This window comes from Elephas maximus, chromosome 2, assembly GCF_024166365.1.
Source record: "Elephas maximus indicus isolate mEleMax1 chromosome 2, mEleMax1 primary haplotype, whole genome shotgun sequence".
Taxonomy (NCBI): domain Eukaryota; kingdom Metazoa; phylum Chordata; class Mammalia; order Proboscidea; family Elephantidae; genus Elephas; species Elephas maximus.
In genome coordinates, this window is record NC_064820.1 from 50235137 (window position 1) to 50307225 (window position 72089).

Sequence of the window (72089 nt, forward strand, 5' to 3'; positions counted from 1 at the left end):
AAAGTAGGAAAATTATTTTTAATTTGAGATGACAACAGATATGACCTAACCTGCCTGCTTAGCTTTAATGATGGGGGTGATCATTCTATCTAAAGCCAAAAACAAACCTGTTGCTGTCGAGTCCATTCCAACTTATAGCAATACTATAGGACAGAGTAGAACTGTCCCATAGGGTTTCCAAGGCTATAAATCTCTGAGAAGCAGACTGCCTCATCTTTGTCCCTTCTGAGGAGCAGCTGGTGGGTTTGACCCACTGACCTTTTGGTTAGCAGGCTAGCGCTTAACCTCTGCACCACCAGGGCTCCTAATTATTCTGTGCAGGGGTGGATAAAGATGATGATGTATTTGAGCTCTAGGAAAATTCTTTTTAAAGCATCATGTAAAGATTGACCTGCTACTGAACTTGAGGACTTCTTAAACCCTGCCCCAGTGATCTATTATGAGTTGGTGCTTTCCTTTGGCAGAACTTACATAGCGGGAAAAGTCCTAGCCTTGGAGGTCAACAGGCATGGGCCTAGTCCTGATCTGCCACTTAGCAGTTGGATGAATTCAGACAAATCATGTTAATATGAGGTTCAGTTTCTTCAATATTACTGGTTATATAAGATCATTTTTCAGTTCCTGTTAAGCTTAAATCTATGTTGCTGTTGTTAGGTGCCGCCTAGTTAGTTGCGACTCCTAGCAACCCAGTGTACAACAGAATGAAACACTGCCTGGTCCTGCACCATCCTCACAGTGTTGCTATGCTTCTGCTTACTGTGTCAATCCATATCATTGAGGGCGTTCCTCTTTTTCACTGACCCTCTTTACCAAGCATGATGTCCTTCTCCAGGGACTGACCCCTCCTGATAACATGTCCAGAGTATGTGAGACCAAGTTGCACCATCCTGGTTCCCAAGGAGCATTCTGGTTACTTCTTCCAAGACAGGTTTGTTTGTTCATTTGGCGGTCTATGGTATATTCATTATTCTTTGCCAACAGCATAATTCAAAGGGATTGATTCTTCTTTGGTCTTCCTTATTCATTGTCTAGCTTTCACATGCACATGCACATGAGGTGATTAAAAACGCCATGGCTTGGATCAGGCTCACCTTAGTCTTCAAGGTGGCATCTTTGCTTTTTAATGCTTTAAAGAGATCTTTTACAGCAGATTTACCCAATGCAATATTCTTTTTGATTTCTTGACTGCTCCTCCTATGGGTGTTGCTTGTGGATCCAAGGAAAATGAAATCCTTGACAACTTCAGTCTTTCCTTTGTTTATCATGATGTTGCTTATTTGTCCAGTTGTGAGGATTTTTGTTTTCTTTATGTTGAGGTGTAAGCCATAGTGAAGGCTGTAATCTTTGATCTTCATCAGTAAGTACTTCAAATTCTCTTCACTTTCAGCAAGCAGGTTGTGTCATCTGCATAAGGCAGGTTGTTAATGAGTCTTCCTCCAATCCTGATGCCCAGTTCTTCGTATAGTCCACCTTCTTGGATTATTTGCTCAGCATACAGATTGAATAAGTGTGGTGAAAGGATACAACCCTGACGCATACCTTTCCTGATTTTAAACCATGCAGTATCCCCTTGTTCTTTTCGAATGACTGCCTTTTGATGTATATGCAGGCTCTTCATGAGCACAATTAAGTGTTCTGGAATTCTCATTCTTTGCAATGTTATCCATAATTTTTTATGATTCACAAAGTCAAATGCTTTTGCATAGTCAGGAAAACACAGGTAAACATCTTTCTGGTATTCTCTGCTTTCAGCCAGAATCTATCTGACATCAGGATGATATCTATCCTTGGTTCTTCATCCTCTTCTGAATGCGGCTTGACTATCTGGCAGTTCCCTGTCGATACACTGCTGCAGCTGCTTTTAAATGATCTTCAGCAAAATTTTCCTTGCATGTGATATTAATGATAGTGTTCAATAATTTCCATACTCGGTTGGATCACCTTTCTTGGGAATAGGCATAAATATGGGTTTCTTCCAGTCAGTCGGACAAGTAGCCGTCTTCCAGATTTCTTGGCATAGATGAATGAGTGCTCCCAGAGCTATATCTGTTTGTGGAAACATCTCAGCTGGTACTCTGTCAACTTCTGGAGCCTTGATTTTTGCCAGTGCCTTCACTGCAGCTTGGACCCCTTCCTTCAGTACTATGGGATCATATGCTACCTCCTGAAATGGTTGAATGTCAACCAATTCTTTTCCTACAGTTACTCTGTGTATTCCATCTTCTTTTGATGCTTCCTTCGTCGTTTAACATTTTCCCCGTAGAATCCTTCAGTGTTGCAATTTGAGGCTTGAATTTTTTTCTTCGGTTCTTTGAGCTTGAGGAATGTCAAGCCTGTTCTTTCCTTTTGGTTTTCTAACTCCAGGTCTTAGCACATGTCATTATAATACTTTACTTTTTCTTCTCGAGCCGCCCTTTGAAATCTTCTGTTCATTTCTTTTATTTCATCATTTCTTCCGTTTGCTTTAGCTACTTAACATTTAAGAGCAAGTTTCAGAGTTTCTTCTGACATCCATTTTGATCTTTTCTTTCTTTCCTGTCTTTTTAATGACCTCTTCCTTTCTTCACGTCTGATGTCCTTGATGTCATTCCACAACTCTTCTGGTCTTCAGTCATTAGTGTTCAGCGTGTCAAATCTATTCTTGAAATGGTCTCTAAATTCAGGTAGCATATCCTCAAGGTCGTACTTTGGCTCTCATGGACTTGTTCTAATTTTCTTTAGCTTCAACTTGAACTTGCATAGGAGTAACTGATGGTCTGTTCAACAGTTGGCCCTTGGCCTTGTTCTCACTGATAATATTGAGCTTTTACATTGTTTCTTTCCACAGATGTAGTTGATTTGATTCCTGTGTATTCCATCTGGCGAGGTCCACATGTATAGTTGCCGCCTGTGTTTTTGAAAAAAGATATTTGCAATGAAGAAGTCCTAGGTCTTGCAAAAATATATCATGCGATCTCTGTCATCATTTCTATTCCTAAGGCCATATTTTACAACTACTGATCTTTCTTCTTTGTTTCCAACTTTCACATTCCAATCACCACTAATTATTAATATATCCTGATTGCATGTTTGATCAATTTTAGACTGTGGGAGTTGTTAAAAATCTTCAGTTTCTTCAACTTTGGCCTTAGTGGTTGGTGTATAAATTTGAGTCACATTAATTGTTCTTCCTTGTAGGTGTATGGTTATTATCCTATCACTGGCTGTGTTGTACTTCAAGACAGATCTTGAAATATTCTCTTTGGCAATGAATGCAACATCATTCATCTTCAAGTTGTCATAGTAGACCATCTGATTATCCAGTTCAGATTGGCCAATACCAGTCCATATGAGCTCACTAATGCCTAGGATATTGATCTTTATGTGTTTCATTTCATTTTTGACGGTTTCCAATTTTACTAAGTTCATACTTCATACATTCCAAGTTCTGATTATTAATGGGTGTTTGCAGTTGTTTCTTCTCATTTTGAGTTGCACCATGTCAGCAAATGAAGGTCCTGAAAGCTTGACTTCATCCACATCATTAAAGTTGACTCTTATCTTGAGGAGGCAGCTCTTCCCAGTTGTGTTTTGAGTGCCTTACAACCTGAGGGGCTCATTTTTCCGGCACTATATCAAAAAATATTCCACTGCTATTCGTGAGGTTTTCTCTGGCTAATTCTCTTCAGAAGTAGACTGCCAGGTCTTTCTTCCTAGTCTGCCGTAGTCTGGAAGCTCAGCTGAGACCTGTCTACCATGGTGATCCTGCTGGTATTTGAGTATCAGTGGCATAGCTTCTGGCATCACAGCAACATGCAAGCCCCCACAGTACAACAAACTGACAGACACGTGGCAGTAAATACATGGGAAAATAAAAAAGCCAATGTTTTGTAAAAATAAAAACAAATCTGCCCTTTCTTCAGTTCATGGACCTGTGCAATAGAAATCCACGTTTTAGGAAAGGGAGATATTTAAATTTTTCTGTAACCTTTGGGCCTAGTAATGATTCTAAGAACAAATGCCAGATACACAAACAGAAAAAAACATTGTCATAGAGTCATTTCAACTCATAGTGACCTTATAGGACAGAGTAGAACTGCCCCAAGGTTTCCAAGGGTGTAATCTTTATGGAACCTGACCACTACATCTTGTTCCCATGGAGCGGCTTATGGGTTCCAACCTTTACCTTTTGGTTAGCAGCGAAGCACTTAACTACTATGCCTCTAAAAAAGGGTTCCTTAAATACCAGGTAGGGAGTTTTATTACAATTAAAACAAAAAAAGTCTTGCCATTGTGTTCAATCCTTGCTTGAGATGGGACTGAGGAACTGTGATTTACCAGTGCAAAATAAATGTATTTGCTTGTTCATTCAACAGGTATTTTTGAGAATCTACCTTATGCTAGGTAGGAATTAGGGTCTCTGGATACAAAAGCGAATAAGGCATCATTCCTACTTCTGAAGAAATCACAATATGAGTAATGGAATTTCATGTAGGGTATTAGTGGAAATGAATATCGTATTGTTGAATAACAACTTGGATATTTTTATGAAGAACATTACAAAATTAGTTACCTGGCATCAGTCTACTTTTTTCTTAATGCCTATTACTTGCTGCATTTTTATAAACTGAATATGGTATTTCATCAAATTTAAGATATTATCAGTTATTAGAAGCATTACCAAACATCAGCTACTTTGTACGGGATGGAAGAAACTGCTACATTATATGTACACATTGATCGTCAGATATATTCCATTTTCTGAAATCTTTAAAATATGGAAGAAATGCAATATGTAATTGAGGAAATAGAGTGAGCCAATAAATTTTAAAATAGTTAACTTTTAATTGCTTGTGTTTTTGGAGAGGAGCAGAGCCTTGGGTAACAAAATATTAGCAAATAATCCCTAAACTGGAAACACAATATTTTATTTAATAATGAATTTCTCCTTTTATAGTAGTATAGAAAGGCATTTGTAAATCAGGGCATCCATGGCCTTTCAGACACAACAGAACACCATTTGTAAAGGTCTCACTTGTGAGGAACTGAAAAGTGGTACAACTTCCCCATGTTAACTCATGTAAATTATCCCAGATACACAGTCTCCACTGAGGAGGCCGAAAGGTTTTTCGAATGGCTGAGCTGAATTGTCTCATCTGATTCTCACTTCGAGTTTAAAGTGGAGTATGGGGGAAGGTGATAGAACAAATACTGTTTCTTTTTCATATGCTGTACATCGGGGTAATTGCAAATTATGTTGTTGTTGTTGCTGTTAGGTGCCGTCAAGTTGGTTCCGGCTCATAGTGACCTTGTGTACAACAGACTGAAACACTGCCCAGCCCTGCTCCATCCTCCTAATTGCTTTCATGCTTGAGCCCACTGTTGTAGCCGCTGTGTCAGTATATCTCGTTGAGGGTCTCCTCTTTTTCTTTGACCCTCTACTTTACCAAGCCTGATGTTCTTCTTCAGGGATTGATCCCTACTCATAACATGTCCAAAGTATGTGAGATGTAGTCTTGCCATCCTTGATTCTAAGGAACATTCTGGGTGTACTTCTTCCAAACAGATTTATTTGTTGTTTTAGAAGTCCTTTGTATATTCAATATTCTTCACCAACACCATAATTCAAAGAAGTCAATTCTTCTTTGGTCTTCCTTATTTATGCATATAAGGTGATTAAAAACACCATGGCTTGGGTCAGGCTCAGCTTAGTCTTCAAATCTTTGCTTTTTAAAACTTCAAAAAAAAAAAAAAAACCGTATAAAAAGAGATCTTTTGCACCAGATTTGTCTAATGCAATGTGTCATTTGATTTCTTGACTGCTTCTTCCATGTGGCTCCAAGTAAAATGAAAGCCTTGACAACTTCAGTCTTTTCTCTGTTTATCATGATGTTGCTCATTGGTCCAGTTGTGAGGATTTTTGTTTTCTTTATGTTGAGGTGTAATCCATACTGAAAGCTGTGGTCTTTGATCCTCATCAGTAAGTGCTTCAAGTCCTCTTCACTTTCAGCAAGAAATGTGTCATCTGCATAAGGCAGGTTGTTAATGAGTCTTCCTCCAATCCTGATGCTGTGTTCTTCATATAGTCCAAATTCTTCGGTTATCTGCTCAGGATACAGACTGAGTAAGTATGGTGAAAGGATACAGTCCTGATGTACCTTTCCTGACTTTAAACCATGCAGTACCCCCTTGCAAATTATAATTATAATTGCAAATTATGGGTGCAAATAAACACGGAATTGAAGTGCGGTGGTGGCAAGCAGCATAAACAGCTGCAACTCTAAACAAAGCAGGGAAGTACGTCTCAGGGAGTACATTTCCAAGCTGTTACCTTGAAAGTAGTCATGTCAACCAACGCTTGAAATAGTTGGACATATATATTTATATATATACATATATATATGAACATAAATCACATTTCTTGCTCCTCCAAGAATATAGCACACATGTAATTACACATATTTACCTATCGTGGGACTAAAATGCAAGCTCATATTTTTTTTAAAACATAATTTCTTGAAAAACTAGTTTTCAAGTGATATGTATAGTAAGCTTTGGGCCAAGTAAATTTAGATATGAATTTTGGGTGTCAAATCTGATTTGGACAGCAAATTGTCTACAGAAATTGCTACCAAAAATACTTAGGTCAGAATTTCTTCCTGTAAAAATTTATGAAAATTTTTTCTACATCAGATAGATGGTATGTCAAAAAAAAAAATTCATCTTAGAATAAACCAGTAAACTATTTGCTTAAAAATATGCACATACTTAACATATTTCAACTTAATTAAAAGCCAGTGGAGTAGCATTACACCGTATCTGACCCTTTAGTATTTTTCTTACATGAATCATCCATCCGTTCATTCAAATAAAATTTATGGAACATGGCAAGAGGTGTAGGGGTAAAGATTATAAAGTAATGTGATAGGTGCTCATATTGTTGTAAACTCCTAGTACTAAGGGCTCTCCTGATGGTGTCTAAGCAAAGACGGCAGGGCCAACTCCACAGAAGGGTGAGAACCATATAGCTTGACCTGGCAATGCATGATCAGGTTAGAATGTTACATTCCTTCAGAGATGGTGCAGCCTCAGCAGCCCTGCTCTAAGTAGCTGGTTTGTGAATGGCTGGTTGCAAGTCTGCAAATGGGAAACGAGCTTGTGCCTTCAGAGCGTTGCCTTGCTTCATTCATTGAGAAAGGCTGGTTACAAAAAAAAAAAAAAAAAAAGGCCAGTGTCTCATAGTCTAGTAGGCTAGAAGTTCAAATTTAGGGAGCCAGCTCCACGGAAGGCTTTATCTCTCTGTTGACTCTGGAGAAAGGTCTTTGTCATCAATCTTCCTGTGGTCTAGGAGCTTCTCTGCACAGGAACCTCGGGTCCAAAAGACATGCTGTCCTCCCAGTGCTGCTTTCTTGGTGGTATGAGGTCCCCCTGTCTTTGCTCACTTCTCTCTTTTACATCTCAAAAGAGATTGGCTTAAGACACTATCTAATCTTGCATATCTCATAAGTATAACTGCTGCTAATCCTTACTATTACATTATAGTGATAGGATATATAACACATAGGAAAATCACATCAGATGATAAAATGGTAGACAATCATACACTCATACAAGGAAATCATGACCTAGCCAAGTTGACAGATATTTTGGGGGGACACAATTAAATCCATGACACCAAGTATCCTCTAATGACTTTTGTTCCTTCATAAGCGTTAATCCAGAGCTGTTGCTAGAAGGATAACGGTTTAATAAAACGATCATCCTCCTCAAATGCCTTAGGTTTGAGTCCCTGATTCACTACTTAAGTAGTTGAACAAACTTGGGATAACTCTCTGAGGCCATTTTCTTACAGGTTTGTTATGGGGATCAAGCCAGATAATGCATTTGAAATTATTTTATAAGAGAAATAGAACAAAACAAATGTTAATAGTTATTATTTTGGGAAACAGCTGTGGTGTATGAAAATTTCACTGGACTCAGATGTATGACTGAGTTATTAGTTGTGGTCTTGGTTTTATCACTAATGTTCTGAACATTTAACTTCTTCAGTTATAGTTTGGCAGCTATGCAATGATGTAATCACCTCCATAATGAGATCTGATATAATGTAATCACCTTCATGATGAGATCTGCTATGGGCAGCCAATCAGTTGAAAGGGAGTTTCCTCGGGAGTGTGGCATGCATTCAATATATGTGGACTTTCTGGCAAAGCTGGCTGGATTTTGCTTGCCCTGGATCCTCATCTGACCTCCGGTTCTTGGGACTTGAGCTAGCAGCTTACCTGCCAATCTTGGGATTTGTCAGCCTCTGCAGCCTGTGAGCCAGCAAAGTGCTATCTGAGCGGCCGATCTTGGGTTCATCAACCCCTGAATCATTGTGAGTTAGGAGAAGTCTCCAGCCTCACCCACGGCCTTGAGTCTTTCCAGCCTCTACAACTGCATGAGCCATTTCCTTGATATAAATCTCTCTCTCTCTATATATACACACTTCACTGGTTTGCTTCCCTAGAGAACCCAGCCTAAGACACTCACCTTTCCAGTCTTGTTCTGGGCTGTTGCCTTGTAGTTTCTTGAGTTTCATCTATAACCAACTGGCTGTATTTTCCTTAACCTTGTCCTTGTGCTTCTATACATGATATATGATATATATATATATTTTTTTTTTTGAGTGAATTATGTCTTTTTCTCCATATTGTCCTGAAGAATTCCTACTTATTGAAGATTAAATTTAAGAGTCACTTCTCCTGCATGGAATTATGTACATCATAGCATTACCACACTGTAACAGAATTACTTGTTTCATTATCTTCTTCAGAGATTAAGGACACATCTTCTTTGTACCCCCAGTATGTAACATATAATAAACGTATAATGAAGGAATGTGGGAGTAAAAGATGCTTCTGAATTAAATATTTAGGAGTGTGGAAAAAAACATATTGCTCACGTAGATAATTACCGTCAAACCAATCAGCATTGAGAATTGAATTATTGGTGCTATTATCTTTTATATAAAGACAGTAACAAATGCCTATTATTTTAACTGTTTTTTATTATTGGAAATGACTTCTTCAGTAAGCTATAAAGCAGAAATAGTTTCAGTTTCGATTACTCTATTTAAAATATAATCCTGAATCCTCATAGCTATTAAATATTATCAATTTATTTTATATAAGAAACTTGCAAGTTTTGACTTTCTGATCACTGGAAAATTCAGCACTTTCCATTTATTTAAGAGGACAAAGAGCAGCCTTACCCTTTAGGGGTGAGCTATTATTCTGCAATGAAGGAAATACCATTCACATTGACTGCTGCATGGTGTTGTTGATTACTTGGCTAGAGTCCTATAAGAGGAGAAATCATTAAGTGCCATTTAAGCCTTGTAGCTCTCTGTCAATGTTCTCATCATGTTTTCTGCCAAATGAGAAGTTGAAGTTTGTGTTGAAACATAAGGATAAAGAATTGTTGATCAAGAAACAAACTAAACGCATTGACATCAAGTCAAATTCTGACTCATAGTGACCCTATAGGGTTTCCAAGGCTGCAATCTTTATGGAAACAGACTGCTACGTCTTTCTTCCACAGAGCGGCTGGTGGGTTTGAATTGCCAACCTTTTAGTTAGCAGCCCAGCACTTAAACCACTATACCACCAGGGCTTCTTTGTTGATCAAGGGAAATTTGTAAATAAATAAGTGGATTCTGCTATATGATTATAGTGGTACAATATTCTCTGTTCTGCAAGAAAATCTGGGTGAAGTTCCTGATTATGGGATGTGGCAGTGAAGACCCTCCTGGAAAGCTATGTCCTGCATGGTTGCATTCCAGAGTGGGTGGTGTGAAGTAAAGTACGTGAAGACCTAGGACTTTGAATTCTCCCTTAGCCTTATAACAAACTACATAAACTTCTCAACCTCAGATTTCTTGTTTTTGAATGAGGTCAACAGCGCCTGCTTTACAAGTTGGTGGTGAGTGTTAAAGTGAAATTATACAAAGTAAAGTGATGTACAAGTGGAATGATTCTAATAGGTAACTCTTGAAAATGTGATCACTTTAAGCTAAAAAAATATATCATAGCTAAATATTGGGTTCTAATCCAGCTAGTGATGGTGAAGGGGGACTGTATTTGAGCATGTAATGCTTTCTATATACATCAAATCATACAGCATGATCTATGGACGATAAACTGATGTAGCAGTGATGAGTATATAATGTTCATTTGTGTTTGTTATCAAAATCATGCAAATTTTTCTCTCCTATGATTTTATTTCCCGAACTTTGACATCTATATATAAGTATCAGTAAGAAAAAATACACAAATGCATATATATTTTTAAGTGTCTTTTATTAAGTTTGCTTTTTCCTTTGCAAAAAGACTGATTAATTTTTTTAAAAAAGATTAATTGATATTTTTTAAGAGTGATAATGTCTAGATACATCATTGGCACGAGCAGGCTTTCCAGCCGGTCTTATTCTGCCTGTTGCTTAAGCTCTTAGCAAGTGATTTGGAATTATTCGAGATAATGGAAGTATTGTGGGAAAGATAAGCAAGCAAAGCAAGCAGGTAAACGAAGTAACAGCCAAGGATGCCTTGGACTTGAGCAGATGCAGTGAAAAGCCTTTCAAGCATCTGCTCTTCAGTCTGATTAGGAGGAGGTGGGAGTGGGTAACACTGGCAGCAGCTGCCACAATGCATATGCAGACAATCTTGGGAGGGAGTTGGTATGGGGTAGGGTGGATTTATAGAGCTTTGGTATTTGAGTTTAAATTAGAAAGGCTAGTTTTTCTATTGCTACCAATTCCTTGTGTCTGAAAAGAGTGTGAGGGGGAGTCTCAGGTTTGATAAGCTACAGGGTGTGAAGAGGAAGGGGGAAGGAGGATGAATGCAAAATGAACTGAAGACAGCTGGAGGCAGATGGATTCCTGAAGTATCTTGAGGCTAGTAAAACAGTAAAAGAGGAGGGAGGATTAGAATGTGAGCTTGGAGAGCAGGCTGGGATGATGGTGTGTTTGACAAAGTTTTTGATGATAAAGCCCGGCAATTAGCTGAGCATATGGTTGACTTGCGCAGGACTGAAAAAAATTGCAGTAGATGAAGTTTTTCTTGCTCCTTTGTATTTTTTTTCTTCCTGAGTCTGCATTTCTTTTGCCTCCTTTCTTAATTTTCTTATGGGCACAGTCCAGTTGGTTAAGATGAATTTATATTAATGAAAAAGTTACTTTTTGTGTCACTCTTCCTAGGAGTACTCATAAGTTGAATATATTAATTAGTAGAGTGTGTCGATTAAATCTTAGTTTAGTTGCTTGTAATGGAGGTGGAATGGCTTTAGACAAGGTAAAATTTCACTTTTAAAATCCGGGCTGGTAAATTGACTCTGTATACAAAGCCATAGAGGGCCAGTTTATTATTATTTTTTTTAATGTTGTTATTCCACCCTGAATGTTGTTCTCATCTGCTCACTACGTTGTCCATATTCCAACCAGTATGATGGAGAATGAAGCAAAGAGGAAGGCAAGGTCATACTCCTTTCCTTTAAGGCTGTGACCAGGAAGTTGTAAATATCTCTTTGCATCCCGTTGGTTCAGATTCATTCAAATGGTTCCATTGGGATGCAAGGGAGGTTGGGGAGTGTGTCATTTTCTTTTTCCTGAGTGGCTGCTCCTGGCTAAAAATTAGAAATTCTGTTTCAATAGAAATGGAGAACAGGTATTGAGGGATAATTATCTGTATCTGTGGCATTCTCTGAAGAAGCTAATACTTGATGTAGTGGGGTGGGGTTCTTACAGAATTTTAATGGAAGGTAATTTCTGGGATTTGCTAATATCCTAGGGCTTATTTGGAAACCCTGGTGGTGTACTGGTTAAGAGTTCATCTGCTAACCAGAAGGCTGGCAGTTTGAATCCACTAGGTGCTCCTTGGAAACCCTATGGGACAGTTCTACTCTGTCCTCTGTCCTCCAGGGTCACTATGAGTCAGAATCGACTCAATGGCAATGGGTGTTCTTTTTTGGTTTTAGGGCTTATTTATACATTCAACAAATATTTGCCAAATGTAACATGCACTCTGCTAAGATTGGAGATACATAGATGAGCAAAACATACATGTTTCTTACTCTCATGAAACATACATTATAGCAAAGGTATGAGAAATGTATGAAATAGTCACTGTCATGGTTATCTAGTGCAGCTATAACAGAAATACCACAAGTGGATGGCTTTAACAAACAAATTTATTCTCTCACAATCTAGGAGGCTAGAAGTCCAAATTCAGGAAGCCAGCTCTAGGCGAATGCTTTCTTACTCTGTTGGCTGTGTGGGGGAAGGCCTTTGTCATCAATGTTCCCTTGATCTCAGTGTAAGGACCCTGGGTCCAAAGGACACTCATGCTCCTGACTCTTCTTGGTTGGTGGTAATGAGGTCCCCCTGTCTCTCTGCTTGCTGCTTTCTTTTATATATCAAAAGAAACTGACTCAAGATACACCCTAATCTTGTAGATTGAGTCCTGCCTCATTAACATAACTAATCCTGCCTCATTAACACCATAAAACCCCAACATAGAGGTAGGATTTACAACTCATAGGAAAATCACATCAGATGACAAAATGGTGTATAATTACACAGTACTGGGAATCATGGCCTAGCCAAGTTGACACACATTTTTGGGGGACACAATTCAATCCATAACAACCACACATACAAATGTATGTTGCAAACAGTGGTGCTTGTTACAAAGGAAAAAATATTGGTCCTATGAGATTTGCATTTGGAAAAGCTCACTCTGATGGTCTGAGGGAGAATGGATTGGAGTGCATATATAAAGAGCAATTAGGAAATTATTACATGGGCAAATCTGCTGCAGGAGACCTCTTGAAAGTGTTAAAAAGCAAAGATGTGACCTTGAAGACTAAGGTGCCCCTGACCAATGGCCTCATTTGCATGCATAAGCTGGGCAATGAGTAAAGAAGACCAAAGAAGAATTGGTGGCTTTGAATTACGGTGTTGGCGAAGAATATTGAATATACCATGGACTGCCAAAAGAACGAACAAATCTGTCTTGGAAGAAATGCAGACGGAATGCTCCTTAGAAGCAAAGATGGTAAGACTTGGTCTCACATACTTTGGAGATGCTGTCAGGAGGGATCAGTCCCTGAAGAAGGACATCATGCTTGGTAGAATACAGGGTCAGTAAAAAACAGTAAGATCCTCAACCAGATGGATTGACATGGTGGCTGAAAAAATGGGCTTAAGCATAACAATGATTGTGAGGATGGCGCAGGACTGGGCAGTGTTTTGTTCTGTTCTGCAAAGGATCACTATGAGTTAGAGTCAACTTGACAGCACCTAACAACAACAACGTGAGATTCTGTAACAAGGAAACTTGCTTTTGCCTAGCAGTCAGAAAAGACTTCCCGGGGTGAAATTGGAGCTGAGATTTGAATAATAAGAAGAATAGAGAGAGGAGTATTCTATGCAAATAAGACAGCATGTGCAAAGGCCCTGACATGGGAAGAAGGAATGCGACTTGTTGGAGGAACTTAAACTGGAACATGACAATTAGAGGGAAGGAGGATGTGTGGTGGGGCATGCATGGGTTGGCATATGGATTAGGCCGAAGAGTTGAAGCTGTCTTAAGGACACTGATCTTCATCCTAAGAGCACTATGGAACTATTAAAATGTTTAAACTGGGGTTGACATGATCAGATTTGCATTTGGAAAAGCTCACTTTGATGGCCTGTGGGAGAATGGATTGCAGTGGATGTAGAAAGAGCAATCAGGGATTATTGCATGGGTCCAGGTAGGACATGATGGTAGTTTAGATTTAGGCAGTAGCAGCAGCGGTGGAGAGAAGTGTATGTATGCAGGAGACATTTAGGACATAAAAAAATAAAATCTGGTGATGTATTAGATACAGAGATGTGGGAGAGTTGGTGTCAGAGATGAATTTTTGGCTTCTGGTTTAAGCAACTGGATGAATAGTGATGCCATTCACTGACATGTGAGCACTGGAGAAGGATTATGAGTCCAGATTCAACACGCTGAGCTTGAGGGCCTTTGAGGCATTCAGATAGAGATACCAACAAGGTAGAGTTTTTACATGGTCAAGAGTCCAGAAGAGTGGTCTACCTGGAGCTAAATATATTTGAGAAACATTTAAAATATGGGAGGTAATTGATATCATACCTTAGATGATCCAGGTAAAAAATAAAAGAAGGCCTAGGGGAAGGCCTGGAGGAACTGGAAAATTTGAAGGCTGTTAGGAAGTGGATGAACCAGCAAAAGCGGCTGAGATAGAGTAGACAGTTAGGAAGCAAAATAGGAGCCTGCAGTGTTGAGGGAGGCAAAGTAGGAGTGTTTTGAGAAGGAAGTGTCAAATGCTGGTGAGAAGTCAAGTAAGATTAGAACTGGAAATATCCTTTGAATTTAGCAAAAAAGAATTGTTAGTGAAATTGGAGAAAGTCATTTTGGATGCATGAAAGCCACTGGAATAAGAAATAAATTGAAGGTGAAGAAACAGAGACAGCAAGTTGGCATCTTAGGGACAAATTGGATTGACCTTTTATCTTTAGCTCATGACATCAACTTCATTTTATTTCTTTTATTTGTGTGCCTTTTATTTCTAGCCTCAAACTCATAACCCTTTTCCTCCACTGACCCCCATTTTCGTGAATTTTATTTGCGCCATTCATTCCAACTTTTTTTCTTTTTACCTTTAATTACAAATATGTTTATTCGTGAAAAATATATAAGATGACTTTAAATGAGTTTTTCATTAAAATTTTTTTAATCTAAATGGCATTATGTTACCCATATTATTCTGTTTCTTGAATTTTTCACCCAATCACTCAATGCTGTTTTTCAGCTCTACTCATGTAGATCTAGTTTGTTTCTTTTCTTGCTGTATTTTTTTTTCTATTTTGTGCATATATGGCATTTATTTTTCATTTTTTTATTAACTTTTATTGAGCTTCAAGTGAACGTTTACAATTCAGGTCAGTCTGTCACATATAAGTTTACATACATCTTACTCCGTACTCCCACTTGCTCTCCCCCTAATGAGTCAGCCCTTCCAGTCTCTCCTTTCGTGACAATTTTGCCAGCTTGCAACTCTCTCTATCCTCCCATCCCCACTCCAGACAGGAGATGCCAACACAATCTCAAGTGTCCACCTGATATAATTAGCTCACTCTTCATCAGCATCTCTCTCCCACCCATTGTCCAGTCCCTTTCATGTCTGATGAGTTGTCTTTGGGGATGGTTTCTGTCCTGTGCCAACGGAAGTTCTGGGGAGCATGGCCGCCGGGATTCCTCTAGTCTCAGTCAGACCATTAAGTATGGTCTTTTTATGAGAATTTGGGGTCTGGATCCCACTGATCTCCTGCTCCCTCAGGGGTTCTCTGTTGTGCTCCCTGTCAGGGCAGTCATCGATTGTGGCCGGGCACCAACTAGTTCTTCTGGTCTCAGGATGATGTAGGTCTCTGGTTCCTGTGGCCCTTTCTGTCTCTTGGGCTCTTAGTTGTCATGTGACCTTGGTGTTCTTCATTCTCCTTTGCTCCAGGTGGGTTGAGACCAATTGATGCATCTTAGATGGCTGCTTGTTAGCATTTAAGACCCCAGACGCCACATTTCAAAGTGGGATGCAGAATGTTTTCATAATAGAATTATTTTGCCAATTGACTTAGAAGTCCCCTTAAACCATGGTCCCCAAACCCCCGCCCTTGCTCCGCTGACCTTGAAGCATTCATTTTATCCCAGAAACTTCTTTGCTTTTGGTCCAGTCCAGTTGAGCTGACCTTCCATGTATTGAGTGTTGTCCTTCCCTTCACCTAAAGCAGTTCTTATCTACTAATTAATCAATAAAAAACCCCCTCCCTCCCCGCCTCGTAACCACAAAAGTATGTGTTCTTCTCAGTTTTTTCTATTTCTCAAGATCTTATAATAGTGGTCTTATACAGTATTTGTCCTTTTGCCTCTGACTAATTTCGCTCAGCATAATGCCTTCCAGGTTCCTCCATGTTATGAAATGTTTCAGAGATTCGTCACTGTTCTTTATCGATGCGTAGTATTCCATTGTGTGAATATACCACAATTTATTTACCCATTCATCTGTTGATGGACACCTTGGTTGCTTCCAGCTTTTTGCTATTGTAAACAGAGCTGCAATAAACATGGGTGTGCATATATCTGTTTGTGTGAAGGCTCTTGTTTCTCTAGGTTATATTCTGAGGAGTGGGATTTCTGGGTTGTATGGTAGTTCTATTTCTAACTGTTTAAGATAACGCCAGGTAGATTTCCAAAGTGGTTGTACCATTTTACATTCCCACCAGCAGTGTATAAGAGTTCCAATCTCTCCGCAGCCTCTCCAACATTTATTATTTTGTGTTTTTTGGATTAATGCCAGCCTTGTTGGAGTGAGATGGAATCTCATCGTAGTTTTAATTTGCATTTCTCTAATGGCTAATGATCGAGAGCATTTTCTCATGTATCTGTTAGCTGCCTGAATATCTTCTTCAGTGAAGTGTGTGTTCATATCCTTTGCCCACTTCTTGATTGGGTTGTTTATCTTTTTGTGGTTGAGTTTTGACAGAATCATGTAGATTTTAGAGATCAGGCGCTGGTCGGAGATGTCATAGCTGAAAATTCTTTCCCAGTCTGTAGGTGGTCTTTTCACTCTTTTGGTGAAGTCTTTAGATGAGCATAGGTGTTTGATTTTTAGGAGCTCCCAATTATCTGGTTTCTCTTCATCATTTTTGGTAATGTTTTGTATTCTGTTTATGCCTTGTATTCGGGCTTCTAGGGTTGTCCCTATTTTTTCTTCCATGATCTTTATCGTTTTAGTCTTTATGTTTAGGTCTTTGATCCACTTGGAGTTAGTTTTTGTGCATGGTGTGAGGTATGGGTCCTGTTTCATCCTTTTGCAAATGGATATCCAGTTACGCCAGCACCATTTGTGAAAAAGACTATCTTTTCCCCAATTAACTGACACTGGTCCTTTGTCAAATATCAGCTGCTCATACGTGGATGGATTTATATCTGGGTTTTCAATTCTGTTCCATTGGTCTATGTGCCTGTTGTTGTACCAGTACCAGGCTGTTTTGACTACTGTGGCTGTATAATAGCTTCTGAAATCAGGTAGAGTGAGGCTTCCCACTTTCTTCTTCTTTTTCAGTAATGCTTTGCTGATCCAAGGCTTCTTTCCCTTCCATATGAAATTGGTGATTTGTTTCTCTATCACCTTAAAAAATGACATTGGAATTTGGATCGGAAGTGCATTGCATGTATAGATGGCTTTTGGTAGAATAGACATTTTTACTATGTTAAGTCTTCCTATCCATGAGCAAGGTATGTTTTTCCACTTAAGTATGTCCTTTTGAATTTCTTCTAGTAGAGCTTTGTAGTTTTCTTTGTATAGGTCTTTTACGTCCTTGGTAAGATTTATTCCTAAGTATTTTATCTTCTTGGGGGCTACTGTGAATGGTATTGATTTGATTATTTCCTCTTTGGTGTTCTTTTTGTTGATGTAGAGGAATCCAAGTGATTTTTGTATGCTTATTTTATAACCTGAGACTCTGCCAAACTCTTCTATTAGTTTCAGTAGTTTTCTGGAGGATTCCTTAGGGTTTTCTGTGTATAAGATCATGTCATCTGCAAATAGAGATAATTTTACTTCCTCCTTGCTGATCCGGATGCCCTTTATTTCTTTGTCTAGCCTAATTGCCCTGGCTAGGACTTCTAGCACGATGTTGAATAAGAGCGGTGATAAAGGGCATCCTTGTCTGATTCCCGTTCTCAAGGGAAATGCTTTCAGGTTCTCTCCATTTAGAGTGATATTGGCTGTTGGCTTTGCATAAATGCCCTTTATTATGTTGAGGAATTTTCCTTCAATTCCTATTTTGGTGAGAGTTTTTATCATAAATGGGTGTTGGACTTTGTCAAATGCCTTTTCTGCATCAATTGATAAGATCATGTGGTTTTTGTCTTTTGTTTTATTTTTGTGATGGATTACATTAATGGTTTTTCTGATATTAAACCAGCCTTGCATACCTGGTATAAATCCCACTTGATCGTGGTGAATTATTTTTTTGATATGTTGTTGAATTCTGTTGGCTAGAATTTTGTTGAGGATTTTTACATCTATGTTCATGAGGGATATAGGTCTGTAATTTTCTTTTTTTGTAATGTCTTTACCTGGTTTTGGTATCAGGGAGATGGTGGCTTCATAGAATGAGTTGGGTAGTATTCTGTCGTTTTCTATGCTTTGAAATACCTTCAGTAGTAGTGGTGTTAACTCTTCTCTGAAAGTTTGGTAGAACTCTGCAGTAAAGCCGTCCGGGCCAGGGCTTTTTTTTGTTGGGAGTTTTTTGATTACCGTTTCAATCTCTTTTTTTGTTATGGGTCTATTTAGTTGTTCTACTTCTGAATGTGTTAGTTTAGGTAGGTAGTGTTTTTCTAGGAATTCATCCATTTGTTCTAGGTTTGCAAATTTGTTAGAGTACAATTTTTCGTAATAATCTGATATGATTCTTTTAATTTCAGTTGGTTCTGTTGTGATGTGGTCCTTCTCGTTTCTTATTCGGGTTATTTGTTTCCTTTCCTGTATTTCTTTAGTCAGTCTAGCCAATGGTTTATCAATTTTGTTAATTTTTTCAAAGAACCAGCTTTTGGCTTTGTTAATTCTTTCAATTGTTTTTCTGTTCTCTAATTCATTTAGTTCAGCTCTAATTTTTATTATTTGTTTTCTTCTGGTGCCTGATGGGTTCCTTTGTTGCTCACTTTCTATTTATTCAAGTTGTAGGGACAGTTCTCTGATTTTGGCTCTTTCTTCTTTTTGTATGTGTGCATTTATCGATATAAATTGGGCTCTGAGCACTGCTTTTGCTGTGTCCCAGAGGTTTTGATAGGAAGTATTTTCATTCTCGTTGCATTCTATGAATTTCCTTATTTCCTCCTTGATGTCTTCTATAACCCAATCTTTTTTCAGGAGGGTATTGTTCAGTTTCCAAGTATTTGATTTCTTTTCCCTAGTTTTTCTGTTATTGATTTCTAGTTTTATTGCCTTGTGGTCTGAGAAGATGCTTTGTAATATTTCAATGTTTTGGACTCTGCAAAGGTTTGTTTTATGACCTAATATGTGGTCTATTCTAGAGAATGTTCCATGTGCACTAGAAAAAAAAGTATACTTTGCAGCAGTTGGGTGGAGAGTTCTGTATAAGTCAATGAAGTCAAGTTGGTTGATTGTTGTAATTAGGTCTTCCGTGTCCCTATTGAGCTTCTTACTGGATGTCCTGTGCTTCTCCGAAAGTGGTGTGTTGAAGTCTCCTACTATAATTGTGGAGGTGTCTATCTAACTTTTCAATTCTGTTAAAATTTGATTTATGTATCTTGCAGCCCTGTCCTTGGGTGCATAAATATTTAATATGATTATGTCTTCCTGATCTATTAATTGTCCCTTTTATCATTATATAGTGTCCTTCTTTATCCTTTGTGGCGGATTTAAGTCTGAAGTCTATTTTGTCAGAAATTAATATTGCTACTCCTCTTCTTTTTTGCTTATTGTTTGCTTGATATATTTTTTTCCATCCTTTGAGTTTTAGTTTGTGTCTCTAAGTCTAAGGTGTGTCTCTTGTAGGCAGCATATAGACGGATCATGTTTCTTTATCCAGTCCAAGACTCTCTGTCTCTTTATTGGTGCAATTAGTCCATTTACATTCAGCGTAATTATAGATAAGTAAGTGTTTAGTTTTGTCATTTTGATGCCTTTTTATGTGTGTTGTTGACAATTTCATTTTTCCACTTACTTTTTTGTGCTGAGACGTTTTTCTTAGTAAATTGTGAGATCCTCATTTTCGTAGTGTTTGACTTTATGTTTGTTGATTCGTTACGTTTTTCTTGGCTTTTATCTTGAGTTATGTAGTTGTTATATCTCTTTGTGGTTACCTTATTATTTACCCCTATTTTTCTAAGTAAAAACCTAACTTGTATTGTTCTATATCGCCTTGTATCACTCTCCATATGTCAGTTCTGTGCCTTCTGTATTTAGTCCTTCTTTTTGATTATTGTGATCTTTTACATATTGACTTCTGTGATTCCCTGTTATGAGTATTTGTTTTTTTAATTAATCTTAATTTGTTTTTGTGATTTCCCTATTTGAGTTGATATCAGGATGTTCTGTTTTGTGACCTTGTGTTGTGCTGGTGTCTGCTATTATTGGTTTTCTGACCAAACAATATCCTTTAGTATTTCTTGTAGCTTTGGTTTGGTTTTTGCAAATTCTCTAAACTTGTGTTTATCTGTAAATATCTTAATTTCACCTTCATATTTGAGAGAGGGTTTTGCTGGATATATGATCCTTGGCTGGCAGTTCTTTACCTTCAGTGCTCTGTATATGTCGTCCCATTCCCTTCTTGCCTGCATGGTTTCTGCTGAGTAGTCTGAACTTATTCTTATTGATTCTCCCTTGAAGGAAACCTTTCTTTTCTCCCTGGCTGCTTTTAAAATTTTCTGTTTATCTTTGGTTTTGGCGAGTTTGATGATAATATGTCTTGGTGTTTTTCTTTTTGGATCAATCTTAAATGGGGTTCGATGAGCATCTTGGATAGATACCCTTTCGTCTTTCATGATGTCAGGGAAGTTTTGTGTCAGGAGTGCTTCAGCTATTTTCTCTGTGTTTTCTGTCCTCCCTCCCTGTTCTGGGACTCCAGTCACACGCAAGTTATCCTTCTTGATAGAGTCCCACATGATTCTTAGGGTTTCTTCATTTTTTTTAATTCTTTTATCTGATTTTTTTTCAGCTATGTTGGTGTTAATTCCCTGGTCCTCCAGATGTCCCAGTCTGCATTCCAATTGCTCGAGTCTGCTCCTCTGACTTCCTATTGCGTAGTCTAATTCTGTAATTTTATTGTTAATCTTTTGGATTTCTACGTGCTCTCTCTCTATGGATTCTTGCAACTTATTAATTTTTCCACTATGTTCTTGAATAATCTTTTTGAGTTCTTTAACAGTTTTATCAGTGTGTTCCTTGGCTTTTTCTGCAGTTTGCCTTATTTCGTTTGTGATGTCTCGAAGCATTCTGTAAATTAGTTTTTTATATTCTGTATCTGATAATTCCAGGATTGTATCTTCATTTGGGAAAGATTTTGATTCTTTTGTTTGGGGGGGTTGTAGAAGCTGTCATGGTCTGCTTCTTTATGTGGTTTGATTAGGACTGCTGTCTCTGAGCCATCACTGGGAAACTAGTTTTTCCCGAAAATCCGCTAAAAAAAAATGCAGTCAGATCCCTATCAGAATTGCCTTTGGATTATAACCGCCACCTTGTTCCCTGTAAGGATGAAAGTCTGAGATTTGGATCATATATGCTTGGCTGTAGCTGGTTCTGTGTTTTTAGTCCAATTAGGGCTGGATTTTTGGTCCCTGGGGTTTTTTTTTTTTTTTTTTGTTCCTTCTCTCAGGCTGGAAGAGTGGGTTAGGAAAAGACCAAAAGAAAAAAAAAAGGGGGGGAAGCAAAGCCTCCGTGGAGCCGGAGCCGTTCTGCCTCTGGCTCAGGCAATTCCAATGTTAATGAAGCCGCCTGGGGAGGGTGGGGGAGGGATCAGCGAGATAGGAGAGTAGCACCTCAGAATATAGCCAGAGTTGCTTGTCTTGCTTGGAATGACTGTTATATCTGAGATTCCCGCGGGGCGTGTCACCTATGTGTGCTGGCTGTGTGGAGATTGCCCCTGGGGTAATCTGGCCCTCTGAAGCCACCCGCTGCCAGTCCAAATCCTAGCGTCAAGGTTGCCCTGTTGGGACGCTTTACTCCCGGCTCCAAAATCAGTCGCTGCCTCCCGGGGACTTCTCATCCCGCCAGCCGCGTTGCTGCGCCACCTCTGAGAACCGGCTGGGCCCCCTCCCGGGGTTAGTTCAGGGGAGTGGAGCAGCTCCCCGTGCTTGTGCCGTGACAGTGCCCAGTCAAAATCTCGGCGGCACGATTCCCGGGCTGGGACGCTGCTCTCCCAGCTCCAAGACCAGTCACTGCCTCCCGGGGACTTCTCCCACCGGCTGCGTCACCACGCCGCCCGCGCGAGCTGGCTGGGCCCCCTCCCGGGGTGAGTTCAGGGGGGTAGGGCTGGGCCCCTTGTTTGCGCCGTCAACTCCCCTGGGCTATGCCCTAAATCGGATGCCAAAGGTTACCTGACTGGGATGCTGGCTCCAGGCTCTGAAAACAATCGCTGCTTCCCCCTATTTGTTCGTTTTCCATCTCTAAATCTGTGTTTGTTGTTCAGGGTTTGTAGATTGTTATGTACGTGATCGATTCACTTGTTTTTCCGAGTCTTTGTTGCAAGAAGGATCCGAGGTAGCGTCTACCTAGTCCGCCATCTTGGCCCCGCCTCCCCCTATTTTTCATTTTTATAAGATGAACATTTAGGTTGTTCTCAAGCCTCTGCTGTCATAAATGATAAGACAATAAACAGGATTGTATATGTCTTTTTGTACTTGTTACAAGAGTGTCTCTGGGGTATATGCCTAGGAGTAGAGTTATTGAGTTATAGAATATGCACAAACTCAGTTTCATAGAGTATTGCTGAACTGTGCTGCAGAATGGCTGACCAGTTTACATTTCTGCCAGTTGTGCATGGGGTCTCCATTTCCTCACATGCTCCCCAGCATGTGATTCAGATTTTTTTATATGGGTCATTTATTTTCTTGAGGTTTCTTTGATTTGTGGAGATAATATAAAGATACCAAAAAAACCAAACCAAACCCAGTGCCCTCGAGTTGATTCCGACTCATAGCGACCCCATAGGACAGAGTAGAACTGCCCCGTAGAGTTTTCAAGGAGCGCCTGGCGGATTCGAACTGCCAACCCTTTGGTTAGGAGCCATAGCACTTAACTACTACACCACCAGGGTTTCCAGTAAAAAGGTAGATATTGTTAAGGTATTGCTAAAGTAAATAATAAAGCCTATATAATGAAATTTTAAGGAGAAAAGGAATGTATGTGCAATTAACCCAAATATTTCAAAGTATAATTATTAAATTCGTGCAACATTTTCATGGTAGGCCATATCTCTTCTTGTTTGTATTACTATTCTCACTAAAATATTTACAGAGAAATCCATAAAATGCATGTTCTCTGGAATTTAAAGTGGGCAGTTGAAAGTTAACAGTAGATTATTTGTCAAATTGTAAGAATTATCTTACATTTATAGTGAAAAGCTACTTTTAGAGACCATTTCCTAACTACTTTGCTTTCAAGATTTTGAGTCCTCTGAGAACTTCCTGATAAATTTTAGGAAGTTCTCAGACTTTGAACGACAATAAGGTTCTGAGCCACCCAGTTCCATGGAAGATAGAGAATTAAGAAAAATGAGTTGAGTTGTGGTTAGTTGCTGTTGAGTTGGCTCCAACTCATGGTGACCTAATGTGTAACAGAATGAAATGTTGCCTGGTCCTCTGCCATCTTCACAATCGTTGCTCTGTTTGACTCCATTGTTGTGGCTATTGTGTGAGTCTATCTTATGGAGGGTTTCCCTCATTTTTATCATCTTCTGCTTGTCTAGTGATTGTTCTTTCCTGCTGACATGTTCAAAGTAAGGGAGCTGAAGTCTTGCCATCCTTACTTCTAAAAAGCATTCTGGTTGCATCTCTTCTAAGACTAAGTCGTTTGTCCTTCTGGCAGTCTACGACATATTCAGTATTCTTTACCAACACCACAGTTCGAATGCATCAGTTCTCCTTTTGTCTTCCTTTTTCTCTATCAAACTACCCCATATGTACAAAGCAATTGAAAGACCATGGTATGGGTCAGGTGTACCTTAGTCATCAAAGTGACACTTGCTTTTTAAAACTTTAAAGAAAAATTAATAGATAGCTTATATACTTTTTCCCTGTTTGTGTGCCTTCTGTTTGTAATTATATTGACAGTCATTATAACTCTATATTCCTCTCTCACCAGGCCTATGGATGGAAGTATTTTCAATCAAAATACTTCATTCCTGTTTATGTTCCATGATATCTATCAGAAAGTTGTTGCAGTTTACCCATTCAAATTCAGGCACTTTCTGCTACAAACAGGATTTAAAAAAAGACTCTTTAAGTAGTAAAATTAGGCTATAAGTGAATACTAAAAATAACCAACGAGCATATATAACTTACAGAGATAGCTACTCAGACTGTGGGTTGCTTGACCACCAATCCTTCCTCACTAGGAATTTGTGATAGTTTGATAGCCTGGGGGTTTGGTATATCTCAGCTTTTTTTTTTTTTGCACATTTAGGTCTTGATTTTCATTTTTACCCCATTAATCCTGTTGACTGAGGAAATAATTATCTTTTAGGTTCTTTTAAGTTGTAAGAAACAGAGGCATGCTCAGATTACCTTACTTAATGGGGTGTATTGTAATGATACCCTGGGAAACAGGGAAGCAAGAAACAGTTTCAGCCACCAAACTTTCAGATCTCAAGGAGACTGCAATGTATTTTAGGATATGGTTCTTAATAACTGGCACCCTGGGAATCAGAAACGTACTACTTCCTATTCCATGTCTCACCATTATGTTGAGATTACTTGCTATTTCTGCATCTGCTGCTCTTGGCACTTCTCACTGACTCTCTCTTTATAAACATTAAGTTAAAACCACCCCCCTCCCCCCAAAGGGTGGCATAATTAATCATTATCTGTTTTATAGTGGCCCTCCCACTGGGCAGAGTCCTCATATGAGATTACCACAGAGTCTGCAAGCCAGCCTCTAAATGGTTGCCTCTGGGGCAGCTGCTCATCCCTGGTCCAAACCTCTGGGGCTAGTTATATCAGGATCCTTTATGTGTGAGTCGTGGGCACTGCAGAACTCCAAAGCTTCCTCAAAGTGGTAAATATAATTGGAAGCTCTTTTGCTTGACCAGAAAAATGCAGATAACATCTGGATATTTTGTTAAGCATGCAGGAGAGACTTACATCCTTCATCTAAAAGCATTTCCATGTCAGAGGTGGTTGTTTTCTAAGGGTTTCTTTCAAAGTTAGTGTGACCAACTTGTTCTGGTTTTCCTGAGAGTTTCTGGGTTCTAGCACTGAAAGTTCTGTATCCTGGGAAACCCCTCAGTCCTAGGCAAACTGGAATTGCTGGTCACCCTAAAGACATATTCTTTCATTTTGCCTCCCTCTCCCTCCCTCTTTCTTTCCGTTCTTCCTTCTTTCCACAACTGTTTATTGAGTGCCTGTAGGTCAATCAGAGTACCAGGTGATGGAGATATAGGGGTGAATGGAACAGACATGTTTCTTATTATTTATTTAGTAATATTTTATTTTATTTTCAGTGAAGGTTTACATGGCACCTTAGGTTCCCATTCAACCATTTTTACACAAGTTGTTCAGTGACACTGGTTACAATCTCCACAATGCATGAACATTTTCATTATTTCCATTCTGTTCTGTCAATTTTTTTTTTGATCTTACAGTCTGTGGTGGCAGATAGAACCTAAACAAATAATTTTAAGTGTAGTGAGTGAGCAGAAAGGCCAAGTACAGGGTACACTGAGAGAGGGTAATGGAACCTGGGAGAGTTTCTCTTGGGTTTAGCTACATGGAGAAGAGGAGGTAGTGAGGAAAAAACTAAGAACAAGACAGGCAAGCCCTCACTCTCATAGGTACATTTGAGTGTGTGTGTGTGTGTGTGTGTGTGATGAGGAAGAGAGCTAGGGCAGGTAAGCAATAAGTAAACAAAGCACTCTGGAGAAAAATAAAACCAAGTGATAAAACAGTGACTTGACAGGAGGTAGGGTGGTCATAGAAATTCTCTTTGGGGAGGTGGCATTTTGACTGAGACTTGCATGGCAATAAGGAGGTAGCCAACCATAGTCATGGAGAATGGGAAGAAAACCAGAGTAACTGGAGTTAGATTGAGAAACGGTTAAAAATGAGGCCAGAGAGAGGGGAAGGGCCCAGATCACTTAGGTTCTTAGGTTTTGTAGACTATAGTAGGAATCTTGGATTTTATTCTAGGAGTGATGGGAGGAGTTTTATGCAGAGGTGTGGCCTGATCTCAATTCAAGGGGTAGTTTCCTTCCCATCAACATGATTAAAAACATAATATCAACTATAATATTTGAGCTAGAGGGATTAGGAGATGGACAGTACCATTCAAGTAATAGAAATTTAGGAAGAAGTGGTGGTTGATGAGGCAAGGAATTACATCATATTCAACATGCTAAGTTTAAGAGAGGTGATGAAGCATAAAAATTGCTGGTTAATAATTTTAATTTAAGGATGATCTTTAAACTAAGATTTAAAAGCCATTATGTACTTGTACCAGTGGTTTAAGAAATATGATTATGTTAATAACCCAGATCAGTGGATACAGAAAGGGAAGACTGGAAAACCTAGGATCACAGTGGGAAGACAAGCTCAATTTTACAATAACAAATGTTTTTGAGAAATTTATAATGGCGAGTTCAGAAAACAAGTTTTCAACAATAATAGTCTGCTCATTAAAACAGACGTTCAAGACAAAAAAATAGTGTCTATTAACAACCTAAAATCTATACTAGTTTCCTATTGTTGCTGTAACAAATTACCACCAATTTAGTGACTTAAACAACACAAATTTATTCTTCTACAGTTTTCTGGAGGTCAGAAGTCTAAAATGGGTATGCAAAGTTACTTTCCTTCTGGAGGCTCTAGGGGAGAATCCATTTCTTGCCTTTTCTAGCTTTTAGAGGCTGCGTGCATTCCTTGTCTTGTGACTCTATCCTCCATCTTCAAACCCAGCAATGCAACATCTTTGAATCTTTCTCTCTATGCTTCAATCATCGCATTGCCTTTTCTGACGCTTATCCTTCTGCTTTCCTCTCATAAGGACACTTGTGATTATATTGGACCCAATCAAATAAACCACAGAAATCTCCCCATCTCAAGATTCTTGACTTGATCACAACTACAAATTTCCCTCTGCCCTGTTTAAGGTAATGGACTCACTAGTTCAGGAGATTAGGACACGGACATCTTTGAGGGGCCATTATTCTGTCTACTACACCATGCGTTAGGGAAGATTACCTGATTCTTAGACTTTTAAAGTAATGCTCTCTATTTGTCCCTGGAAACACATGCTGAAATTTGAACTTGCCCAGTTAGAAAAACTAGATGGTATTCTTTCAAAACGGGAAGATTCGATTGAGGTTTTAAAGAAAACATGCAGCTTATGAATTTTATGGGAACGCTGTAGATTGAAAACATGAGTTTAGTTTGGGTCAATATGCTGTTTTTCTATAAGCAACCTATTTTTAATAAAAAGGTAAGTTTGTTAAGCAAGAAAAGCAGTCAGAATTATTGGCAATATCTTCCATTTCACATGCCCAGCAATCAGAAAGACCCAACTGGTGCTCAGTTGATCCTTTAGAAGAAGGTTGAGAAGGGAGCAAATAGAGAAGAAAGAGGGTAAGGGAAGAACGAGAAGCGGAGCCAGGGAAGAGCTGAGGAATAGGGATTGTTATGGATTAAATTGCGTCCACCCAAAATATGTATTGGAATCCTAACCCTTTACCTGTGGATGTAATCCTGTTTGGAAAAAGCTTTTTCTTTGTTATGTTGATTAGATTGTACCAGAGTAGGGTAGGTTCTAAATCTAATCACTTCTGAGTTATAAAAAGAGCAGATTAGACATAGACACACACACGTGGGGTGGGGGGAAGAAGGGAGAAGATAGAGGATCATCTATAAGCAAAGGAGCCAAGGAACTCTCCAGATTACCTACAAGGAGGGAATCAACATGACTGAGACCCTGACTTGGACTTTCAGTCTCCAGAGCTGTGAGAAAATAAGTTTCTATTCTTTACAGCTACCCACTTGTGGTATTTTTGTTATAGCAGAACTAGGAAACTAAGACAGGGATTCAAGAGGATGTGGAACTAGTCTGAGATGGTCTTCATGTGCTACTTGGAGTGACGAGAAGTGAAACATAGTGGACAAATCTCAGTGAGTATAAGTCAGGGCAGTCAGGGAGGGAGGAATGAGAGAAGTTACCCCCTTTTCACATATTATGATAACAGGTGCTTTGAGGTCAATAAGGTAGATACTATTTCCATTTTACAGATAAGGAGATGGGGGAATGATGATAAAATTTGTGCAAAATCTCAGAGATACTAAATATTAGAACTAAAGTGAGTGCTACAGCAATAGTGTGTTCTTAATTTTCCAGCAGAGTCATGATTTCAAATTTCTGCTCAGTGATATCCATACAACATTTTTTTTGTGTGTGTGAAACCATGTGGCTCAATTTACTAGAAGTCCTGTGTTTTGGGTCCTGGCCCAGCACTCCTTCCATTATGCTTATCACGTTATCTCCCAGAGAGAGTCTGTCAGATTCTGTAACTTTGATGAATATTATTCCACAAGAGATTTAGCTAACTGGTATTTAACAGGGAAGTGAAATTCTTCTCACAGTTGGGATGATTTACCATTAAACTATGGATGACTATTAGACAACTTATTGGAGATGGAAACTTCTGAAATATGACTCAGTTATGGTCTCCAGAGATGCATTTGCTTTACTCCAGCAATAAATATCTTGGGGAAAAATGGCCATTTGTTTTGTGTGGAAGAATAAGAGGAAACATTTTCATCTTCCTAACTAAAACTTCAGAACATTTTGGCGGTTTGAATGGCAAGGATGTTAGAAATAGGACTGAGATATAGTATATTCCAGCAAGAGAAAAAATGTCTTGCCATGATGCGAATCTATTTATCCTTCAGGGTGAGAATGCTGCCTATAATTTAGTGTTTAGGAACTACTTTGTCTTAAAAATATATTTTTAAGGTGCAGTCATTAATGGGAAACCCTGGTGGTGTAGTGATAAGAGCTGTGGCTGCTAATCAAAAGGTCAGTAGTTCAAATCCACCAGGGGCTCCTTGGAAACTGTATGGGGCAGTCTGCTCTGTCCTATAGGGTGGCTATGAGTCGGAATTGACTTGATGGCAATTTTTTTTTTTTAATAGTGATTTGGTCAAGGGAATCTCAAAGTTCAACAATGATTCAAGAATGCAATACAACACAGTTTGGAGCAAAGTATCTTGATTTGAGAAACTTAAATAAGTGTAGTCCATATTAATGAATAGTAGACTGAGAAGGAGTGGTTTTTTTTTTTTTTTTGGATGTAGGTAATATGTAAAATGAAGATCCCGAGTTATGAACAGTAAGAGGCATTAAAAGCTTAGTAATTTCTAACTAAAGAGGAAATTCTGTTATATTCTCTGATACAAATAAGCCTTGTATAATGAAATCTTGACTGGAAGCACAGTGTATGGTGCAAAGCTGAGGATAACTAGAAAAACAGATATTATAGAGAATCTCTGATCTGTTGTACTTTTTGCTAGACAAGAGATTATTAGTTTTATAACAAACACTTACTGAATATCTTTAAGCCTAGTGGGATGGCAAAACTTACCAATCCCTTCTTTAGGGTTCCTTATACCTTTTTTGCATTGTTCCACCCCCATAAGAGTTCCATGCACCTTATCTCCATTGTTAGCAATTTGCCCAATCTCCTTGGTAAGCCACAAACACCTTATTTGCATGGCCCCACCCAGTCATTTTGTGGGAGTTACCAGACCATGCATAGCTAAAACCCTTTGCCGTCAAGTCGATTGTGACTCATAGTAACCCTATACGACAGAATAGAACTGTCCCATAGAGCTTCCAAGGAATGCCTGGTGGATTCGAACTGCCGACATTTTGGTTAGCAGTCGTAGCTCTTAACCACTATGTCACCAGGTTTTCCATGCATGGCTAGAAGGGCCATATTAAGTAATTCACTGTAGCACAGAGATGGAACTGCAGAAAAGTAGTTTAGAAACAGTGATTGGGATGAAATGTGAGCCTTATCATGGGAACCCCAGAAGAGAAGTTTTAAAGACTGGGTATGCAGACTTCTCTCTGCCTTGTGGCAGATGAAGTAGTATCCCTAGAAGGTGTCCTGGTTACAATTAAGAAAGGAGGTGGGAAGACCAATCAAGTAAAAGCTTGAGCTCTAAAAGGTGCTAGGTGTTTGTTCTTGATTGAATACGGCTTTCAAAGAGCAGAGTGGGATAAACAGATTGGGCAAATTAGGTGTGGTATTGGAAGGACCACTTGGACTAGGAAAAAGAGTATGGAGGAAGTTGGAAGAGGTGGAAGCTTGTTCTGAGGATACTTAGAGTGAATACATCAGAAAATGCAGTAATTAAGGAAGAGCCAGGAGGGATATAGTAATAAAAGGAAGACGTAAATGTGAAAGAGGTTTTTACTCTGTATCTTAAGTGTAATAATTTACCAGATTTGAATTCAATAGGCTGTGGATTCCAGTACTGACTCTATCAACTGATAAAATCTGACGTCTAGTGAATCAACATGTTGAGCCTACTTCTTAATCTGTGAAATAGGGATAATGACAATTGCTGGACATTTCTCATAAGGTTGTTCTCTGAGAAAATATGATCATATTAAATATATATTTTTGTAGAGAAAGGAATATTATCATTTAAGTTGAATTAGTTGGTAAACTATAAATTGCTATTTAAATTCAATAATTATAATTATTTTTATTAGAGAAGTTAGAGTTTATCAACTCCAAAGATTCAAGTGGAATGCTAATAGTAGTCAAGACTTTATTGTGTGATGATATACAAGGGAAAGAATGATTCCTTCACCCAGAAAATCAGCATTTCCTTTTCAGGTAAACTATTCTAGATGAAATGGGGTTCAGCAAGGTTGCCACAGGAATAGAATCTTGGAATACAACGAAGATAGAAGGAGATTAAAATTAGTAGGGCCTTAAAAGCTGTAATTGTTCTTAGAGTTTGGAGTTTATTGTAAATTAAAAAGAGGAACCCCCCCTTTTTTTTTTAATCTTTAAATTTCTGTTTCATCTTTCCATATCTAGGCTGGTGATTTTATTGGAAATTGTTGCCAGTGCTATGCTGTCTTTGGGAAGAGGGTGCTAACCCAAAAAACAAAACAAAACAAATCCAAACCCACTGCCATTCAGTTGATTCCAACTCGTAGTAACCCTGTTGGACAGACTAGAACTGCCCCATAGGATTTCCAAAGCTGCAAATCTTTACAGAATCAGACTGCCACGTCTTTCTCCTGTGGAGCCGCTGGTGGTTTTGAACCGCTGTCCTTTTGGTTAGCAGCCTAGTGCTTTAACTACTGAGTCACCAGGGCTGTTTAAGAGGGTGCTAGAGGGAAGTAATTACAAGTACTTCTGGCTTTTCATTTAAACCCAGGAATCTTAAGTGACAGCTGTTTGAGAGACTTGTCATTCAATTAAGTGGCTTGAAACTCTGTTAAAGTGGTTACAAAACCTGTGATTCATAAAAGTCTGCAGCCACTAGGGCCTGTGCAGTCTTACTGAAGCACTCAAATTTCATTGGAAACCACTGCTTTGTGGGCCAGGAGGATGCTGGGCAGACATCCTGACCATGATGTTTATTTCTTGAAGACAAAAAATAACAATGGAAATTGGACCTGAGTATAGCAGAAAATGATTTCCTCCAAAATGTCTAACATGGCAGATAGAACTGAAATGATTGTATATGTTTTTAGGTTCATTGAGTAGATGCAGAAAGGGTACCAGAAAGAAATGAGATTTTCTTAATACTGTTTCTTTCCTTCCCACCAAATGGAGATTTCATTTATACTTGAACCAAAAAATTATTTTCTGTTCCATGAATGGTGTTGCAAATTCCAGTTTCCTGTCCAACATGTAGAGAGCTTAGAAGTCATCATTCTCATCCTCACAAGAAAAACAAACAAAACAAAAAAAAGGAAAAACTGAAAATCAACAACTCTTTTTGGAATCATCAGAGAATTTAGGTCACAGGGTAAGTTACTGCTCCAAAAACTGGAGAAACAGACAGGCTGCGACAGAGAATCACCACTTACTGGGCACAGAAACTGCTGCCACTAGACTGAATATAAGGGGTTTTTAGGGTATTACAACTGAAAGAGCCTCAGTTCCTTTTACCCAACATGTCATGTCCAGCTTTCAACAAAAATTATAAGGCATACTAAAAAGGCAAAAAACACAGTGTGAAGAGACAGGGCACATCAGAACCAGAGGAAACAGAATATCCAAGAACCATGGGAGGACAATAGAAGTCCCTGGATGGTACAAACAACTAAAATGCTTGGCTGCTAACTGAAAGGTTGGAGGCTTGACTCCGCCCAGAGATGTCTTGGAAGAAAGACCTGAAAATCTACTTCTGAAAAATCAGCCATTGAAAACCTTATGGAGCACAGTTATACTCTGGCACACATGAAGCCACCATGAGGTGGAATTGACTCAACAGCAAGTGGAGGTGGTGATGATGGGGCAATTATAAAAGATGTAACACGTGCAAATGGAATACAAGAAGGAGAAGAAGGAAAAGGAAGAAATATTTGAAGTAATAATGGCTTAGAATTTTCCAGAATTGTTGACAGATACTAAATGGTATTGCAATAGGTGCATGTGGGATGAAAGGAGAGTAGGAAGCAGAGAACTTTCTAGAATTTGCAAATTAGTAGGAAGTTACTACAGATAGTAAACAATATCAAGGCAGTTCATAAGCCAGTGTGGACTGTTAAGTATGGATAGATTTTGGGAGACCCCAAGAGCTAGAAATGATCTTTAAGTGAGGTTCTTAATGAACAGGTTTCTCAGAGAGAATGAGAATATCACCAAGCCCAGGCTGCAAGAGGAGGGAGTAATACTACCCTGAACTGGTTCCTTAGATATCACTCTGGTCCTTATGGTTCTTTGTTTCCTCTGCTTAGGTTGGTTTCTGCTTGGGTTTTTTTCTTGTTGTAATTGTACTGCCCTATATATTAAAACAAAAAACCAAACCAAACAAAACAAAACACTATTAGAGGGTGCCCTGGTGGCGCAGTGGTTAAGCGTTTCGCTGCTAACCAAAAGATTGGCAGTTCAAATCTACCAGCTGCTCCTTGGAAACCCTATGGGGGCAATTCTGCTCTGTCCTATCGGGTCTTTATGAGTCAGAATCGACTTGATAGTAATGGATTTGGTCTGATGACTCAGTGGTTAAGTGCTCGGCTGCTAATCAAAAGGTCAGTGGTTCAAACCCACCAGCCACTCCTCAGGAGAAAGATGAGGCGGTTTGCTTCCATAAAGATTACAGCCTTGGAAGCCCTGTGGGACAGTTCTATCCTGTCGAATAGGGTTGCTATGAGTCAGAATCGACTTGACGGCAGTGGGTTGGTTTTAGGGTATATATTAGAGGTCAAATATTTCCTTATTAATCATCATTCTTCTCGTTTTCCTTGGGTACTATATTGCTTTTTTACCCTGAAAAGTGGCTGGGTTGTCTCAATGAGGTACTGTTTCATGGAATAGATTCCTAAACTTAAAGCCTTTTAGAATTTATGCAAAACATTTAAAGCTATTATAAATGGTAATAAGAAGGCTATTTCTTAGAACTTGTCCTATGGACTAGTAGAAACTATCCAGTTTTTCACGTCAATTTTATTCCGTTGCAACTTAAAAAACATGTTGGATGAATGTTGTGGAAATAATGTAAGATAAAGATTTTAAGTATAAAAACACAAAATGAGCTTAATCTACTCATATATTTTATGTTCTTCCTTGATGTCATCTGAATTACCTAGTGCCAGAATAATATTTGCTTTTATTTTATATTTGGTATCAAGCAGGAAGCCTTTCTTGTCAATGCCTGTCCTTGCACTACCAAATTAAGAAACCTATTCTCTAAGAACAAAGAAACTCCCCATTCAAAAAATTGCCCCCTGTAACCCTAACCTGATACCTATTTGCCTTTAAACCTTCTACAATAGATCATTCCTCAGGCACACAGAAGCATCTCCTCTCCCAGCTCCACATTTATCAGCAGGAAAAAAGCAAACATCGCCATTTCACAGGTACACAGTGTCTCCACACCTATTACAGTTAAGGGCATTGGTGACCTCACCCTGGTTCAAACCACCCACATATAGCCTTTGATGTTACTGGAGCCACATGTTTTAATAGTCTAAACACCCCACTTTTGAAGTGCAAGAGACCTGTCTCCAGCCATATTAGAAGTGATACCAAAGACGGTTGGTCAAATTGTAATGGCCTTTCACCCTAAGACAGGGCAAGGAACAGGGGAAAAATGTGTTTCTTCCCTGTTTTTAACTCCCTTGCCCACCCACGCTCCATTTTTCCTTCCCAGCACTTACCAACATGCCCCATGCCTGCCACAGGAGGGATCAACCAGTTCTGGGAAAAGAAAACCCTCGAGGCGAATTGAAACCACTTCTTTTTACAAAGTTAAAAAATACCCCATAAGAAATAATTCTGCACTGTCTTAAAGTGGGTGACATTCATACTTGGGGTTAGGTACTTGGAGGATTTATAGCACAGTTGGAGAGTATTAACGGGAGGATGATAATTACCAAGTGGCCAAGGAAGTCAGGAGTTTCAAGTTTTATTTTCCAGCCTTAAGGCTGGTGATCATTTGAGCAAGAAGGAAGTTTAACAATTATTTTGTACAAGAAATTCTTTTTACAGATGAGGATCTTCTTGGTGTGAAATAGTTCCACCCTTTACGGAAAGATTCAGTAATCAAATTATGTCAAGTATAGGATGGTGTCGAAATGTTCTGAGGAGCTATCTTTCATTATACATATTACAATACATGTAATACATATTTATTACTTACATTCAATACATATTTTAAATTAAGTAATATATGTAACAGTTGTGTTGGCGAAGAATATTGACTATACCATGGACTGCCAAAGGAACGAACAAATTTGTCTTGAAGAAGTGCAGCCAGAATGTTCCTTAGAAGCAAGGATGGCAAGACTTTGTGTCACACACTTTGGACATGTTTTCAGGAGGAACCAGTCCCCGGAGAAGGACACAATGCTTGGTAAAGCAGAGGGTCAGGGAAAAAGAGGAAGACCCTCAATGAAATGGACTGACATAGTGGCTGCAACAGTGGGCTCAAGCATAACAATGATTGTGAGGATGGTGCAGGACTGGGCGGTGTTTCATTCTGTTGTACATAGGGTTGCTACGAGTCAGACAGAACAACAAAATATAATCATTTACTTAAAAAAAATTGGTATATGACTTAGTTTTGTTTTTTGTTCTGTATTCTTTTTCTTGTTTGTTGCTTGACCTAATTTCAAGTAAAATCTTATGTTGACACAAAAAGGTTATTTTTATTTATGGACTCATAATAATAATGATAATAACATACACTTACTATGGGACTAGGAGTCCTAGTGGCTCAATGGTTTAGTGTTAGGCTGCTAACTGAAAAGTTGGTGGTTTGAACCCACCAGTGACTCCACGGAGAAAAGACCTGGCAATCTGCTCCTGTCAAGATCCCAAAAAACCTGTTGTTGTCAAGTCAATTCCAACTCATAGTGACCCTAGATCCTAGGGTTTTCAAGGCTGTAATCTTTACAGAAGCAAACTGCCACATCTTTCTCCTATGGAGCTTGAACTGCTGACCTTTTGTTAGCAGTCGAGCGTTTAGCCGTTGCGCCACCAGGGCTCCCCTGTAAAGATTACAGTCTGGAAAAACCCTATGAGGCAGTTCTACTCTGTCACGTAGGGTCACTATGAGTCGGAATTGACTCGACAGCCGACAACAACTATGTGACTATGTACCTCACAATCCACCTCGCACTTGGTAGATTCAAATTCATTAATCTTCCTACAACCTTATGAGGTAGGTATTATTAGCCTTCCACTTCTCCAGATAGGACAACTGTGGCATAGAGAAGTAACTAGGTCAAGGTCACCCAGCTAGGGGGTAGCAGAGGTGGAGCTCAAAGCCAAGCATTTGGCTGCTGAGTCCTTGCCCTAAACCACCACATTTTATTGCAGTCAAGCAGTGTGAAAAAGTCAGGTATATAATTTTGTCATTTCTTACCAGTTTTTAAATTGAAAAAAATTAGATCAGGTTTTTTTTTTTTTTAGGAGAAAAATACACTTTCTTACTTGGAATGCTATCATTGTGTCAGCACTTTAGTACATATATTCAATCGATCAGCTCCTGTGTTTCCAAGCAAAAATGTTTACAAGGAAGAAAACCCTTACAAAGTTTTAGCTTAAGTGTCCCATTTGTATAGTTCTCTGGAGGAAAAAAATGTCTTTGGAAATTTCTTGACATTGCTTTCTTTGAAATTGTTCAAGCCTTTTATTTACCAAATGGGGTACACTGTTAAAAGTAAAACTTCCTCTGTGTTCTAAAGGTTGTCCCAGTTAATCTTTCAGGATTGTTGAAAACAGGGCTTTAATTAGCAATTTTATCAGTTTACCCAGTCAGTCATCTGCAGTTCTTATCTGAATCCTTGGTAGTGCAGGCACTTACGGACATCAGAAAAAGGCCGCTTGTCAGTGTGACAGTTGAGAGGACTTCTGTGAAGGGAGAAAAAAGATCTCTGAAATGGACAGTATTAAATGGAATCTGATACCAACCCAAAAGAAATTATCTCACCAAAGGAACCTGGAATAGAACTTAATTTCTCTTGTATTTCTCTGTAATCCTCTATGGTATGTCACCTTTGTTAGTAAAGACAGTCAGTGGTCTTCTGTAGTCTGAAAATAGGACCTAAAACAAGTGAAATTTGTAAAACATTTAGTCACGAGTTGAACATAACTCTGGAATAGTTCTGCCCTATCCAAAACCAAAGGAGAGTTTGGAAAAGAAACATAGGGCTTGGAGAACTCAGTTTCCTGGTGAAAGTGAGACAAATACCCATAACACAAACTGTATAAAAAGGATATTAACATTTTGCCTCCTCTAATGCAATCCAAGGAGCCCTGGTGGCGCAGTGATTAAGAGCTATGGCAAGCTATGGCTGCTAACCGTGGGTGGCACAGTTGAGTGCTTGATTACTAGCCAGAAGGTTGGCTGTTCAAACCCACCCAGAGACTCCTCAGAATCTGCCTCCAAAAGGAGACAGCCTTGAAAACCCTATGAAGCGCAGCTCTACTTTGCATACATGGGGTTGCCGTGGGTTGGAATTGACTTGATGGCAACTAGTAACAACAACAGATACAATCCAAAGGCCCTTAGGGAGCACATATGGTTTGGGCTTGACAGCTAACCTAAAGGCTGGTGGTTCGAACCCACCCATCGGTACCATGGAAGAAAAAGGTCTGGAGATCTGCTTCTGTGACGATTAATGAAAACCTATGGAGCAGCTCTATTCTGTAACACACGGGGTCTCTGTGAGTTGAAATCGACTTGAGGACAAATAACAACAAAAAATCCAGTCAAGGTGGCTTGGCTCTCTTCCAAAATTTAACATTTTTTCTGTAGCATTGTTTATTTTTTATATTCCTTATATACTAAACATCTTATTTTTCCTATGTGTGGACTACATTAATAGGTATCACTACCTGGAAATAAACCTCTACCCCTTCAGACATGAAAAGCATTTAAGCTATAAAAAGAAGATACATAATTTTATTATCTCAGGGTGGGCCTGCTATCATTGCAACAGCAGAGCAAGTAACGGGAAAAAAAATCCATAAGGGATACACTGGAGCCAGGAGATATTTATGCTTGCCTAAGCAGTTCTGATGATTTGATAGTTGAAATGTTTATGCTTTTGTTCACTTAGATAACGTACTGAGGACATCTATTTTAAACAACAGATAATAGTAGTGGTGTATTGAGGGGGCTGACATAGTGGTAGTTGGTATTTGAGGACTATTAAAACAAACTTAGATGGTTATAACATAGGGTGACTATTTCTGGCAAATCAATTACTTAACAACTTACGCTAAAAATGATAGTGTTTTAGATTTATTGTAAAACCAAAGAAAAACATGTTTTTCTTCAGAAGCAGAAGAGTGAAATATTGGTTAGAGCTTAAGGAAAACTTACTTCCTTGTTTTCACTCAACCATGTTTAAAAAGTAAAATTGGTATATGACTTTATTTTGTCCTTTGTTCTATATTCTTTTTCATCTTTATTGTTTGACTGAATTTCAAAATAGCTAAAAGTGCCAAAATGAAAGACCAGGTTAAATTTTCCCTGAAGGATATTGAATGTCATGTCCATTATTCTAGTAATAAGAGGTTTGTTTAGCTGCTTTGATTTCCACAAGCTTTATAGCCTCCTTTTCTGAGAAAAATGTCTTTTGCTTAAAGTTTTCTCACAAGTAAGCAAGTAGCCAGTTGGAATCCCTGCTGCTTTCACTTATATATTGAGATATAGGGCTTGTTAAGAAACAAGATGCAAAATTCAGGTTAATAGGCTTTATTCAGCATGTGTTTTCTGCAGATAAACCCTATAAGTGGTGTGAATCTCACACTTAACTAGTTCCAGTGCAACAAAAATTATTGTATCTTTATGGGGCTGCAACAATGGGATGAAATATAGCAATGATTATGAGCATGCCCTCTTGGTGCAGTGGTTAAGAGCTTGGCTGCTAACCAAAAGGTTGGTAGTTTGAATCCACCAGCTGCTCCTTGTAAACCCTTTGGGGCAGTTCTACTCTGTCCTGTAGGGTTGCTATGAGTCGGAATCAACTTAATGGCAACAGGTTTGTTTGTTTCTTTGTTTTGGTACCAGTTTTTAGTAAATGAATTTCAAGGATCTCTCACCCTAACCATCATCTCATAACTTCCCAGCTTGACCCTCTGGTACCCAGATGCCTACATCTATCTGGGATTTACAGCCTGTTGATCCGTTCAATCTTTCACCGTCCCTCCCGACTCTCACATCCCTTCTTTTCTCCTTATCTGGCTGGAATTCTACCATTATAATCACTTACTTGCATATACCTTCAACTCCCTTACTTCTTTCACATTTTGTGGTACCCACTCCTTGCCTGCTCTGTTGCTGTGGGGCTGAAATGTGGCTGGAAAAATACACATCAACTAGATGAATGGCCTTACTTTAAATTCATGACCACTCTGGCTTAGTGGTTAAATGCTATGGCTACTAACCAATGGCTGGCAGTTCAAATCTGCCAGGCGTTCCTTGGAAACTCTACTGGGCAGTTCTTCTCTGTCCTCTAGGGTCAAGATGAATTTGAATCAACCCAATGGGTTTTTTTGTTTGTTTGATTGTTTAACCTCAAGTGGGAGGCCTGGTAGCGCAGCAGCTAAGAGCTTGGCTGGTAACCAAAAGGTCAGCAGTTTGAACCCACCAGCCGCTCCTTGGAAACCCTATGGGGCAGTTGTATTCTGTCCTATAGGGTCGCTATGAACCAGAACCGACTCAGTGGCAGTGGGGTTTTTTAACCTCAAGTGAGTCTTTAGATGACCACAATCCTTTTGATTTCCCTTGTCCATTTAGTCTGCCTGTCTCCTATTAGAGGCAGTAGTTCTCAAACAGAAGATTTTGCCTTTCAGGGGACATTAGGCAATGTCTGGGAATCGACTCGACGGCACTGGGGTGGGGGAGCATTTTTGGTTGTTACAACCTGGGCGCAGCAGTTACTACTGGCATCTAGTGGGTAGAGGTCAGAGATGCTGTTAAACATCCTATCATACACTAATGATATTGTTGTATAGAGTGAAATCACATTGAAATGCTAACTATAACTTGGAAGCATAATCTCTTTTTTTTTGGAAGCTGTGAATAAAATTTTAGCTCCTGGCAAATAATTTGCAAAGGTTACATCACCGTATACATTTGTGATAGCTCCTGTTTTATGTCAAAGTGCAACTATCGTTGCCAGTTGTTGCTGACTCATAGCAACTCTTAATAGAACAAAATGTTGCCCGGCCCTGTGCCACCTCCCTGATTTTTGATGTGTTTGAGCCCATCGTTCAGGCTACTGTGTCAATCCATCTCATTGAGGGTTTTCTTCATTTTTGTTGACTGTATACAAAATATGTTGCTGTCATCATGTGTCTTCAAGTCGACTCTAAATGACAGAGTAGAACTGCCCCATAGGGTATCCTATGTTGTGTTCTTTACAGAAGCAGATACCCAGGTCTTTTCTCCCTTGGAGTGGCTGGTGTGTGCCTTTCCATTACAGCCAAGTGGTTAACCATTGTGCCACTAGGGCTATATTCACCTTTTTTTTTTTTTTTTAATAATTTTTATGGTGCTTTAAGTGAAAGTTTACAAATCAAGTCAGTCTCTCACATATAAACTTATATGCACCTTACTACATACTCCCATTTACTCTCCCTCTGATGAGTCAGCTCACTCCCTCCTTCCAGTCTCTCCTTTCGTGACCATTATGCCAGTTTCTAACCCTCTCTACTCTACCATCTCCCCTCCAGACGGGAGAAGCCAACACAGTCTCAAGTGTCCACCTGATGCAAGTAGCTCACTCCTCATCAGCATCTCTCTCCAACCCATTGTCCAGTCCATTCCATGTCTGATGAGTTGTCTTCAGGAATGGTTCCTATCCTGGGCCAACAGAAGGTTTGGGGACCATAACCACCGGGATTCTTCTAGTCTTAGTCAGACCATTAAGTCTGATCTCTTTATGAGAATCTGGGGTCTGCATCCCACTGATCTCCTGCTCCCTCAGGGGTTCTCTGTTATGCTCCCTGTCAGGGCAGTCATCAGTTGTGGCCGGGCACCATCTAGTTCTTCTGGTCTCAGGATGATGTAAGTCTCTGGTTCATGTGGCCCTTTCTGTCTCTTGGGCTCATAATTATCTTGTGACCTTGGTGTTCTTCATTCTCCTTTGATCCAGGTGGGTTGAGACTAATTGATGCATCATAGATGGCTGCTTGTTAGCATTTAAGACTCCAGACGCCACACTTCAAAGTGGGATGCAGAATGTTTTCTTAATAGAGTTTATTTTGCCAATTGACTTAGATGTCCCCTGAAGCCATAGTCCCCAAACCCCCGCCCTTGCTCCGCTGACCTTCGAAGCATTCAATTTATCCAGGAAACTTCTTTGCTTTTGGTCCAGTCCACTTGAGCTGACCTTCCGTGTATTGAATATTGTCCTTCCCTTCACCTAAAGTAGTTCTTATCTTTTATCTAATCAGTAAATAGCCCTCTCCCACCCTCCCTCCCTCCCCCCTCTCATAACCACAAAAGAATGTGTTCTCAGTTTAAACTATTTCTCAAGATCTTATAATAGTGGTCTTATACAACATTTGTCCTTTTGCATCTGACTAATTTCACTCAGCATAATGCGTTCCAGGTTCCTCCATGTTATGAAATGTTTCACAGATTCATCACTGTTCTTCATCGATGAGTAGTATTCCATTGTGTGAATATACCATAATTTATTTATCCATTTATCTGTTGATGGACACCTTGGATGCTTCCAGCTTTTTGCTATTGTAAACAGTGCTGCAATAAACATGGGTGTGCATATATCTGTTTGTGTAAAGGCTCTTATTTCTCTAGGATATATTCCGAGGAGTGGGATTTCTGGGTTGTATGGTAGTTCTATTTCTAACTTTTTAGGGAAACGCATTTCTCTAATGGCTAATGATCGAGAGCATTTTCTCATGTGTTATGGTAGTTCTATTTCCAACTTTTTAAGGAAACGCATTTCTCTAATGGCTAACGATCGAGAGTATTTTCTCATGTATCTGTTAGCCGCCCGAATATCTTCTTTAGTGAAGTGCGTGTTCATATCCTTTGCCCAATTTTTAATTGGGTTGTTTGTCTTTTTGTGGTTGAGTTTTAACAGAATCATATAGATTTTAGAGATCAGGTGCTGGTTGGAGATGTCACAGCTGAAAATTTTTTCCCAATCTGTAGGTGGTCTTTTTACTCTTTTGGTGAAGTCTTTAGATGAGCATAGGTGTTTGATTTTTAGGAGCTCCCAGTTATCTGGTTTCTCTTCGTCATTTTTAGTAATGTTTTGTATTCTGTTTATGCCTTGTGTTAGGGCTCCTAAGGTTGTCCCTATTTTTTCTTCCATGATCTTTATCGTTTTAGTCTTTATGTTTAGGTCTTTGATCCACTTGGAGTTAGTTTTTGTGCATGGTGTGAGGTACGGGTCCTGTTTCATTTTTTTGCAAATGGATATCCAGTTACGCCAGCACCATTTGTTAAAAAGACTATCTTTTCCCCAATTAACTGACACTGGTCCTTTGTCAAATATCAGCTGCTCATATGTGGATGGATTTATATCTGGGTTCTCAGTTCTGTTCCATTGGTCTATGTGCCTGTTGTAGTACCAGTACCAGGCTGTTTTGACTACTGTGGCTGTATAATAGGTTCTAAAATCAGGTAGAGTGAGGCCTCCCACTTTCTTCTTCTTTTTCAGTAATGCTTTGCTTATCCGGGGCTTCTTTCCCTTCCATTTGAAGTTGGTGATTTGTTTCTCCATCACATTAAAAAATGTTGTTGGAATTTGGATTGGGAGTGCATTGTATATGTAGATGGCTTTTGGTAGAATAGACATTTTTACTATGTTAAGTCTTCCTATCCATGAGCAAGGTATGTTTTTCCACTAACGTAGGTCCTTTTTAGTTTCTTGAAGTAGTACTTTGTAGTTTTCTTTGTATAGGTCTTTTACATCTTTGGTAAGATTTATTCCTAAGCATTTTATCTTCTTGGGGGCTACTGTGAATGGTATTGATTTGGTGATTTCCTCTTCGATGTTCTTTTTGTTGATGTAGAGGAATCCAAGTGATTTTTGTATGTTTATCTTGTAACTTGAAACTCTGCTGAACTCATCTATTAGTTTCAGTAGTTTTCTGGAGGATTCCTTAGGGTTTTCTGTGTATAAGATCATGTCATGTGCAAATAGAGATAATCTTACTTCTTTCTTGGCAATCTGGATGCCCTTTATTTCTTTTTCTAGCCTAATTGCTCTGGCTAGGACCTCTAGCACAATGCTGAATAAGAGTGGCGATAAAGGGCATCCTTGTCTGGTTTCCGTTCTCAAGGGAAATGCTTTCAGGCTCTCTCCATTTAGAATGATGTTGGCTGTTGGCTTTGAAGATGCCCTTTATTATGTTGAGGAATTTTCCTTCAATTCTTATTTTGCTGAGAGTTTTTATCATGAATGGGTGTTGGACTTTGTCAAATGCCTTTTCTGCATCAATTTATAAGATCATGTGGTTTTTGTCTTTTGTTTTATTTATGTGGTGGATTACATTAATGGTTTTTCTAATATTGAACCAACCTTGCATAAAATATTGAACCAACCTTGCATGCCTGGTATAAATCCCACTTGGTCGTCGTGAATTATGTTTTTGATATGTTGTTGAATTCTATTGGCTAGAATTTAGTTGAGGATTTTTGCATCTATGTTTATGAGGGATCGCAAAAACTATATATGAGGGATATAGGTCTGTAATTTTCTTTTTTTGTGGTGTCTTTACCTGGTTTTGGTATCAGGGATATGCTGGCTTCATAGAATGAGTTAGGTAGTATTCCATCATTTTCTATGCTTTGGAATACCTTTAGTAGTACTGGTGTTAACTCTTCTCTGATCGTTTGGTAGAACTCTGCAGTGAAGCCATCTGGGCCAGGGCTTTTTTTTGTTGGGAGCTTTTTGATAACTGTTTCAATCTCTTTTTTTTGTTATGGGTCTATTTAGTTGTTCTACTTCTGATTGTGTTAGTCTAGGCAGGTAGTGTTTTTCTAGGAATTCATCCATTTCTTCTAGGTTTGCAAATTTGTTAGAGTTCAATTTTTCGTAATAATCTGATATGATTCTCTTAATTTCATTTGGGTCTGTTGTGATATAGCCCATGTCATTTCTTATTTGGGTTATTTGTTTCTTTTCCTGTATTTCTTTAGTCAGTCTGGCCAGTGGTTTATCAATTTTGTTAATTTTTTCAAAGAACCAGCTTTTGGCTTTGTTAATTCTTTCAATTGTTTTTCTGTTCTCTGATTCATTTAGTTCAGCTCTAATTTTTATTATTTGTTTTCTTCTGGTGCCTGATGGATTCTTTTGTTGCTCCGTTTCTATTTGTTCAAGTTGTAGGGACAGTTCTCTGATTTTGGCTCTTTCTTCTTTTTGTATGTGTGCATTTATTGATATAAATTGACCTCTGAGCACTGCTTTTGCTGTGTCCCAGAGGTTTTGATAGGAAGTATTTTCATTCTCGTTGCATTCTATGAATTTCTTTATTCCCTCCTTAATGTCTTCTATAACCCAATCTTTTTTCAGGAGGGTATTGTTCAGTTTCCAAGTATTTGATTTCTTTTCCCTGATTTTTCTGTTATTGATTTCTAGTTTTATTGCCTTGTGGTCTGAGAAGATGCTTTGTAATATTTCGATGTTTTGGATTCTGCAAAGGTTTGTTTTATGACCTAATATGTGATCTATTCTAGAGAGTGTTCCATATGCACTGGAAAAAAAAAGTATACTTTGCAGCTTTTGGGTGGAGTGTTCTGTATAAGTCTATGAGGTCAAGTTGGTTGTAGCAATTAGGTCTTCCGTGGCTCTATTGAGCTTCTTACTGCAAGTCCTATCCTTCTCTGAAAGTGGTGTGTTGAAGTCTCCTACAATAATTGTGGAGGTGTCTATCTCACTTTTCAGTTCTGTTAAAGTTTGTTTTATGTATCTTGCAGCCCTGTCATTGGGTGCATAAATATTTAACATGGTTATATCTTCCTGGTCATTTGTCCCTTTAATCATTATGTAGTGTCCTTCTTTATCCTTTGTGGTGGATTTAACGTTAAAGTCTATTTTGTCAGAAATTAATATTGCTACTCCTGCTCTTTTTTGCTTTTTGTTTGCTTGATACATTTTTTTCCATCCTTTGAGTTTTAGTTTGTTTGTGTCTCTAAGTCTAAGGCATGTCTCTTGTAGGCAGCATATAGACAGATCGTGTTTCTTTATCCAGTCTGAGACTCTCTGTCTCTTTATTGGTGCATTTAGTCCATTTACATTCAGAGTAATTATAGATAAGTATGTGTTTAGTGTTGTCAGTTTCATGCCTTTTTATGTGTGTTGTTGACAATTTCATTTTTCCACTTACTTTTTTGCAGTGAGACTTTTTTCTTTGTAAATTGTGTGTTCCTCATTTTCATAGTATTTGACTTTATGTTTGCTGAGTCGTTATGTTTTTCTTGGTTTTTATTTTGAGTTATGGAGTTGTTATACCTCTTTGTGGTTACCTTAATATTTACCCCTATTTTTCTAAGTATAAACCTAACTTGTATCGTCCTATATCGCCTTGTTTTCCTCTCCATATGAAAGATCTATGCCTCCTGTATTTAGTCCCTGTTTTTGATTATTGTGATCTTTTACATATTGACTTCAATGATTCCTTCCCTGTTTTGAGCATTTTTGTCTTTTTTAAAAGTAATCTTAATTTGTTTTTGTGATTTCCCTATTTGAGTTGGTACCAGGATGTTCTGTTCTGTGACCTTGTGTTGTGTTGGTATCAGATATTATTGATTTTCTGACCAATTTCCTTTAGTATTTCTTGTAGCTTTGGTTTGGTTTTTGCAAATTCTCTAAGCTTGTGTTTATTTGTAAATGTTTTAATTTCACCTTCATATTTGAGAGAGAGTTTTGCTGGATATATGATCCTTGGCTGGCAATTTTTTTCCTTCAGTGCTTTATATATGTCATCCCATTGCCTTTTGCCTGCATGGTTTCTGCTGAGCAGTCTAAACTTATTCTTATTGATTCTCCATTGTAGGAGAATTTTTTTTCCCCCTGGCTGCTTTTAAAATTTCTCTTTATCTTTGGTTTTGGCAAGTTTGATTATAATATGCCTTGGTGATTTTCTTTTTGGATCAGTCTTACGTGGGGTTCGATGAGCATCTTGGATAGATATCCTTTCGTCTTTCATGATGCCAGGGAAGTTTTCTGCCAACAGATCTTCAACTCTTCTCTCTATTTTCTGTTATCCCTCCCTGTTCTGGAACTATAATCACACGCAAGTTATCCTTCTTGATAGAGTCCCACATGATTCTTAGGGTTTCTTCATTTTTTTTTAAATTCTTTTATCTGATTTTTCTTCAACTGTATTGGTGTCAATTGCCTTATCCTCCATCTCCCCCACTCTGCATTCCAATTGCTCGATTCTGCTCCTCTGACCTCCTGTTGAGCTGTCTAATTCTATAATTTTCCTGTTTATCTTTTGGATTTCTGAATGCTGTCTCTCTGTGGGTTCTTGCAGCTTATTAATTTTTCCACTATGTTCTTGAGTAATCTTTTTGATTTCTTCAATTGCTTTATCATTGTGTTCCTTGGCTCTTTCTGTAGATTGCTTTATTTCATTTCCGAGGTCATCCCTGATGTCTTGAAGCATTCTGTATATTAGTTTTTTATATTTTGCATCTGGCAATTCCAGGATTGTATCTTCATTTGGGAAAGAATTTGATTCTTTAATTTGGGGAGTTATAGAAGCAATCATGGTCTGCTTCTTTATGTGGTTTGATATCGACTGCTGTCTCCAAGCCATCTATAAGATACTGTAATGATTTATTTTTTATTTGCTCACTGACTTATCTTGTTTTGTTTTCTTTCAATATACGGAGGTGGGCTACTAGATTGCGCTGTCTTGATTGTTGTAGCCTTTGAATCCCTTATGTCCTATTACCAGCTGTTTGGGCTGTTACCAGATATATGAGCCTAAGAGTCCATTCGCTATTCTTGAATAGAATCAGCTTAGGTGTTCTGATTTTGGGCCACCAAGTGTATGGTGTAGACTGTCACCTATTTACTTAGAGGAGTAGTGTGATAGTTGTGTGCACCAGATTCTAGTAGCAGCAAGGGGTCACACTCCAGGGGGAGCAGGATGCTGAAAGCCGTCCCCTACGTGGCAATGAGGTAGGTGTGTCTTTATTCCTAAAGCACTTTGGTGGGTGGGCTCTGCAGCTGTACCTTAGACACCTAATGCATGTACCTCTAAAGATAGGTAGGTGTCAGTATCCTCAGACCCCTTTGGCAGGTGGCTGGGTGGTTTGGGTGGAGCTTATCCCTCAGTTCCCCGTTGTGGATCAGCGAGGGCTCTGTTTAATAGGTAGAGATGTCAGACCTGGAAAACTTGTCTTTCCAGTGATCCGCTAAAACAATTACAGTCAGATCTCTATCAGAATTGCCGTTGCATTATAATAGCCACCTTGTTCCCTGTAGGGATGAAAGCCAAAGACTGTGGACCTCATATACTTGGCTGGAGATGGTTCTGTATTTTTATTCCAATTTAGGGACGTCAGGGAAGGATTTTTCATCCCTGGGTTTTTAGTAGCTTCTCTTAGGCCAGGAGAATGGGTTAGGAAAAGAAAAAAACAGAAAAAAAACCCCGTAGAGCACTTCACTCCCTGGCCCAGGAAATTCCAATGTTAATGAAGCCGCCTTGGGCGGGGCGGGGGGGAGGGGATCAGATAGATAGAAGAGAGTAGCACCCAGGAGTATAGACAAAGTTACTTACCTTGCTTGGTGATAACTGTTTTATCTGAGATTCCTGAGGGGTGTGTAGCCTGTGTGTGCTGTCTGGGTCGAGATTGCCCCCAAGGGTCAGGCCTGTGTCCAGTGCCTGTGCTGTCTCAGAAGCTGTGGTCAGCTCCTCCGCTCCCAGTCCAAAGTCCAGCGCCAAGGTTCCCGGGATGGGACGCCGCACTCCAGGCTCCAAAACCAGTCGCTGCCTCCCGGTGACTTCTCCTCCCGTCAGCTGCGTTGTGCTGCCTGCATGCGCTGGCTGGGCTTTCCCCGAGGTCACTTCAGGGGGCTAGGGCTGCGTCCCGTTTTTGCGCCATCACAGGAAGCCGTGCTCAGCTCCCCTGTGCCCAGTCCAAAGCCTGGTGCTGAGGTTTTCTGACTGGGACGCTGGCTCCAGACCCCAAAAACAGTTGCTCCTTCTCCGCGGTTGCCTGTTCTCTCGTTAGCCACATCAGTGTGTAGCCTGCTTGTGCTGGCTGAGTCTCTACCGAGGTTACCCCAGGGGGCTAGGGGTTAGGGCTGTGTCCCATGCCTGCCCTGCCTCAGCAAGCCACAATCAACCCTGCCACTTGGCACCAGGGAACCATGAGGGCTCATGGCTGTGGCGCGGGTCGCCGGTTCCAGAGGCTATCGCTGCTTCAGGATGCAGCTTTTCACTCCCCTGTCACTCAGGTCAACTCTTTAGATCTGTGTTTGATGGTCAGGGTTCATAGATTGTCATGTATGTGATCGATTCACCTGTTTTTCCGAGTCTTTGTTGCAAGAAGGATCCAAGGTAGCTTCTACCTAGTTGGCCATCTTGGTCCCCTTCACCTTTCTTTTGAAGGTGTTGCTGTGCCCATTAAGAGCTATGTCTGCTAACCAAAAGATTGGCAGTTTGAATCTACCAGCCACTCCTTGGAAACAGTATGGGACAGTTTTACTCTGTCCTGTAGAGTTGCTATGAGTCAGAATCCATTTGACAGCAATGGGTTTGGTTTTTATGGTTTTACTCTCATAAGCTTCCAAAAGGAGATTATGTGTACTCTTTTAATAGACAAAAGTGAAAAAGTAGATAGTGTTTAATTCACTCAGTTGATGATGAGGACATATTCCAGTTTGGAAGGAGAAATTACATAAAATCTTGCACAGTGGTTAAGAGCTCAGCTGCTAACCAAAAGGTTGGCAGTTTGAATCCACCAGCCGATTCTTGGAAACCCATGGAGCGGTTTTGTTCTGTCCTATAGGATCACTGTGAGTTGGAACCAACTCCATGGCAATGGGTTTTTAACAATTAAAAAGTTTATACTTTATTCTTTATTTTACCACCATCAATTTGGGCTAAAGGATTTAATCCTTTCATATGCTAATAGAGGACATAGAGCAGTCAGAGACTTGATACCAATGTTTAATGATTCATACCAGTCCTTTTATTTTGTAACATTTTAAATGACATTTATTAACTTTTATAGGACTTCTTTCTATGGGAAGTGAGAAAAGTTTTTTTATATGGAACAAACTCAAAGAAAGATATTAATTTGCATGAGAATAAACAACACAAAATCAGTGGCCCATTAATCTGAATGGCAGCTGTGGGTCATCAAATAACTACGATGAAGAAATTGTTTTGCATGATAATAGGATTACAAAGGCCTTTAGATCATACACTAATAGTGAAGAATGAGTTATATAAAATAATAAAAAATTGAAAGTATGGTATAAATAACTTGAGCACTAAAAAAAAGAATCCCTAAAAATTCTGTTATTGAAGAAGTCCACAGACATGGAAAATTGTTCACAATATAGTAGCAAATAAGACTACAAAGCAATGTGTACAATAGGGTATACTTTTTGGAGATATATATCTGTATGTATATATAAAAATTGTTAACAGTACTTATCCATGAGAGGTGGTGTTTCCTTAAGGTTACTGTATGCATCAATTGCTGGCTGGCAGGGGCATGGGGGGCAGGGGTGAATGGGTAGTGTGATAGGGTTGGATAGGGCAGAGTAGGGTAAGGCTACTCCACACAGTCGTTCAAAGCCTCAGACTGATGTAGGCTCCACCATGTTCAACAGAGGGTTTCCAGTGTTACCTGGAGCATGGAGGATCTCTGGAGGATTTTAAGGAACAGGCTAAAAGTGGAGCCTGTTACATCTGCCACGTTGACCAGAACTCAGTTCCATAACTACATCTGACTGTAAGGGGGGCAGGGAGTGTGGTCTCTCTGTATGTCCAGGAGAAAAGGGAAATGGATTTTGGTGAACACATAATAGTTTCTGCCTCAGGTGAGACCCTGTGTAATATGTATAGTCTTTCTTATGCTTTGCTGGGTTTTTTTTTGGTGGGGGGGGCGGGGAGAGAGGAAGGTCTTGTGAAATTACCACATTTTTTTTTTTTTATCGTATTTTAGATGAAGGTTTACAGAACAAACTAGTTTCTTATTAAACAGTTAGTATACATATTGTTTTGTGACATTGATTACCAACCCCACAACATGTCCAAACTCTCCCTTCTTGACCTTGGGTTGCCTCTTACCAGCTTTCCTGTCACCTCTTGCCTTCCAATCCTTGCCTCTGGGCTGGCCTGCCCCTTTAGTCTTGTTTTGTTTCATGTGCCTGTCTAATCTTTGGCTGAAGGGTGAACCTCAGGAGCGACTTCATTACTGAGCTAAAAGGGTGTCTGAGGCTTTGCTGTTTTTTTGCATTGTTGTGCCTATGCTTAAATCAAAGAGCAATATATATCATCAGTTGTTTGGTACCAGTTCTCACTACCTTTGCCACCACCAGAACTTGAGTCTAGCAACAGAATTTTATATGAAGGGACTTTAGAGGAGTCTCTGGGTGGTGCAAATTGTTAAGCACTCTACTAGATGAAAGGTTGATGATTTAAACCTACTCAGCAGTTCTTTGGAAGACAGCCCTGGTGATCTATTTCTGAAAGGCCACAGCCTTGAAAACCCTATGGAACACAGTTCTACTCTGCATACATGGGGTTGCCATGAGTCAGAACTGACTCAATCATGACTAACAAGAACAACAAGCCAAGCACTACTAGAATCACCATTAAAATACTCTGTTGGCCAATTTACACACTGTTGTCTCAACCATTATATTACTATGAGTCGGAGTTAACAACCTGCCATCAATACTTTGATCATCATAAAGAAGCAACAATAACACATTACTACAAAAATAACTTTTGTGGCTAATTGCAGCCGCAAATGTTTTATGTATTTGACATTTAACGTCAAAGGAATGGTCCTTGACTGATAGTCTTCTTAAATTTTCCAAGTAGTAATCTTACCTGCCCATGAGCTGGGAGCCCCTGGAAAGCAGAGACAATGCCTTCCCTCTCCAAGTCTCTTGATACATGCTTGGACAATTTTTAGTTTCTTTTGCCATCCGATGGGGAAAAGATAAGCTTATGTTGTTAAGGCCAAGTAGAAATACCTCAGGGTTTAGAGGTAGCAGATCTAGGTTTCCGTTTGTTAGCTGTACTGATGAGGCGGTTCTGATTTATAGCAAATCTGTGTACAACAGAATGAAACACTTTCCAGTCCTGTACCATCTTCACAATCGTTGCTACGTTTGAGCCCCTTGTTGCAGTGACATCAGTCTATCTTGTTGAGGGTGTTCCTCTTTTTTCCTGATCCTCTACCTTACCAAGTATAATGTCCTTCTCCGGGGATAGGTCCCTCCTGATAACATATCTAAAGTACATGAGATGAAGTCTCGCCATCCTTGACTCTAAACAGCATTCTGGCTATACTTCTTCCAAAACAGATTTGTTCGTTCTTCTGGCCGTCCACGGTATATTCAATATTCTTCACCAACACCACGATTCAAAGGCATCAATTTTTCTTTGGTCTTCCTTACTTGTTGTCCAGCTTTCAAATGCATATAAGGTGACTGAAAATGCTGTGGCTTGGGTCAGGCAAAATGACACCTTTAGTCCTCAAAATGACACCTTTGCTTTTTAACACTTTGCAGCAGATTTGCCCAGTGGAATATGTCCTTTGATTTTTTTTTTTTTTAATTGAACTTTAGAAGAAGTTTTACAGAACAAACTAGTTTCTCATCAAGCAGCTGGTACACACATTGTTCTATGACATTGGTTAACAACCCCACAACATGTCAATGCTCTCCCGTCTCAACTCTGGATTCCCTATTACCAGCTTTCCTGTTCCTTCCTGCCTTCTAGTCCCTGCCCTAGGGCTGGTGCTCCCCTTTAGTCTTGTTTTGTTCAATGGGCCTGTTCAATGTTTAGCTGAAGGGTGAACCTCAGGAGTGACCTCATTACTCCCAGGGTTTCTCCAGTCTCTGTCAGGCCAGCAAGTCTGGTCTTTCTTTTTGAGTTAGAATTTTGTTCTACATTTTTCTCCAGCTCTCTGGGACCCTCTATTGTGATCCCTGTCAGAGCAGTCTGTGGTGGTAGCTGGGCACCATCTAGTTGTACTGGACTCAGTCTGGTAGAGGTCATGGCAGATGTGATCCATTAGTCCTTTGGACTAATTTTTCCTTTGTATCTTTAGTTTTCTTCATTCTTCCTTGCTCCCGAAGGGATGAGACCAGTGGAGTATCCTAGATGGCTGCTTACAGGCTTTTAAGACCACAGATGATACTCACCAAAGTAGAATGTAGAACATTTTCTGCATAAACTATGATATGCCAGTTGAGCTAGATGTACCCTGAGACCATGGTCCCCACAGCCCTCAGCCCAGCAATTCGGCCCCTCAGGGCATTTGGATGTGCCTATGGAACTATCATGACCTTGCCTTGTATAGGTTGTGCTGGCTTCCCCCGTATTGTGTACTGTCTTACCCTTCACCAAAGTTACCAATTATTTATTATCTATTTAGTGTTTTCCATCCCCACCCCTCCCCTCCCTTATAAGCATCAAAGATTTTTCCTTTTTATATGTAAACCTTTTCATGAATTTTTACAGTAGTGGTCTCATACAATGTTTGTCCTTTTATGATTGACTTATTTCAGTCAGCATAATGCTCTCCAGACATCTATGTTATGAGATTCTTCACAGATTGATGATTATTCTTTATCGTTGAATAATACTGCATCGCATGTATGTACCACAGTTTGTTTATCCATTCATCTGTTGACGGGCATCTAGGTTGTTTCCATCTTTTTGCTATTGTGAACAATGGTGTAAAAAACATGGGTGTACATATATGTTTGTGTGACGACTCTTATTTCTCTAGGATATATTTGTAGGAGTGAGATTGCTGGATTGTATGGTATTTCTATTTCTAGCTTTCTAAGGAAGTGCCATATCATTTTCCAAAATGGCTGTATCATTTTGCATTCCCACTAGCAGTGCATAAGAGTTCTGATCTCCCCGCAGCCTCTCCAACATTTGTTATTTCCTGTTTTATTGATTCGTGCCAGTAATGCCGGGGTGAGATGGTATCTCATTGTGGTTTTGATTTGCATTTCCCTGATGGCTAGAGATTGGGAGCATTTCCTCATGTGTCTGTTGGCCGCTTGAATGTTTTCTTTGGTGAAGTGTCTGTTCATTTCTGTTGCCCATTCTTTAATTGAATTATTTGTCTTTTTGTTGTAGAGGTGTTGGATTTTCTTGTAGATTTTAGAGATTAGACCTTTGTCTGATTTGTAAATAACCAAATATTTTTTTTCCCGTCTGTAGGTTCTCTTTTTACTCTTTTGGTGAGGACTTTTGATGAATGTAAGTGTTTAATTTTAGAAGATAGCAGTTATCTAGCTTATCCTCTGGAGCTTATGTGGTGTTGGTTGTGGTTTGTATCCTGTTAATGCTGTGTATTAGGTCCTCTAGTGTTGATCCTATTTTTTCTTCTATAAACTTCATAGTTTTTGGCTTTATATTTAGGTCTTTGATCCATTTTGAGTTAGTTTTTGTGTATGGTGTGAGGCATGGGTCCTGTTTCATTTTTTTACAAATGGACATTCAGTTTTGCCAGCACCATTTGTTAAAAAGACTGTCTTTTCCCCATTTGATGGACTTTGGGCGATTGTTGAAGATCAGTTGACCATAGGTGGATGGATTTACACCTGGATTCTCAATTCTGTTCCATTGTTCAATGTATCTGTTTTTGTACCAGTACCAGGCTGTTTTGACTACCGTAGCCATATAGTAGGCTCTGAGGTCAAGTAGTACGAGTCCTGCTACTTTATTCTTCTTCTACAATACTGTTTTACTTATCTGAGGCTTCTTCCCTTTCCATGTAAGGTTAATGATAAGCTTTTCCATCTCTTTAAAGAATGCCATTGATATTTGGATTGAGATTGCATTGTATTTGTAAATTGCTTTGGGTAGAATTGTCATTTTCACAATGTTGAGTCTACCTATCCATGAACATGGTATGTTTTTCTATTTATGTAGATCTTTTTTGGTTTCTTGCAATAGTGTTTTGTGGTTTTTTGATGTAGGTCTTTTACATCCCTGGTTAGATTTATTCCCAAGAATTGTATTTTTTTTATGGGCTATTATAGATGGTGTTGTGTTCCTGATTTCCTTTTCATCATTCCCTTTATTGGTGTATAGGAATCCAACTGATTTCAGTACGTTTATCTTGTATCCTGCTACTCTGCTGAATATTTCTATTAGTTCCAGTAGTTTTCTCATACAGTCTTTTGGGTTTTCTAAGTATAATATCATATCATCTGCAAATAGGGACAGTTTAACTCCTTCATTACCAATTTGGATGCCCTTTATTTCTGTTTCTTGCCTTATTGCTCTAGCTAGGACTTCGAACACAGTGTTAAATAGTAGCAGTGATAAAGGGCATCCTTGTCTTGTACCTGTTCTCAAGGGGAATGTTTCCAGACTCTCTCCATTAAAAATGATGTTGTCCATTGGTTTTGAATAGATGCCCTTTATTCTGTTGAAAAATTTCATTCTATACCTATTTTATTGAGTGTTGTTATCAGGAATGGGTGTTGGACTTTGCCAAATGCCTTCTCTAAGTCCATTGAGATAATCATGTGATCCATTTCTTTCCTTTTGGTTATGTGGCGGATTACGTTAATTGATTTTCTAATGTTGAACCATCCTTGCATACCTGGTATGAATCCTACTTGGTCATGGTGTATTATTTTTTTGATATGCTGAATTCAATTGGCTACCATTTTGTTGAAAATTTTTGCATCTATATTCATGAGAGATATTGGTCTGTAATTTCTTTTTTTTTTTCTTCTGTAGAATTTCCATAAGTCCAAATAGATTTTTTTTTTTTAGTTCTTAAGCTTTAATTGTTTTTTTTTAATTAACTTTAATGAGCTTCAAGTGAACGTTTACATATCAAGTCAGACTGTCACATATAAGTTTATATACACCTTACTCTGTACTCCCACTTGCTCTCACCCTAATGAGTCAGCCCTTCCACTCTCTCCTTTCGTGACAATTTTGCCAGCTTCCAACTCTCTCTATCCTCCCATCCCCCCTCCAGACAGGAGATGCCAACACAGTTTCAAGTGTCCACCTGATATAATTAGCTCACTCTTCATCAGCATCTCTCTCCTACCCACTGTCCAGTCCCTTTCATGTCTGATGAGTTGTCTTCGGGAATGGTTCCTGTCCTTTGCCAACAGAAGGTTTGGGGACCATGACCGCCAGGATTCCTCTAGTCTCAGTCAGACCACTAAGTATGGTCTTTTTATGAGAATTTGGGGTCTGCATCCCACTGATCTCCTGCTCCCTCAGGGGTTCTCTGTTTTGCTCCCTGTCAGGGCAGTCATCGATTGTGGCCAGGCACCAACTAGTTCTTCTGGTCTCAGGATAATGTAGGTCTCTGGTTCCTGTGGCCCTTTCTGTCTCTTGGGCTCTTAGTTATCTTGTGACCTTGGTGTTCTTCATTCTCCTTTGCTCCAGGTGGGTTGAGACCAATTGATGCATCTTAGATGGCTGCTTGTTAGCATTTAAGACCCCAGACGTCACATTTCAAAGTGGGATGCAGAATGTTTTCATAATAGAATTATTTTGCCAATTGACTTAGAAGTCCCCTTAAACCATGGTCCCCAAACCCCCGCCCTTGCTCCGCTGACCTTCGAAGCATTCAGTTTATCGTGGAAACTTCTTTGCTTTTGGTCCAGTCCAGTTGAGCTGACCTTCCATGTATTGAGTATTGTCCTTCCCTTCACCTAAAGCAGTTCTTATCTACTAATTAATCAGTAAAAAACCCTCTCCCACCCTCCCTCCCTCCCCCCTCCTAACCACAAAAGTATGTGTTCTTCTCAGTTTATGCTATTTCTCAAGATCTTATAATAGTGGTCTTATACAATATTTGTCCTTTTGCCTCTGACTAATTTTGCTCAGCATAATGCCTTCCAGGTTCCTCCATGTTATGAAATGTTTCACAGATTCCTCACTGTTCTTTATCGATGCGTAGTATTCGATTGTATGAATATACCACAATTTGTTTAACCGTTCATCCGTTGATGGACACCTTGGTTGCTTCCAGCTTTTTGCTATTGTAAACAGAGCTGCAATAAACATGGGTGTGCATATATCTGTTTGTGTGAAGGCTGTTATTTCTCTAGGGTATATTCCGAGGAGTGGGATTTCTGGGTTGTTTGGTAGTTCTAACTGTTTAAGATAACGCTAGATAGATTTCCAAAGTGGTTGTACCATTTTACATTCCCAGCAGCAGTGTATAAGAGTTCCAATCTCTCCACAGCCTCTCCAACATTTATTATTTTGTGTTTTTTGGATTAATTCCGGAAAAAAAAAAAAAATTTTTTTTTTGTTGGAGGGAGATGGAATCTCATCGTAGTTTTAATTTGCATTTCTCTAATGGCTAATGATCGAGAGCATTTTCTCGTGTATCTGTTAGCTGCCTGAATATCTTCTTTAGTGAAGTGTGTGTTCATATCCTTTGCCCACTTCTTGATTGGGTTGTTTGTCTTTTTGTGGTTGAGTTTTAACACAATCATATAGATTTTAGAGATCAGACGCTGGTCGGAGATGTCATAGCTGAAAATTCTTTCCCAGTCTGTAGGTGGTCTTTTTACACTTTTGGTGAAGTCTTTAGATGAGCATAGGTGTTTGATTTTTAGGAGCTCCCAATTATCTGGTTTCTCTTCATCATTTTTGGTAATGTTTTGTATTCTGTTTATGCCTTGTATTAGGGCTCCTAAGGTTGTCCCTATTTTTTCTTCCATGATCTTTATCATTTTAGTCTTTATGTTTAGGTCTTTGATCCACTTGGAGTTAGTTTTTGTGCATGGTGTGAGGTACGGGTCCTGTTTCATTTTTTTGCAAATGAATATCCAGTTACGCCAGCACCATTTGTTAAAAAGACTATCTTTTCCCCAATTAACTGACACTGGTCCTTTGTCAAATATCAGCTGCTCATATGTGGATGGATTTATATCTGGGTTCTCAATTCTGTTCCACTGGTCTATGTGTCTGTTGTAGTACCAGTACCAGGCTGTTTTGACTACTGTGGCTGTATAATAGGTTCTGAAATCAGGTAGAGTGAGGCCTCCCACTTTCTTCCTCTTTTTCAGTAATGCTTTGCTGATCCGAGGCTTTTTTCCCTTCCATATGAAGTTGGTGATTTGTTTCTCTATCACCTTAAAAAATGACATTGGAATTTGGATCGGAAGTGCATTGTACGTATAGATGGCTTTTGGTAGAAGAGACATTTTTACTATGTTAAGTCTTCCTATTCATGAGCAAGGCATGTTTTTCCACTTAAGTATGTCCTATTTAATTTCTTATAGTAGAGCTTTGTAGTTTTCTTTGTATAGGTCTTTTACATCCTTGGTAAGATTTATTCCTAAGTATCTTATCTTCTTGGGGGCTACTGTGAATGGTATTGATTTGGTTATTTCCTCTTCGGTGTTCTTTTTGTTGATGTAGAGGAATCCAAGTGATTTTTGTATGTTTATCTTATAACCTGAGACTCTGCCAAACTCTTCTATTAGTTTCAGTAGTTTTCTGGTGGATTCGTTGGGGTTTTCTGTGTATAAGATCATGTCATCTGCAAATAGAGATAATTTTCTTCCTCTTTGCCAATCCGGGTGCTCTTTATTTTTTTGTCTAGCCTAATTGCTCTGGCTAGGACTTCTAGCACAATGTTGAATAAGAGCAGTGATAAAGGGCATCCTTGTCTGGTTCCTGTTCTCAACGGAAATGCTTTCAGGCTCTCTCCATTTAGAGCGATGTTGGCTGTTGGCTTTGCATAAATGCCCTTTATTATGTTGAGGAATTTTCCTTCAATTCCTATTTTGGTGAGAGTTTTTATCATAAATGGGTGTTGGACTTTGTCAAATGCCTTTTCTGCATCAATTTATAAGATCGTGTGGTTTTTGTCTTTTGTTTTATTTATATGGTGGATTACATTAATGGTTTTTCTAATATTAAACCAGCCTTGCATACCTGGTATAAATCCCACTTGATCGTGGTGAATTATTTTTTTGATATGTTGTTGAATTCTATTGGCTAGAATATTGTTGAGGATTTTTGCATCTACGTTCATGAGGGATATAGGTCTGTAATTTTCTTTTTTTGTAATGTCTTTACCTGGTTTTGGTATCAGGGAGATGGTGGCTTCATAGAATGAGTTGGGTAGTATTCCGTCATTTTCTAAGCTTTGAAATACCTTTAGTAGTTGTGGTGTTATCTCTTCTCTGAAAGTTTGGTAGAACTCTGCAGTGTAGCCATCCGGGCCAGGGCTTTGTTTTGTTGGGAGTTTTTTGATTACTGTTTCAATCTCTTTTTTTGTTATGGGTCTATTTAGTTGTTCTACTTCTGATTGTGTTAGTTTAGGTAGGTAGTGTTTTTCTAGGAATTCATCCATTTCTTCTAGGTTTGCAAATTTGTTAGAGTATAATTTTTCATAATAATCTGATATGATTCTTTTAATTTCAGTTGGTTCTGTTGTGATGTGGCCCTTCTCGTTTCTTATTCGGGTTATTTGTTTCCTTTCCTGTATTTCTTTAGTCAGTCTAGCCAGTGGTTTATCAATTTTGTTAATTTTTTCAAAGAACCAGCTTTTGGCTTTGTTAATTCTTTCAATTGATTTTCTGTTCTCTGATTTATTTAGTTCAGCTCTAATTTTTATTATTTGTTTTCTTCTGGTGCCTGATGGGTTCTTTTGTTGCTCACTTTCTATTTGTTCAAGGTGTAGGGACAGTTCTCTGATTTTGGCTCTTTCTTCTTTTTGTATGTGTGCATTTATTGATATAAATTGGGCTCTGAGCACTGCTTTTGCTGTGTCCCAGAGGTTTTGATAGGAAGTATTTTCATTCTCGTTGCATTCTATGAATTTCCTTATTCCCTCCTTAATGTCTTCTATAACCCAATCTTTTTTCAGGAGGGTATTGTTCAGTTTCCAAGTATTTGATTTTTTTTCCCTAGTTTTTCTGTTATTGATTTCTACTTTTATTGCCTTGTGGTCTGAGAAGATGCTTTGTAATTGTGCCTTCTTTTTTGATGTGTGCATCTATTGCTGTAAATTGACTTCTGAGCACTGCCTTTGCTGTGTCCCAAAACTTTTGTTATGATGTGTTTTCATTCATGTTTGATTCTAGGAATTTTTAAGTCCATCTTTGATATCCTCTGTTACCCAGTGGTTTTTAAGCAGGGTGTTATTCAGCTTTCATGTAATTGATTTTTTTTTCCTTACTCTTCCTGTTGTTAATTTCTACTTGTTGAGGTTTGCTCTGTGGCCTAAGATGTCTATCCTGGAGAACATTCCATGTGCGTTGCAAAAGAATGTGTACTGGTGACTGTTGGGTGGAGTGTTCTATATATGTCTTTTAGGTAAAGCTGGCTGATTGTGTTCTTTAGCTCTTCTGTATCTTTGTTGAGTTTCTTTCTAGATGTTCTGTCCTTTACCGAGAGTGGTATGTTGAAGTCTCCTACTATTATTGTGAACTATCAATATCTGTTTTTGGTACAGTTAGAGTTTGTTTTATGTATTTTGGAGCCCTGTCATTGGGTACATAGATGTTTATTATGGTTAAGTCTTCATGATGGATCATCCCTTTAATCATTATATAGTGCCCTTCTTTGTCTTTTATGGTAGAATTTGTTTTAAAGTCTATTTTATCTGAGATTAGTATGCCACTCCTGCTCTTTTATGGTAGTTATTTGCTTGATATATTTTTTCCATCCTTTGATTTTTAATAAATTTATGTCTTTGTTTCTAAGATATGTCTCTTGTAGACAGTATTTTGATGGATCCTACTTTTTTTAATCCATTCTGTCACTTTCTGTCTCTTTATAGGTGCATTTAGGCAATTTGTGTTCAGTATAATTATTGATAGGTGTGCGTTTATTGCTGCCATTTTGTCATGCTTTTTTTTTTTGTGGCACTACCATTTTCTTTGTTCCTCTCACTCTCGTGTGCTGAGTTCCTTTTGTTTGTGGATTTTTTCTTTTCTTTTGTTTTTGTAGATTTTGTTTTTATTGAGACTTTATGTTTTTCTTCTTTATGTTGATGAATAGGTTTGTTAACTTTCTTTGTGGTTACCCTGAAATTTACCCTTATTTTCCTAGTTTTGAACCAGTCTGTTATTACTTGGTATTATCTTGCCTTTCTTTCCATTAGAAAGTTCTATACCTATACTACTTATGCCCTCTTTTATTGTTCTGACATTGTTGTCATTTACAGATTAACCTCTCTGGTGCCCTGTTGCAATTCTTTTGGTTTTGAATAGTCCTTGAGAGTTCATTTCCCATGTTGGTATCTGGTGGTACAATCTTGCATCCTAAATTTAGCCTGCGGTCTGATGTTGTTTGTTCTTAGACCGAAATGCTCCCTTTAGTAATTCTTGTGAGCTTGGTTGGTTTTTACGTATTCCCTTAATTTCTTTTTATTTGGAAATGTCCTAATTTCACCATCATATTTGAATGAAACTTTTGCAGGATATATTACTCTTGGCTGGCAATTTTTTCCTTTCAAGGTTTTATATTTGGCACCCCATTGCCTTCTTGCCTGTATGGTTTCTGCTGAATAATCATAACTTAGTCTTGTTTCTCTTTTGTATGTGACTTTTTGTTTTTCTCGAGCTGCTGTCAGGATTTTTTGACTTTGGTTTTAGTGAGTGTGATTATGATATGTCTTGGTGTTTTTTTTTTTGAGGACTATGCTGTATGGGGTTCTTTGAGCTTATTGGATGGTCAGCTTTTCATCATTCATGATATTAGGGAAGTTTTCTGTTAGCGATTCTTCAATGATCCTCTCTGTGTTTTCTGTTTTCTCTTCCTGTTCTGGAACTCTAATCAGTTGCAGATTTTTGCTTTTGATTGTATCTCACATGATTCTCGGGGTTTGTTCATTTTTCTTCATTCTTTTTTTCTTATTTTTCCTCAAACAGAGTTGTGTCCAGGTGTTTGTCTTCAATTTCACTGATCTTGTCTTCCATCATTTCAGACCTGCTCCTCAGCCCTCCTATGACACTGTCCATTTCTGAAATTGTGTTGTTTATCTTTTGGATTTCTAATTGTTGTTTTTGTATGATTTCTAGTTGTGAATTTATTTTGGCATTTTGTTCCTGTATTATTTTCCCAAATTCGTCCATTTTTTGTCTGTATTTTCCTTGAATTTGCCTTTTCCATAAATTTGTCTATTTTTTCCTCATTTGTCTGCTGTTTGCTTCAACTCTTGGACTGCTGTGAATATTAGAGATTCAAATTCCCTGTCAGGTAGTTCTAGTGCCTTTTCTTCTACTGGAAAGTCATCTGGTGTTTTATTTTGTACACCTATTGGAACCATCCTGTCCTTTTTTTTTTATGTTTTGATAATGTCTGCTATCTTCAGGACATTCAGTAGTTATTTTCTTTTTTCTTGATAGTAGATTTGTTTGTTTTGTCCTGGTTTCTTGTTTTATTTGGTTACGTCTGAACAGGCAGGCTGTGTGTTCTTTGTTGTTTGCTCATCTGGAGTCATGATACTTTTTGTCTCCTTGTCCAGTAAACAGAGCCAGCCACTCAGCTATGGTGCAGCAAGACAGGTCCAACTGTGAAGGGCAGAGGCTGGGCTGGGTTGTTTGTGGCATGTAGTAGGGCTGAGAGGGTGGGCCAGGAATTAGTGCTAAGCAGGTTGTGGTAGGCCGTGCCTGTGCTGCTCAGGGGTGTGATGTTCAGCACACAGTGTAGGTAGGCAGGAAAGAGGGGAGAGATTTTAATGTGTGGAGCTAATAGGGGTATGGGAAAGAAGAGAGAGAGGAGGGAGAACTAGGAGCCCCCCCCCAAAAAAAACAAAACAAAAAACAAAGAAAAAAAAGAGTGCAAAGGGAGCTTGCCATTGGAGTGGAGAGATGGGAAACTGAGAAATGCAAACGGGGGAAAAAAAAGGAAAAGGGAAAAAGAAAAAAAAAAAACCAGGTAAACATTTAGAAAAGAAAAAAAGAAAGAAAAGAAAAGCCCCAGGAGTCCCACCATTGGGGCTACAAAGACCAGAGAAATGGCCCCCAGGCTGCACAGTATAGCCTGGCTGGAGAGGGTACAGATGTCACCTGGCACCAGGTATTCAGGAGACAGGAAAAGAAGGTAAGTGTAGAGGAATGGGAACTGAGAAATGAAGAAAGACAGAAAGGGAAAAAGAGAGAGAAAAGAAAGAAAAAGAAAAATAGTAATGCCCTCAGGGATCCCACTCATGCTGGCTGCACAGATTGCGGGAGTGTCTTCTAAGCTGTGCAGTGCAGTCTGCCTAGAAGGGGCTCTCAAGCCATGAAAAGAAGAAGAAAACAAACAAAACAGAACAAAGCAAAACAAAACAAGCGTTAAAAAAAAAAGCCCCAGGAATCCCACCAGCGTGATGCCACAGGCCAGAGGAGTGGGTCCCCAGTCGAGCAGGGCTGCACAGCCTTTCAAGAAGAAGCAAAGATGGCACATGGATCTAAGTGTCCAAAAGAAAGGAGTGGGAGGTGGCGGGAGGCATGGAAGAAACCAAAAGAGACAGAAAGAAGCAACACCAACTCAGGGACCCAGCCAGTGTGGGCGGGGTGAGTCCAAGTGGCCTGGGGTGGAAGCAGTTGACTCCCAGCCAAGAGACTGCAGCTGGTGGGAAGCAGAGGAGGCCAAAGGGGAAGGGGAATAAAGGTGGGGTTTAGAAAAGTGTATATTGCTCATTACCAGGTGCCCTGTCTCCTGCTGGGAACTTTATGAAGCTGCTTTCTGTTACTCCCTATCTGCTGATCTCCAGTGTGGGTGGGGTGAATCCAAGCTGCACGAATGTTGCACTTCCCAGCTGGCCGAGCCACTGCAGCCAGCCAGGAAGCTCAGAGGTAGAGCAGCAGGGATTGGGTGCGGTGTGGGAAAGAGTGTATTGCTGGTTACCGGGTGCTCCGTTTCCTGCTGGGAGCTCCATGAAGCTGCTTTCCCATGCTCCCTGACCACAGATCCCTGACAGGAGTCCAAGATGGCAGATGTGTGCTGTGTTAGCTGAAAGGGGCCCTCTGCGTGTATCTCTCCTCACTTTCTGTCCTCTGTCATTTTATTACTCCATTCGGTGTTTGGCTGAGTTCTTTATCTCTTTATTTGACACTTCAGGTTCCAGGAATGACATCTGTCTCTGTTTTACTTAGTTCTTTGGGTCTTTGCTATGGAGGGACAGTGTGGTGCTTATGTCTATGGCGCCAAGTTGGCTGGAAGTCTCCTTTGATTTCTTGATTTCTTTACTTCCATGGGTGTTGATTGTGGATCCAAATAAAATGAAATCCTTGACACCTTCAGTCTTTTCTGTGCTTATCAGGATATTGCTTATTGATCCAATTGTGAGGATTTTTTTATGTTGAAATGTAATCCATACTAAAGACTGTAGTCTCTGATCTTCATTCGTAAGCGCTTCAAGTCTTCTTCACTTTCAGCAAGCAAGGTTGTGTCATCTGCATATCGCAGGTTGTTAATGAATCTTCTTCTAATCTTGATGTCACATTCTTCTTCATATAGCCAAGCTTCTTTGTTTATTTCTTCAGCATACAGATTGAATAAGCATGGTGAAAGGATACAACCCTGATATATACCTTTCCTGATTTTAAACCACATGGTATCCCCTGTGTATGCCAGGAATGACAACTTAAAGAGGAATGGCATTGCATTCATTGTCAAAAAGAACATTTCAAACTCTGTCCTGAAATACAGCATTGTCAGTGATAGGATAATGTCCATCGCCTAAAAGGAAGACTACTGAATACGACTGTTATTCAGATTTACTCACCAACCACTAAGGGCACAGATGAAGGAACTGAAGGTTTTTACCAGATTCTGCAGACTGAAATTGATCGAACATGCAATTAGGATGCACTGATGGTTACTGGTGATTGGAATTCGAAAGTTGGAAGCAAAGAAGAAGGATCAGTAGTTGGAAAATATGGCCTTGGTGATAGAAATGATGCTGGAGATGGCATGATAGAATTTTGCAAGACTGACTCCTTCATTGCAAATACCTTTTTTCACCAACATAAATGGTGACTATGGACCTCGCCAGATGGAATACACAGGAATCAGATTGGCTACATCTATGGAAAGAGACAATGGAGAAGCTCAATATCATCAGTCAGAAGAAGGCCAGGGGCCAACTGCGGATCAGACCATCAATTGCTGATATGTGAGTTCAAGTTAAAACTGAAGAAAATTAGAATAAGTCGGCAAGAGCCAAAGTATGACCATGAGTATATCCCACCTGAAGTTAGAGACAATCTCAAGAATAGATTTGATGCTTTGAATGCTAATGACCAAAGACCAGAAAAGTTCTGGAATGACATCAAGGACGTCATACGTGAAGAAAGCAAGAGGTTGTTAAAAAGACAGGAAGAAAAGACCAAAATGGACGTCAGAAGCAACTCTGAAACTTACTTTTGAACTTTGAGCAGCTAAAGCAAAAAGAAGAAATGATAAAGTAAAAGAACTGAACGGAAGATTTCAAAGGGTGGCTTGAGAAGACAAAGGAAAGTATTATAACGACATGCGCGAAAGCTGGAGATAGAGAACCAAAAGGGAAGAACACACTTGATGTTTCTCAAGCTGAAAGAACTAAAGAAAAATTTCAAGCCTTGAGTTGCAATAGTGAAGGATTCTATGAGGAAAATATTAAACGATGCAGGAAGCATCAAAAGAAGATGGAAGGAATACACAGAGTCATTATACCAAAAAGAATTAGTCAGTGTTCAACCATTTCAAGAGGTAGCATATGATCAGGAACCGATGGTACTGAAGGAAGAAGTCCAAGCTGCACTGAACGCATTGGTGAAAAACAAGGCTCCAGGAATTGATGGAATATCAGTTGAGATGTTTCAACAAATGGTTGCAGCGCTGGAAGTGCTCACTCATCTATGCCAAGAAATGTGGAACACAGCTACCTGTCAACCGACTGGAAGAGACCCATATTTATGCATATTCCCAAGAAAGGGGATCCAACTGCATGTAGAAATTATTGAAGAATATCATTAATATCACAAGAAGTAAAATTTTGCTGAAGATCATTCAAAAGTGGCTGCAGCAGTATATTGACAGGAAACTGTCAGAAATTAAGGCTGGATTCAGAAGAGGATATGGAACCAGGGATATCATTGCTAAGGTCAGATGGACCCTGGTTGAAAGCAGAGAATACCAGAAAGATGTTTACCTGTTTTTTCTTGAATATGCAAAAGCTTTCGACTATGTGGATTATAACAAATTATGAATAACATTGGGAAGAATGGCAATTTCGGAACACTTAAATGTGCTCATAGGAACCTATACATAGATCAAAAGACAGTTGTTCAGACAGAACAAGGAGATACTGTGTGGTTTAAAGTCAGGAAAGGTGTGTGTCAGGGTTGTATCCTTTCACCATACTTACTCAATCTGTATGCTCAGCAAATAATCCGAGAAGCTGGACTATATGAAGAAGAATGGGGCATGAGGATTGGAAGGAAGACTCATAAACAACCTGTGTTACGTAGATGAAACAGGCTTGCTTGCTGAAAGTGAAGAGGACTTGAAGCAGTTATTGATGAAGATCAAACTCCATAGCCTTCTGTATGGATTATACATCAACATAAAGACAACAAAAATCCTCACAACTGGACCAATTTGCAACATGATGATAAAGGTGGAAAAGGTTGAAGTTGTGAAGGATTTCATTTTACTTGGATCCGCAATCAACACACATGGAAGCAGCAGTCACAAATCAAAAGATGCATTGCATTGGGCAAATTTGCTGAAAACACTTCTTTAAAGTGTTGAAAAGCAAAGATGTCACCTTGAAGGCTAAGGTGCACCTGACCCAAGCCGTGGTGTTTTCAGTCATATCATATACATGTGAAAGCTGGACAATGAATAAGGAAGATCAAAGAAGAATTGATGCCTTCGAATTGCGGTGTTGGCGAAGAATGTTGAATATACCATGGGCTGCCGCAAGAATGAGCAAATCTGTCTTGGAAGAAGTATAGCCAGACTGCTCCTTAGAAGCAAGGATGGCAAGTCTATGTCTCACACAATTTGGACATATTATCAAGAGGGATCAGTCCCTGGACAAGGACATTATGCTTGGTAAAGTAGAGGGTCAGGGAAAAAGAGGAAGACCCTCAAGGAGATGGATTGACACAGTGGCTCCAGCAGTGGGCTCAGGCATAACAATGGCTCAGGCATAACCACGACTGTGAGGATGGTGCAGGATCGAGCAGTGTTTCATTCTGTTGTACATAGGGTCACTGTGAGCCGAAACTGACTTGACGGCACCTAACAACATTTTTTTTTTTTTAGCAACAACAACAGCACACCTTTGTAAATGCCTCCTTCATTAAACTTGGGTCACTCACTGCTTTTAGGTATGCCAACTGTATCCTGCCAGGAACCTGACCTATATATATATAAAGGCTTTTGTGTTGATCACCATACATAAGGAGCTACACTTAAGAAAAGGATGGTGGTTAATTCATAAGCCATAAAATGAGAGATTTCTTCTGAAATGGAGGTAATCTTCAAACTCTCCTACATGTATTATGCAGTAACAACATGCTATCTTAGGAAACTGAAGAAAATTCCTGACATTTAGAGCCTTAAAATTTAATAGACTTAATCAACTTGGAAAAAACAATGAAAGGCCATATGAACTCTGAGAAAATTCAAACCCAAATTATTTACAAGTTGTGCAAATATTGTGCATACCCAATGTTATAGGACGTGGTGCGTGTAAACCACATACATTCAGATCAGTTCCAAAGTAGAAGGTTCTCCAGCTCTCTTGCTTGGGAAACTTTTGGTCACCTCCACAAAGGTGTTAAGTTCTTTTCCGGAAGAATTTGTTTTGTGTCCTTTCTTCTCTTTGGCATAATATAGGAGCTTAAAGTGTAATTAGATCAACCCAATATCCCAGTTTGACTGAGACACTTTCAATTTAATAAGTACCAGTTTAATTATTAGTAAAAAAAAAAAAATATTAGTAGCACCCCCTTATATTCTTAGAAGGTGGTAAAGTGGTTAAGACTTCAGGCTGCTAACCAAAATGTTGGCAGTTTGAATCCACCAGCCACTTCTTGGAAACCCTATGGGGCAGATCTACTCTGTCTTAAAGGTTCGCTATGAGTTGGAATCAACTTGATGCCACACAACAAATGTTTCTTAGAAGTTTTCCAGTTCGGATGATAAATTACATGGTTTCCCCATGTATATAATGACCCTTTACTGCTGTTTGTGGAGATCTTGGGTTATAAGCTCTGCATAACCTGGGTAAGTTTCAAATACACAGTCTCATTCTGCTGTATCTCATCGTTTACACCAACACTTTAAGTTTAGTTATTGGCAGTCTGTGGCTCTAGGTTTATTTCTGTGGTTGGCCAAAGTATGATAGACTTAATTCTCTGGTTACTTAGTTTTCCTTTCTTGGTGCCCAGGGTTAGCATCCAATTCCAGGTTGAAACTGGTTTCTCTGTAGGCATTTTAACCTTATATAAGTGCTGCATTCCTTCCTAAGGCAGCAAAGTTCTTTGTTTTTCCTAACTATAAACTGTTCTCTGATAGTTTGAAAGTAATAAATTCGTATTCCTCTTGCAGAAGTCATCCTGAGTTGTTTTTCTTTTTGCTCTCCTTATCTCATTTTCTGTTTTCCAGCTTTAAACATATCAGGGGACTTCTAGCTTTCTCCTTGCACCGTGTAGAATCTCTGTTTTATTATTCTCCAACTACTTTATGTTTTTGAACTCTAAAGAGCATACATTTTATTTTGCCATTACTTATCCTTCTTAAAATCATAAATATAGTTCTCCCACATTTATCTCAATATAAACATTCACAAATTTAAAGCCCACTTTACATTATAGTTGTGTCAACCCTGGAGATGGCAAAATTTTTATCCCCATGGGAGTTTGAGGAGAAGAGTTTTTATGGTGATAATCATTGAAGATTTGTGGAATGTGATATCATATACAGAATTTTATCTTTTACAGTCACTACCACATAGCCAGAGATAGAAAGCTTATTAAAACTCTAAGATAGGATGCGTGGAAGCTAAATTATTTGGCAACTGTGTGGAATTTTCCTTCTATAATGTTATCCAGTAGTGTTTTTAAATAATCACCTAGTCATGAAACATAAATCACCAATAAAATGTTTCATGTGTTCAAATATGTTGTTGATCAAACACTAAAATATCTGCTGCTATCATTTACTCCAGTTTCTGTTTTTTTACTGATTAGTTTGATTAGTCAAAAGGTATTACTTTTTCATTATTTATTCATGTACTCATTCAGTCAAGAACTGTTTATTGAGCAAGCATTTTATTAGGCAGAGGAGATACAATGATGAATGAGAAAGACATAGTCATTGTACTCAAGGATCTTACAGACTCTTAGAAAAGAAAGAAAAGAGAGACAAATAAATAGGTACCTAAATAACAGTATGAGAAGGGGAATGTCGTGAACTGAATTGTGTCCCTCAAAATATGTATCAACTTGGTCGGGCCATGATTCCCAGTATTGTGTGGTTGTCCTCTATTTTGTGATTGTAATTTTCTATTAAAGAGGATTGTGGTGGGATTGTAACACCCTTACCTAGGTTACATTCCGGATTCAATGTAAAGGGAGTTTCCCTGAGGCATAGCCTGCATCATCTTTTACAAGAGATAAGAGGAAAGGGAAGCAAGCAGAGAGTGGGAGACCTTATAGCACCAAGAAAGCAGTGCTAGGAGCAGAGCGTGTCCTTTGGACTTGGGATCCCTGCTTGGAGAAGCTCCTAGTCTGGAGGAAGATTGATGAGAAGGCTGACAGAGAGAGAAAGCCTTCCCCTGGAGCTGATGTCCCGAATTTAGACTTTTGGCCTACTTTACTGTGAAGAAATAAACTCCTCTTTGGTAAAGCCATCTACTTGTGGTATTTCTGTTATAGCAGCACTAGATGACCAAGATAGGGAAGTACAAGGAGTCCTGGTGGCATGATTGTTAAGTGCTTGGCTGCTAACTGAAAGGTCAGCAGTTTGAACCCACCAGCAGCTCTGTGGGAGAAAGACCTGGCAATTAGCTTCCATAAAGATTGCAGCCTAGGTAAACCCTATGGGGCAGTTCTACTCTGTCACTTGAAGTTGCTATGAGTCAAAATTGACTTGACAGCACCTAATGACAAAAATAAGGGTAACTACAGGTAGAAAAAACACACTTAACTGAGAACTTACATGTTATCAGAAGGACATCCTGCTTGGTGAAGTAGAAGGTGAAAAAGAGGAAGACCTTCAGCATGATGGATTGACACAGTGGCTGTAACAATGGGCTCAAACATAGTAATGATTGTGAGGATGATGCCGGACCTGGCAACAATTAGTTCTGTTATAAATGGGGTCATTATGAGTTGGAGCAACTGGACAGCACCTAACAACAATGCATACTGATTATATGTTGTAATGATAATAGTTTGGTTGTATTGGATTTGATAAGATACACCGAACAGAAGTGTTCAGTGAAGGTTTCCTGAGAACAGTCCAGTCCAAGTTGGACCTGAGAAATGGATGTGAGTCAGCCAGGCAGAAGTGGAGGGGGTTTGGAGAAGGGAAAAGGGAGAAAGTGTTATGGTGTTACCTGTGCATAAGGCCAGAGGTCAGGGAGAACAGGACACATTCAAGGAACCAAACAACTTATTGTAAAGCATAAAAAATGAGAAGAGATGAGAATAAAGCTAGGGTGGCAAGCAGGGGTCTAATAGCTTTTAAGCCAAGTAAGGAGTTAGGACCTAATGGAAAGGGAAACAAGAAACGTATGACTAATCTGACATTCAAAGCCATCTAGAATCTGGCCCAACATAGTTTTCTGGTATACACTCCTACCATTTATCAATATGTGCTCCAAGGTTCAGTCAGAGTAGACCATGGGCTCTTGCTCTTCCATCCATTTGCAGAGACAGACTTCTCCACTAAACTTTCCTTGATTTTCATGGTTGAAAAACACATTCTTCCTGGTTTGAATCCCCACAGCTCTGTGTACTGCTATAATGATTCTTACTCTGTAGCTTTTCTTGTGCTTATGATGGCTTTTCTTCTGTCTCTGCTCAACTGCGTCTTGAGGACAAGGACTTTGTCCTATTTATTCTTTTTATTTCTGATAGCTGATCGTGTAAGGATTAAATTAATCTTTTGTGTTCATATTCATCTCCAATAAATCTCTTATGGTTTTGAAGCATTCAATCTCACACAATTGAGATTTGAACTTTTTGAATCTTCCTTTCCTCCTTCCTTTCCTAATTTTATCTGCGCCTGGAGTCCCAGACTGAGCCTAGACTATGTGACCTGTATGTCTGGGAGGACCAGTTGGGTGGCCTATTAAGGCTCTGTTTACACAAGAAACTAAGGAGAGACTTCAAAGCCCACAACAACAGCAACAAGGAAAAGAGAGAGGCAGGGCAGAAGTTTGATTCAAGGGCAGGGGAAAGAGGAGAGTTGTTGGCTTTTGAGTACAGCTCGGTGACTGTCATTCCGATTATTCTCTGGACTAGAATCCATGGACTCAAGCCTGAGCTGAAGAATATTGTAGTAAAAGCATGAGTAAAAATGGAAAGAGGTAGGGTATTGCGAACAGGAAGCATCAACAACCTTGGTAGAAACCCATTGCTATTGAGTTGATTCTGACTTAGGGAGCTAATATGAACATCAGGCCTTTGTGACTGCAACAGAGAAAAGGGGAGACACCAGTAGCCACTGTAGCAGCTGCACCTTTGGGGAGCAGTAACAGCAGGCTGCTGTTTTGCTATTGGCAGTGACAGGCCACATCACCACCTTGCATTGGAATAAGATGAGAAAAAGTTGCTGTGAAGACAAGAGGCTAGGAGAATGCCTACTAGAGACAAGGCCTGTGGCCTCCCAGAACTATTTGGGAGGAATTGGAATGAGATTAGAGTTTGATTAAACAGGTGGGGATTTAGCTAGAGAAATATTTTTGTAAGGCTGCCCTCATGTTCCTGTTTTTACCACCAGGCTGGTGTGCACAGTAAATATAAATCACATACGTTACTTTTTATTTGTTTCCCCAAATGTGCAAATAAATCTCCTCTGGGAGAGGGATCCTGACCCCACAGAGCATAATTAGGGAAGCACAAGCCCCTCCCCAAGTGTGGTCAGGAGCTGAGGAAAAATAGCAATAAGGTATTGCAGAACCTTTCTTCAGCTCTAACCTACCAGCTCACATTGGTGGCTGAGGTGGATAGCATCAGTTTTTCTTAGGGTCCTGTGGCCCAAGCCTTGTAGGCAAAACTGTATGTAGTGGCAAGCTCTCAGCCAGATAAGCTCCAGTCCTTTCACTGATCTGATGGGGCTAGGGCCCAGGCCTTGCTATTGAGTGGATTTGATTGTCTAGAGCACCTGGTCATGGCCGGTTTTCATGGAATTTTGCAGGAGACCGAGCTATTCTCTGGGGGGTCAGCCTGCAGGTTTCAAAAAAAACGTTGCAAATGCTTTATTGCCTTTTTAGATACAGACTTAATAATTTTGTTCTGTCTGTATAATGCTTAGCTCTGTAACAGGCATAACTGAGTTCTTAGGTATTTTTTAACTTAAAAAAACTTTTTTTTTTTCTTAATACGAAAGTAATACATGCTCTGTAGAAAAATTGGAAAATGCAGATAAGATAAAAGAAATGAAAACGGTGATAATATTCTTCCATATCTTTTTCTTTCTATGTATAGAGAAGTGCATATACATGTGCACACACAGACTCATATATATAATATGTATTATATATATGTAATTTTTATTAGTAATCTGCAGACTTTATATAAAATAATTATCCTAGATATTTGAATAATGATTGGGTATAGGAATTTCACCCAAAGGTATGTGCACAAATATGGAAAACTTTAGAGAGTATTAGAAATTACTTTTGATTTGCTTATTGAATTAGATAGCTTATTGAATTAGATTTAAGTTGTTTATGGATCAAAATTATAGGACAATTTTGGTGACAATAAGTTAAATGTTAACATAATTGTAATGCACTTAGAGAATTATATCAGACGATAAACTTATTAACTAAGAAACTGTAAATAATGATCCAGAAAGTCTGTACTGTCTGAGAAGCAATCATGTGACAAGGGTCACTATGAGATCATGATGTAGGTTGTACTGATAGGCTCAAAAATGTCCTTCCTGTTGAGTCATAAACCAAAAAAAAAAAACCAAACCTGTTGCTGTCAAGTTGAAGAATCACTCACAGTGACCCTATAGGACAGAGTAGAACTGCCCCACCTGGGTTTCCAAGGAGCACCTGGTGGATTCGAACTGTTGAGTCATAGTACCCATCTTTTTCTATATTGGCTAAAGCTTTTCCCACGTTGGTCAGTGTCATGGATTGAATTATGTCCCCCCAAAAACGTGTGTATCAATTTGGCCAGACCATGATTTCCAGTATTGTGTGGTTGTCCTCCATTTTGTGATTGTAATTTTATGTTAAAGAGGATTAGGGTGGGATTGT